The 60,948-nt window shown below is 39.4% G+C and overlaps 1 protein-coding gene, 1 non-coding gene and 1 pseudogene across 2 annotated transcripts; 1 reads left to right on the forward strand and 2 right to left on the reverse strand.

Moving 5' to 3' along the window:
• Positions 1 to 34,930: 34,930 nt before the first annotated feature.
• On the forward strand, positions 34,931 to 35,002 carry TRNAE-UUC. The gene has a single exon. It is a non-coding gene; the product is annotated as a tRNA-Glu (tRNA).
• A 12,323-nt stretch (positions 35,003 to 47,325) lies between these two features.
• On the reverse strand, positions 47,326 to 50,911 carry LOC125189910 (sulfate transporter 3.1). Its single transcript, XM_048087130.1, is given in 17 exon segments — positions 47,326 to 47,415; positions 47,417 to 47,509; positions 47,584 to 47,654; positions 48,287 to 48,372; positions 48,436 to 48,626; positions 48,704 to 48,870; positions 48,873 to 48,983; positions 49,264 to 49,291; positions 49,294 to 49,361; positions 49,553 to 49,620; positions 49,622 to 49,625; positions 50,118 to 50,204; positions 50,207 to 50,326; positions 50,433 to 50,459; positions 50,462 to 50,654; positions 50,656 to 50,764; positions 50,901 to 50,911. Coding segments are annotated over 17 exon segments (1,524 nt in total).
• Positions 50,912 to 51,685: 774 nt separating this feature from the next.
• LOC125189911 lies at positions 51,686 to 60,590 on the reverse strand (annotated as a pseudogene).
• Between the last annotated feature and the right edge of the window lie 358 nt (positions 60,591 to 60,948).

Consider the following 60,948-nt stretch of genomic DNA (forward strand, 5'->3'; position numbering starts at 1 on the left):
GGTTTTAAAAAAAAAATAAAAACAAAACTAACAAAGGTAAGCAAAAACAACTAAACTCACGGTCCACCACTTCATCCCCCAAACTAATTCAAAACTATGTTAAGAATAAGTTTGAAAAGTCGGTAGGGACGTGAGTAAATTAGGAAAACAAATTAAACAAAAACAAATTTAAATAAATAAAAAATGATACCAACGTTGGGTTGCCTCCCAACAAGCGCTTGGTTAATGTCTTTAGCTTGACGTTCTTTGAAGCTCATAAGTTATCCCATATTCTTGGGACTTCCTTTGGGATGCCTTTTGTACCTACAATTTCACAATGTGAGCATAGAATGAAGAAAATTGTAGTAAGATATAACAAGTAACTTTTGGCATTCCCCCAAACTTAGATAAAATTAAGGCCTAGAATATGCAAATCAAATTATCTACCTTAACATGATCATTTTTCATCCCCCATGATCTTCTCTATCCCCCAATTAATTGCAAGAATTTTCAATAATAAACCATGATCGAGCAAAACTACAAAATATACACAATTCATGCAAGATAAAATAGCCTCAAAATGCTATGAATATGAACTATGTGTATCAACAACACTAAGAGATATTCAAATTTCATCCACAGAGAGAATCTAATTCAAGCACACCAAACATCAACAAATCCAATACTCGCAATTGTACCGCGAATAAATCACAAGTAATATCATCCCCAATCAAACTTCTACCAAAATATGTACCAACAACAAAGTCATTTAATGAAAGAATTCAAGATCAAAGCTCAGAAATTAAAAGAAGAATATACCTTGTGTTGGTTGAGCATAAGAATAATTGGTAAAATCTGAAGAAATTGACCAAGTGACGTGAATTTGAAGTGAGGTGTGTGAATTATGTAAAGAAAACAAAATAAAAAGAGAGGGGGAAGAAAACAAATGAAAATCAGAAGTAAAACTAGAAACTTAAACTACTGGAAGAGAGAGAAAACTACTGTTTAAGTTCGATTTTTTTTAATAAAAAGAACGGGAAACAAAAGCATTAAAAAAAATAACATATACTAAAAAAATGAAACAAACAGTCATTTTAAAGAAGCAGAAGGTTTCACCGCACCATTTTTTTTAAACACCAGCTCTGCGGAGGAGAAAACTAATCAAGAAAATTAACAAAAAGAAGGGAGCAGTTAACATGGAATTTTATATCTTACCCACGTTTTACGAAGCTTATCCAATGATACAGCAGAAGATTGTGCAAACACAAAATTTGACCATGGACACATAAAATTAAATCCATATAAATTGTACCTTAGATGATATTTCAGTTTGACCTTGGGTTTTTCAGCTTTACATATATCTGCCCTCCATGCATGACTTAATTGTGAATCTTCAAAAAAATCAGCTTTGTCAGCGATAAAAGGAATTAAAGTTGTAGAGAGAGGGGGCTTCAAAGATTTCACCCATATGTCGAACGTATGGATATGTTCACTCATCACTTTGAGCATATTGTCGTATCTCTTCTCTTTATTTTCCATAAAACTTGTCAAAACTTTCATATAAGTGTTAGGTTTGGTATACTGAAAAGCATGTTTCAAGCAAGTTTCGCGTGAATAGAATCTTATTTGTATACGAAAAACTCTACAATCCACTTTTAACCCGATTCAGTATTATTCGAGCTGTATCGCACGAATAAGAATCAATATATTATTACATTGTGTTTGCTTGTGCATTTATAAGATGTTTTACAAACATTTAAATGCATAAGTAGTAAACAAAGCCTAAGTCTTTTGCTTAGTAGACTGGTTGTGGGCGTCGTCCACTTTAAGGTAACTACAGTCGGTTCTATGCAATGCTTTGCAAAAGAGAAAGACGAATTTCACAACCTAGATAGGCTTTGGCTACCTATCGTGAAAGGTTGCAATGTCAGTCCGATTATTTCTAAGCCTTTCTAAAATAAGATGACGTTGGTGTGGTATAGCACTGAATGGATCTAACAAGCAAGACGTGTCTTTATGCTATCTACTGAAAGACTAAGTCTTGATAATAACTATTTCTTAATCTACATACGTTAGCATTGAGCATACTGTATTGATTATGCACTACTTTGACTTATCAAATGGTGCGGGTTTTTCGCATCTCAATAATCCTGATATATTGTGTAGTGGTGATTAATGTCTAGCGGTGCTAGGATTGCTATTATGTTGAATCGTGTGCGAGGTGAGTCTCGTTTGATAATGTCCTCAAGAGGAGCTTGAACAAGGTTTTATTATTCGGAAAACTTGCCAGTTGTAGTTTTATTACTCTATGAATAATAAATAAGTGTTTCTTGCTGAATCCACTCTTGGAATTAATAAGATGTTAATTAATTAAGTCCATAGTAGACTTCTATTAATTAATGGACATTTATATCTTAAGCGCGGAAAATAAATAATATAAATAATGGAAACCCGGATTACTTGTAATTTCGGATTTGGATGTGGAGTACAATATTACTTCTGTAGTGGCTGCTCGTAATATTCCAATATAAGCTTGTATTAATTGCGGGTTCAATTTAATTAGTAAAAAGCTAATTGGGGGAGCTCATATCCAAAACCTTCCATAGATCCCTACTGGGCCCAATATGAACTTAATATAAATAGGAGAATAAAGGAGAGACAAAATTACAATTATTGTTAGAGGAAATTTTCGTCCCCCTCTCTAATTATTAGAGGAGCTCGAAAATTCTCCAGCTCTCCTCCGTGAGGAATTTCTGTCTTCTTTTTATTCGAGTCCTAGTATTTTGATAAGATCAGCCCACCCTGATATCGAGATACAGTTCGGGAACCAGTCAGAAGATCCGTGGTCTAGTATTGAAGATCATCACGTGGATTAGGCGCGAGCAATCGACGATTCTTTGGAGAATCAAACCAGTAAGTAACTCTAAACCGTAGAATTCATGTTTTAAGATTTACTTTCTTTGAGCATGAATTATTTGCGTTCTAGCATGCAATTATCTGTTTAACATGTGAATTGATTAATCGCATAATTGGTCAAATAAATCCTTATCTGATTTATTTGTTTTATACCAATCTTCCGCTGTGCAAGGGGCACAAAACCCTAGCAATTGGTATCAGAGCTATTTTTTTTTTTCTGATTATGTGGATTAATTTCATGTTACGTGAGTTGATTGAATGCATGGTCAATGTTTATTTGTGCGAACATATTTCGATTCGGCGACGAAATCCTTGTCTCGGCCGTCCCGTTTGGCGTGTATTGGGAGGCGTGTGGTTTTGCAAACTAGATCCTAATATGCTTTCATTATTTGTAATGATTACATGATTTCATGTTTTTGTTCCCTTTGCTTATACTTGAATTATGGAATTGGCATAATTGGGAATTGTATGCATAACACACATGACAATTAATCATTACGTGATTTGTTTTACAATTCGTAATGATTGTTGGTGAATTTATTCACGTCTGCGATTCTTTCGTGATCGTCGCCCGTTAACTTAAATCGGCAGTTTACTCGCGAAGACGGCCGGCTGCAGCAGCGGTAGGTTTTCGAGTGGGAGCCCTTCGTGGGCAATTTCCCGGACTCGAGATGGACTACGCTAAAGCAGTAGGAGCTCTGCATGCACCGGGCAGCAGACGCTGCAAAGACGACGTCGCAGCAGCGACGACGCAGCAGCAGCAGCAGTGCCGGAGGTGACACAGCAGAAGCAGTGGGAGTCCGGCGGCACAGAGGCAGCGACTACACCGTAGCTGCGGTGTCTAGCAGGGTGTTGGAGGCGACACATAGCAGCGATGACGATGCAGCAGCAGCGTCGGAGACGACGCAGCAGCATCGACATCAGGCAGCAGCTGTGTCCCTCCGTGAGCAGCCCCATCAACGGATGAAATTAGGGTTTTCGTCCTATGCGCAACGTCGCAACGCCTCCTTTCGTGACTCTGATTTCCAAAAATAATTAGGGTTTCCTAACTCTTCCAATTAATTTTTGGAAAGTAATCAAGATGAATTTGGAAATAAGATTTGAATATATCTTTTGTGGATTTTATATATTATATGAGATTTGATTTTGTATTAAATCATGGATTAATTATAGATTTTTTCCTTATTTTATGGATTTGTAGGGATTTAATTCCTAGATGAATCCTAGTTAAATTTGGATAATGGTAATCTAATTTTTATCTTTATCCTATGGATTAATGTGGATTTATTCTAGAAAAATCTTAGTTGGTATAGATAATGATAATATTATTTTATTCTTATCCTCTGAGTTTATATGAATTTATTCATAGATAAATTCTAGAGATGGATTTAGATAGTGGTAATATAATATTTTATTCTTATCTTATAGATTTATATGGATTTATTCCTAGATAAATCTTGGATAGATTTGAATAATTATAATATAATATTATCTTATTCAATGGATTTATATGGATTTATTCCAAGATAAATCCTAGATGAATTAGGATAAACATTTATATTAATTTATTTTATCATGTGGATTTGAATAGATTTAATTCTATTAAGACAAATCTTAGATGGATTAAAATAAGAATTAATCCAAGTTATCCTTATCTTTTGGATTTATATCCTAGATAGATTAGGATGTTAATGATATATAAGAAATCCTTATTTAATTGGATTTAGATAAATTTATTTATCTAAGAAATCCTAAATAATGTTTGATATATTCTGGATGTCTATTCTAAATAGAATTAAGATTTGTATAAATCTTGGTTGATAGGATTTTATTTTTATCTTATGGATTATGATGGGATTGTTTCTATCTAGTAATATCCTAGTACGATTTAAATAATGATAATCCTAGATCAACGTAGGATTTGATTTTATCGAAATAAAACCTAGAATAATCCCAAATGGATTTGGATAGTTTACACTATCTTGATAAATCCTAAATGAATTTGGATAAAGATTATCCAAGATAAAACTGAATTATTTAATTGATTCTCCCTTGACTAGATTAAATAATTTTCGATAATTATCCGGTGTGTTTAAATGTCATGCATTAAATGGATTTATCTGTTTATTTTGTGTTTATCTAATTTAAGTGGATTATCTGCTTATGTGATAATTATGCAAAAACCATATAAAAATATCTAAGTGATGATTACAACAAGTGTGTTGTATACGGTCTCCATCGGTTGGTTTGCAAATTTATGAAGCCATTTTCTAATATTATCGCCACCCATGCTATGGGGAAAATAATCCTAAGAAATAGCAAGTTCATAAAGGCAGACTTCTCAAATATAAATAGTATGAACTAGAAAGTAGTTTCTAATATTATCGCCACCCATGCTGTGGGGACAATAATCCTAAGAAATTACAAGTTTCAGAAGTTCAAACAGAATTTATGAGATAGCTTGCTTTTGTTATCAACACATGAGCATTGTTATGGGAGTGTGTTGTAGAAACACGATTCTGTAATGCTAAGTCTGATGGTCGTGCTTATGCGACATTTGGCGGCCATGCCGTGCTGCGGTCTCTGAACTATTCGTCGGTGTTGTGACCAGTAAAATTGTTAAAATTTTAATGCATATTGACCTCTGCTTGAGGGTACAAAATTTTAATTTTACAGTTGCAAGATACATAATTGTTTTGTGGTTATTTGCGATTATGTATTGAGCATGAGTATGTGATAATAAGTTTATTTGCCAAATCTTCATTATGTCATTCAATATTTGTCTGCGATCCTTAAAGAAAGTAAACTCGAATGCCTAAATTATGTAGACCGGAAACGAAAATGGATAAAATTCTCATCGCTGAAAGCTTGGAGTTTATACTCAATGATTCATGTCCTCCATTTCCTCGACATAATTCCATGAAGAATGTTCGAGAATGCATTATGCATGTACTTGACAAGCTCTTTGAGGAATAAGGTCAAGCTATTTTCCTTTAAGTAGCTCGACAAGTCTTGGTTAATGACGATGAAAGATAGATATCAATAGAATCTGTCAAGATGATTCGATTGGAATATCCTAAAGTGACAGAATGTTTTGAGGATCTTTTGATCACTCAAATAGTTTCTGACACAAGTCATCGCCTAAAGTAATAAGAAATGGCTACAAGAAGGTTTAACTGAAAAGTAGAAAATCTTTAGAATAATAGTCGTTATATTACTGTTAGAGGAAAGTAACATGATAGATGACGAATTCATAAAGGCTGCATTTTTCTTAAGTCCTAGTTCATTTGAACAAAAGACTAGATATGGAAATGGGAGAGCCTAAATTGTCATCAAAGTTTGTTTAAAGCGAGAAAAGATGCTTTGTGAGTTGGATTGACCTATTTTATAGAAGGACAATGACTTACATGACAATGCAACTTCTAAGTAAGAGATCTTGATCCAGTTAGGTTTTTGTTGCAGTGGGAGCTATTAATGCTCAACTATTGTTTTATGGTTGATGCTTAAGGCATCATAGTATTAAAATAATATAAGTGCGACAAGGTTGAGTATTCAACAACACATCAACTTCTTAATTATTGAATGATAAAGTATTTATGGCTCTTAGTCTTAAGGCCAAGAAAATACTTAGCAATTGTTCGAACTGATCTAGACTATCAAGATTTTAACATTTCGTTAAATAGCTTGAGAGTTGAGAAAGTCTGTTTGATGCACTATGAGTTAGAATCATTTGATTTTTCAAGAGATTCAGAATACTTATAGAAGTGCAACATAGAAAGACTAGCAAGTCTCAATGGTTTACACCATAAGGAGACGAGCAAAGGGTTATGATCAGTAGTGGGAGTCTAATCTCCATTAACGAATCCAAGCATTCATCTAATGAATGGGATAGTTATGTAAGAAGGAATCGAAGTCTTTCTAAGACAAGTTTGATTAAGTGATGAGTTGTACTCATTAAAATCTTATCATTGATGGGATAAACATTAAAGAAACTACCAACATCAGTATCTTCTACAAAACACGAGTTGTGGACTAGAGTGTCTCTAGTCTAGCACATCTCAAGGTGTAATGTTGTTCCAACACGTGTTGGAAAAGTGTCCAAGAAATTGGAGTTATGTACTAAGGCATGTTTTAAGGTTTGTCCCAAATGATGTAAGGTTATAAGTGTTAGAGTTTAGTATACTGAAAGCATCTTTCGAATGCTTGTACATGTAATAACTCTTTTATCCATTTTTACCATTTAATGAGAAAGAATATTTTGTTACAATGTGTTTTGCTTATGGGTTGTTTATGTATTTATGAGATGTTGAAATATATTTTCCATTTAAATACATAGTTTAAGCAAAATGAGTCTAAGTCTTCTGCATAGTAGACAAGTTGTGAGCGGCGTTCACAGTAGGTAACTTGTCGGTTCTTGCAGAAGGAAAACTGTTTCACAACCTAGATAGGCTTTGACTACCTATCATGAAAGGTTGCGACGCCAGTCCGAAAGTTTCCTTGCCTAAGGAAATGAACGACGTCGGTGTGGTATAGCACTGAAAGGATCAAACAGTGAGATAAGTCTTTCTTGGCTATTTACTGAAAGACGAGGTCTCGGTGATTGTCATTTCTTAATCATTGTTGACATAACATTGAGCATACGATATTAATTGAAAACTACTTTGACTTATCAAATGGTGAGGGTATTTCGTTGCCCAAGAATCCTGATAGATTGGGTAGTGATCATTAATGTCTAAGTGGTGCTAGTATTGTTATTGCAATGAATCGTGTGCTGGGAGAGGCCAGTCTGATAATATCCTCAAGAGGTGTTTAGAAAAAGGTTTTATTATTCAGAAAACTGGCCAGTTGGAATTTATTCCATGAATAATAAATAATGTTTCTAAACTAGACCACTCTTGGAAAAAGAAATTAATTAATAAAAGTCAGATAGCAGACTTGATATTAATTAATGGATATTTATATCTTTAACACGGGAAATGATTTAATTAAAGAGGAAGTCCCGGAATACTCGTAATTTCGGTTTGGACGGGCAGTCAATATTATATCTATAGTGGATGATAATAATATTTAAGTTTGGGCTTGAATTAAATTAGTTTTAATTTAATTAGTGAAAGCCTGAACTGTGGCCCAATCCAATCCTCCATAGATCCCTGGTCTGGCCCAAAATAATTAACTTAATATAAAAGGGAGAAGAAGAGAAGACAGAATTAATTCTACCGATATTTTTAGTTCTCTGCAATCTGTGAGAGAAATAGTGAATTTTCGGTATTTAGGGTTCTTCAATTCTTCTCCGGCTTTTGAGGATTTGACGAGCTTTGCCCACACAAAGGTAAAATTCAAGTTAAAAGGGAACAGATCAGAAGATCCGTGGTAGAGATCAATTGAAGAAGGAGTCTGAATTCAACTCTTGAATTCCTACGGTATGTTGTTATTAATTGCATATATTCAGTATGATCTGTGATTATATGCTTATGAACATGTTTCTAGTTTACAATCTGAAAAGGCATGTTTAGATGTAAATCTTTCAATCAAACTAAATAGATTTCCGCTGCAAAACCAACAATAAGTTTTGTAATCTTCAAAGATATAATTCTTGTATGAAGATCATGAGATGAACTATAAGCCTAACAACGTGATAACTCTCAAAATAAAGAGAGAGATATCAGATTTTCCACATTACCAAGAAGTCATACCATTAGAAACTTTTGCACTAATAAAATCAACTTCAGTACCTAAGATTGTAAGAACCATGTCGTAGTGGGAGCGTTCCACTGGAACACAACAAGTTCATGGGTCTAAGAGTGTCATAAGACTCAGTCTTAGATTAACTTGAACATAATCCCTTTAACTACAATGTAGTATTGGTTAATTTGGATAATCATCTTTGAAAAGGTGATAGATTCCATATTACAATCTAAGATAGACAACATATTTTACAAGACTTGCAATACTACCTACAGGCTGTGTCAGTCAGTGGGAGCAAGTATCTTTGCAAGTGTAAATGTGGATCTCAAATGGCTAGACAATGACAATGGGTTATGCCCAAAGAGAATTATCTTCTCGCTATCGTTGTGCCAGGATTTATTCGATCATATTGTCTATTAGAACTTACATAAATTAGAATGTATGTATTATGATTGTCAAGACAGCTTTCTATAAATAGAAGTCTTGAGGAAATCATCTACTAGAACATTCTAATGGATATGTAATTAAGGGCAAGAAACGCATGATTGGAAGCTTATATAGACCTTCGTGGTCTTAGGCAAGCATCTAAATCAGAGTATATGTGTTTTATCAAAATTGTCAAATATTTGGAATTTGACTTGTGTCCTTAACAGTGCTGTAAGCACAAGGAAGTTGAAAGTGCATTACATATGGTATTATTGGTACTCTACGATGATGAAATCTACAAAAGTTGCAAACAACTAAGATTAGCATCTGGCGTAGGAAACTGGTTGTCTACCCAGTTTAAGATAAAGGATTTAAGAGAAACTAATTACATTCTGAGCATCTAAGTCCTTTTAAGATTGCTAGAAAGAATGTTGAGATTCTCTTAGGAACCCTATATCTACACATTGCTTGGAACATTTTAGCATTAGAAATTCCATGAAAAGGTTTATACCTTTCAAGATGGAATTGTCTTGTCTCTAGTCAAGTGTCGTTTGACGCTTAGTGAGATCAAGAATTATGAGACTAGTGTCGGAGATAGTTGTCTCATGTATGCTAAAATGTGTACTAAGTTTGATATTAGTTGTGCTTATGCATCACAAGCATATATCATATTAACCATGGAAAAGCACTTTGATTGAGGAAAAGAGTATACCATAGTGCTTGAAAAAGACTAATTTCTATATTCTAGTTTACCAGTCATTCATGTAATGTCCTTGGGGTTACATTGACTTAGTTTTATGACTAATGAGTGATCGAGTAAGTCATCCTCTGAATATGTGTTTACCGTAGGAGTATCTTCCTAATAGCTTTAATCGTAAGTTTGAGTATGCCTATGAGTATTACATTTGGAGTATGACTCTAGTGAAGGCTAACTCAAGGGACACACGAGCTAATAAAGCTAAGCAATCACATAGAGAGATAAAATTAATTAAAGATCAAGTACGCAGCAAAGACATTATGATAGAAAAGATATGATCAGAGAACAACCAAGCTGATTTTTCACATAAAATGTATTTGTGGCAACATGTTCAAACATGATGTGAAATGAATGGTGGTTCGATATATCTAGTACCAAGACCTGGTTTCTGTATAAGTGGGAGAGTTTTTGGCATTGGGTATACTCGAAAGCATGTTTTGCGTATAAGTGGGAGATTGTAAGGTTTGGTATACTGAAAAGCATGTTTCGAGCAAGTTTCGCACGAATAGAATCTTGCTTGTATACGAAAAACTCTACAATCCACTTTTAACCAGATTCAGTATTATTCGAGCAGTATCGCACGAATAAGAATCAATATATTATTACATTGTGTTTGCTTGTGCATTTATAAGATGTTTTACAAACATTTAAATGCATAAGAAGTAAACAAAGCCTAAGTCTTTTGCTTAGTAAACTGGTTGTGGGCGTCGTCCACTTTGAGGTAACTACAGTCGGTTATATGCAATGCTTTGCAAAAGATAAAGAAGAATTTCACAACCTAGATAGGCTTTGGCTATCTATCGTGAAAGGTTGCAATGTCAGTCCGATTATTTCTAAGCCTTTCTGAAATAAGATGACGTTGGTGTGGTATAGCACGAACGGATCTAACAGCAAGACGTGTCTTTATGCTATCTACTGAAAGACTAGGTCTTGATAAATAACTATTTCTTAATCTACATACGTTAGCATTGAGCATACGATATTGATTATGCACTACTTTTACTTATCAAATGGTGCGGGTTTTTCGCAACCCAATAATCCCGATATATTGGGTAGTGGTGATTAATGTCTAGCGGTGCTAGGATTGCTATTATGTTGAATCGTGCGCGAGGTGAGTCTCGTTTGATAATGTCCTCAAGAGGAGCTTGAACAAGGTTTTATTATTCGGAAAACTGGCCAGTTGGAGTTTTATTACTCTATGAATAATAAATAAGTGTTTCTTGCTAAGTCCACTCTTGGAATTAATAAGATGTTAATTAATTAAGTCCATAGTAGACTTCAATTAATTAATGGACATTTATATCTTAAGCGCGGGAAATAAATAATATAAATAATGGAAACCCGGATTACTTGTAATTTTGGATTTGGATGGGGAGTGCAATATTACTTCTGTAGTGGCTGCTCGTAATATTCCAATATAAGCTTGTATTAAATTGTGGGTTCAATTTAATTAGTAAAAAGCTAATTGGGGGAGCCCATATCCAAAACCTTCCATAGATCCCTGACTGGGCCCAATATGAACTTAATATAAATAGGATAATAAAGGAGAGACAGAATTATAATTATTATCAGAGGAAATTTTCGTCCCCCTCTCTAATTATTAGAGGAGGTCGAAAATTCTCCAGCTCTCCTCCGTGAGGAATTTCTGTCTTCTTTTTTATTCGAGTCCTAGTATTTTGATAAGATCAGCCCACCCTTATATCGAGATTTAGTTTGGGAACCAGTCAGAAGATCCGTGGTCTAGTATTGAAGATCATCACGCGAGCAATCGACGATTGTTTTGGGAATCAAACCGGTAACTCTAAACCGTAGAATTCATGTTTTAGGATTTACTTTCTTTGAGCATGAATTATTTGCGTTCTAGCATGCAATTATCTGTTTAACATGTGAATTGATTAATCGCATAATCGGTCAAATAGATCCTTATCTGATTTATTTGTTTTGTACAAGTCTTCCGCTGTGCAAGGGGCAACAAACTCCAGCAATAAGTGTCTGAAAGTTAAACCTTTTAGGTGTGTGTTCACGGTGCGCACAGAAGGAAATAAACAGGTTCCCTTGGTCCAGCAAATCCACTAGATCACGCGGTCTAGGAACTCGTTGGTCGTAGGAATTCCTGGTCGTCGGACACACATAGCACTTATTTCAAAAAACCCTCAACCACTTTACTAAATCTAGTATAGGGAAGTAGGGATCGATCCCACAGAGAAGGATGCGTAATAATCATGTTCAAGGATTTGGACTTGTTTTTGGTGTTGGCTGCTGCCACGCATTTTTCTTGGGTTGAGGAAAACAAATTAAACTTGACTTGGGAATCTTAAACTCTTATTCTAATAGCTAGACCTAGGCGAATTAACAAGAGAACGTTGCAAGAAAATTAACTGCTCAATTAACAGATCTAAGAAAATTACTCTAATTACCTAGACCTAGGAAACAAACTGACTGTGGGGACCATGACTAAAAAAGCAGAGTACGGACGAAAAGCTGGCAGAATAACTAACTCGGGTACTAACTAACAGCGACATCATCTTCTTCAACCAAATTGCGTAAAAACTCATAAGAAAATCAATATGAACGAAATCAGAGCAGAGCAAACTAAATCTAAATCAAATTGATGCATAACAACGAAGAACTAAACAGATCTATAGATGCTAGACGAAGTAAAACAGGAAACAAGCAGAAAACTCAAATCCATCTAATAACTTCCTTTTCTCACTTCAGATCCAACCTAAGACGCTAAATCCACTCTGGATCCAAGCGTCCAACACAAACTCCAACCAACATAAACACTTCATCACTTCAGATTTAAACAACAACCTCCAATCAGTCAATAAACCACAGATCTATCACCAAATTCCCAGATCGAGTTCCACAACATCAAAATAAAATAGAGATCGACATAATACTTGTTAAAATAAACTCTCAGCAGCGAGATCTACGTAAATCAATTCAAAATATCACAACTAAACGCAAATCAACAAAAGCGAAAAGATAACGAGTATCATCAACAGCCAAGTCGACTCCCGAATGTGAAGTTCGACCGCAAAAGTGCAAAACAACTGAAATTAAAAGAGATTGTTTCTTCGTCCACACGCGGACGATGTTGCAACGGAGAACTTCTAAAGAAATGAACCCTTCGTAACCCCGAACTACCCCAGATCTCCCATTCCCAAGTGTGTGTTATGTGTGTGAGCTAAAAGAGAGTGAAAAAAGTGATATATTGTGCGTTGCATGCTCTTCTATATATAGGCGTTGGAGTGGGGCCCAACAAGGTATAGATAGACTTTGTTGCCCTCAGCTACATCGACTCCCTCCGTCACGCCTTTTTTTCTTTTGAATTCTGCTCACTTCACTTCATTCCTTTGCTAAACCATCTCCTTTAGCATTTCCTCGATCTAGCAATTTTTTTCACACACCTGGCTTAGGAAACGTGTTATACCCAGCAAATTATAACGCTTTTCACCATATAACCGATGCATGAAATTAGCCTCATCAAACTGCTCACACTTAAAACCATACTTGTCCTCAAGTATAAAGAAAAGAAAAGAAAAAGAATAAGGCGAATTTCAAGCAAGGTTATCTCCTGACCGACTCCTAGACCTAGACACAATTAAAAACTTAAAAAGTTTAAGAAAAAAACATACAAACACATAAACACATATACATGAGCTAGCTTCAACTTTTAGGCATCTGTCCCCACAAGATTAAGGTCAATTCAATAGGTTGCACTCCTCCAAATAGGCCCTTTCCCTTCCTTTACCTAGCCAATCTGTCAGCTTGTCAAGATAGCCTTTTACTTACCCGATTGTTGGATTCACTCGATCACTCATTCCTCACCAGGGATGTTAGGATCAATTCTCTCTTAAGTTAATGCTACACCACTGAAGCGTCGGGTTATGAGAGTTCCTCCTTTCCTGGGTCAAGGCTATTATCTTTCCTGCCTTCTAGACAGCTTCCCTCTGTACTTCGTCCAGCCTTATTCCTCCTCTTTTATTTATATATATATATATATATATATATATATATATATTTACTCGGACTTCGTCCAGCTTATTCCTCCATTTCTCCTCTCTTCTGGACTTCGTCCTGCCTTATAACACCTTACCGGACTTCGTCCAGCCTTATACCTTCATAACCCAATTTCCCATTTTTTTTTCTCCTTCACAGCTCTTCTCCCTAAGCATTCACGGGCACCCTCTCCTGGCTGTGCTGTAATAACCACTCAAATCCTATCGATTGGATACAAGCGCGGAATTCCTTATCACATGCAATCATTTTAAGCTCCCTCGAGCTGTACTGCTTCCCCGACTTGGCCATCTTCCCGGCGCTACATCTTTCCTTGTACACTGCGATCCTCTTTTGGTCGTCGAACTGCCTCATCTCTTCTAACAACTCTTTAGTCAGCCAGACTTCCGGACGTCCTGGAATCGGCTCCTCTTCAGCTTCTTCAGAGTCATAGATGGGTTCAGGGATGGGCTCATCTTGTTCCTCAACAGAGGGTTCCTTGGTTATTAGGGAAAGGGTCTCCTCGACCTCCTTGACGGAGGGAGCTTTCCTAGACCGGGTAGATGAGGTCGCCGCCGCCTTTCCTTTCCTCGCCCTTTCCTTGGCCAAGCGGCGCTCCTCTGCCTCTGCTGCCTCAGGAACTAAGTCATTGACTTCATCGAGGAGGCTCCTCCTGGTGCGCCTCCTTTCTGCCCTCTCATCAATCTTAGGTTCATCTTCATCCTGGTCGCCCACCAGGTCCACAATCAATTTCAGCCCTCCCTCGGGCTCCGGTACTCCAGTCGTGAGTAGATCTGCTTCTTCCAATAGCTTTTCCGGGGTTTTCCCCTCGCCATCCAACATCGGGGTTGCCCCCTCAATATAAATGAGGTTCTCCCCCCTGACATCTCCTGGGGTTTCCCCCTCTTCCACGAACTCAGGGGTCGCACCCCTGAAATCAATTGGGGTCTCATCCCCAGTTTCCAAAGGGGTTTCCACCTCAGCAACATTCTCTAAAACAGGGGTTTTTCCCTCAATCTCACTATCCACAATAGGGGCTACCCCTTCTACAACTTCATCTAAAACAGGGGTTTCCCCCTCACAAACTTCCCTACTTTCAAGATTAGGACTCTCAGTTTCTTGCCTTTCTGTCTCCACCATGGTTTCGTCGTTCGTCGGTCCGTCACCCTCCGGCCGTTCGTGTACTGCCTCCTCTTCCTCCGCCTTTTGTGGAGCGGTTTCTGCATGTTGAGATGTAGAATCTTGCGGTCCTTCTTCATGAAGATTCGCCGGTTGTGCAGCCGAGTCTGCCGGAATCGTCAGTGGTGGTACGACCGGCGCAGACGGCATCAGGCTAGCGGCGAACAGGGCATACACTTCTTGTGCCTTCTCGAAGCTCCCCAATTTCTGCGTCAATTCCGCCAACAGGGCTGGGTCGTACACCGTGCTTTGTGAACTTCCGGTGCGTTAGGTTGAATCCATCGGTGCAGATCTGAAAATGAGAGAAAAAAAACTAGTCGGATTTGGTTAGGGTTTATTTTCTAGAGAGAGAGAGCAAAAGTAGAGAGAAGGGAGAGTAAATTTCAGATTCTGTTGATTTGGGATTATTGGAGAGAGAAAGAGGCGACGGTTGCTTTTCTGATGAAAGGATGGTGCAGTTGCAGGCATGATGTAAGCAACCGTACAACTTCCATAATTATCGGCAGATTTGGAATTCAAATTTTTTCTCCGTCCCTCCTTGATCTCTTCCTTCAAGTTTCCCTTGATTTCTTCCTTAAGATTCCCCTCCAGATGACTCCCTAGACCAAGACCTATAAAAAAATATTAAGGTTCCAGACTCCTAGGTCAAGGTTAGCGTATAAAAATATCGGTTTCCTTCGGAGTCTGGTGCTTCGAAAATATTTTTGGATTTTCTAAGTTTGAAAAGTAATTAAACTATTTACACACTTTTTTAGAGTATTCCCGAGATTCCCTGGTTCAGTTTGTATTTTCAAAATTGTTAACTTACTCCTTGACCCAGGAATTCATCGGGAATATCCCCTCGTTTGTCTAGGCGATAATAGGGAGTGCATGTAGTGGAACTTCGTCCACTACACACAACTCGAAATTATCCCTATAGACTTTTACTCTATGACCATTGACAAGGAAAGGAATAGAGTTAGGAGCACTTCCCTGGATCTCCACTGCTCCGTTTGCTCGGATGTCGACAATGGTATATGGGCCGATCCATTTAGACTTCAATTTTCCTGGCATTAGCTTGAGCCGGGACTGGAAAAGGAGCACCTTCTGTCCCACATGAAGTTCCTTGACCCGGAGATTCTTATCATGCCATAACTTCGTTCTTTCTTTGTACCACATGGCAGACTCAAATGACTCCAGCCGAAGTTCCTCCAATTCTTGCAATTGTAACTTCCTCTCTTCTTCGCAAGCTATCGGCTTCATATTCAGTTCTTTCACTGCCCAGTATGCCTTGTGCTCAATACCAACAGGTAAGTGACACATCTTGCCAAACACAAGTCTGTAAGGCGACATTCCAATAGGCGTTTTAAAAGCAGTTCTGTAAGCCCACAATGCGTCTCCGAGCCTCTTACTCCAGTCCTTCCTTGACGGATTAACTGTTTTCTCCAATATCGCCTTGATCTCGCGATTAGAAATCTCTGCCTGGCCATTAGACTGAGGATGGTATGGAGTCGACACTCTATGGTGAACACCATATTTCTTCATCAAAGCCTCGATGGTGCGATTACAGAAATGAGTTCCTTGATCCGAGACGATGGCCCGAGGAACTCCATATCTGTTGAAAATATTGGCCTTCAAAAATTTTGCCACCTCCTTCGATTCGCATGTTGTGGTGGCCTTAGCTTCTATCCACTTAGACACATAATCCACTGCAACCAATATATACGTGTTCCCACAAGACGATGGGAACGGTCCCATAAAGTCCATTCCCCACACATCAAAAATTTCGCACACGATCACCGGGACCTGAGGCATCTCGTCTCTCCTTGAAATTCCCCCCGTCTGCTGGCACCTCTCGCAACATTGGCAGAAATCAAAGGCATCCCTATTTAGCGTCGGCCAATAGAAACCGCTGTCCAAGACCTTCCTCGCTGTCTTCCTTGGTCCAAAGTGGCCTCCACATGCTAAGGTGTGGCAATGAATTAACACATCTCTTTGTTCCCATTCGGGAATGCAGCGTCTAATCACTTGATCTGAGCACATTTTCCACAGGTAAGGATCGTCCCAAAAGTAATATTTAGCTTCACTTCTAATCTTCATCCTCTGGGCCCGGGAAACTTCGTCTGAACTTGGCATCTCTCCCGTGACCAAGTAGTTGGCTAAATCAGCAAACCACGGTTCTGCATTTAGTGTGCGCTTCCCCTTATCCGATTCCCCTAGACCGGTAAGAGCCAAAACTGCTTCCCAGTTAGGTGGTCTAGGAAATTTCTCCAGAAGGTACAAATGCTCCTCGGGGAAGGCATCGGGTATGGCCTCTTCTGTTTCCCCCTGATGTATTCTGCTCAAGTGATCAGCTACTCTATTCTCCGTTCCTCTCTTGTCTCTTACTTCCCAATCAAACTCCTGCAAGAGTAACACCCAACGGATTAATCTCGGCTTAGACTCTTTCTTAGCCAGCAAGTACTTAATCGCCGCGTGATCCGTGAAGACTATAACCCTCGACCCAAGGAGATAGGGTCGGAATTTTTCAAACGAGTATACGACAGCCAACATTTCCTTCTCCGTGGTGTCATAATTTTTCTGAGCCTGATTCAGCGTCTTGGAAGCATAGAAGATCACATAGCTTTTTCCATCAATTTTCTGTCCTAGGACAGCTCCCACAGCAAAATCGCTCGCATCACACATTATCTCGAAAGGATGGCTCCAGTCTGGTGCCCTGATAATTGGTGCTGATACTAACCTGTCCTTAAGCAACTGGAACGCCCTTTCGCATCCTTCGTCAAAGACGAATTCCACATCATTATGTAACAACCGAGTGAGTGGTTGCGCGATTTTTGCAAAATCCTTGATAAACCTCCTATAGAACCCTGCATGGCCTAGGAAGCCTCTCACCTCTTTTTGGTTCGTAGGGTATGGTAATTTTGATATCACATCCACCTTTGCTTTGTCTACTTGAATACCTCTCTCAGAAACCACGTGACCCAGGACAATGCCTTCAGTCACCATGAAATGGCATTTCTCGAAATTCAACACTAAATGCTTCTCTTGGCATCTCTGTAACACTAGATCAAGGCTGGCTAAACAAGTATCAAATGAGTTCCCATATACGGTGAAATCGTCCATGAATATCTCAATGCATACTTCCAACAGATCCGAGAAAATGCTCATCATACACCGTTGGAAAGTTCCCGGTGCATTACACAATCCAAACGACATTCTTCGGTATGCATAGGTACCAAAGGGGCACGTGAATGTGGTTTTCCCTTGGTCCTCTGGATTAACGTAGATTTGGAAATAGCCGCTGTATCCATCAAGGAAACAAAAGTACTGTTTGCCAGCCAGTCTTTCCAGCATCTGATCAATGAAAGGTAAGGGAAAATGATCCTTCTTTGTGGCTTCGTTCAACTTCCTGTAGTCGATGCACATCCTCCATCCTGTCACTAGTCTGGTGGGTACCAACTCATTCTTTTCATTCTTAACAACCTGTATTCCAGATTTTTTTGGTACCATATGGACAGGACTGACCCACTCACTGTCAGGAATGGAGTAGATAATCCCTAGAGCAAGCAATTTTAACACCTCCTTTAGGACCTCCTCTCGCATGTTCGGGTTCAGTTTCCGTTGTGCATCTCGATGAGCCTTCGCACCTTCTTCTAAACGAATGTGGTGCATACAAAGATCCGGACTTATTCCCACCAAATCTGAGAGAGTCCATCCTATTGCTTTCTTGTTTCTTTTGATGACTTCTAATAACTCCTTCTCTTGCTCCTTGGTCAGGTTGCTGTTGACTATTACCGGAAATGTCTCATCCTCCTCCAAGTAAGCGTACTTGAGGCCCGGTGGAAGTGTCTTCAGCTCTTTTTTTGTTCCATTCGTCTCCTGGGGCAAGGGATTTTTGTCCGCAATTTCTGGTAACGTCTCCTTCCCAGACCCAGGAGATTTTTCCAGACTAGCCACATGAGCCGATCCCTTAGATCTAGCTGACTCAGGGCTTTTGCAGAATTCCATAATGGCCTCCGTGAGTTCTTCATCTGTCAATTCTGCTGTGTTCATTGCTGCACACCATCCTACAACTTCTCTGTCAATCGAATGACTCAACTCCGAGTTGTCGATTTGTTCCTGTATCAATTCCGTCTCAAGATACTCTTGGACTAAAGGGTTAATAACATCAATAGCATAGAGATTCTCAACATCTAAAGGTCTTTTCATCCCCTCATCTATGCTAAAGGTATACTTTTCCCCGTTATAGTCCAAGCAAATTGTTCCATCAAAGACATCGATAATGGTCTTAGCGGTACGCAAAAATGGTCTCCCTAAAAGTACCCCACTGGACTCAGCAGACTCATTATCATTCATCTTGATCACATAAAAATCAGCAGGATATAGAAAATCATGCACCTTGACTATAACATTTTCCAACACTCCTTCAGGGCAGATGCAAGTTCTATCTGCTAACTGGATCACTACCTTGGTAGCAACCATTCTCACCCCAGTCAACTTCTTATAGATCGAAAGTGGTAAAACATTTATTGACGCCCCTAGATCACACATAGCATGCTCGACCTTGATATCCCCTAGAGAGATGGGTAATGTGAACATACCTGGGTCGGTGCATTTTGAGGGCATCCTTCTCTTTTGTATCACAGCAGACACAGTCTCCCCGATCACAATCTTCCCATCTGGCTTGGTCTTCCCTGCAATAAACTCCTTGATAAACTTACTGAAGGCAGGCATTTTAAGGGCTTGCAAGAATGGCAGGTTGATTTCCAACTTGCTAAAAATCTCCATGAGATCCTCTGTATCATCCTTTTTCTTCTTCGCCTCCCCTCGGTATGGAAATGGTTTTGCTAGCTTTACTGCATTTGTGGAAGTCCCAGCCTGGGTTTCATCAACTCCCTTGTTTCCTTCCTTGCTCACTCCTTCCGGTTCTTGGTCTAGGAAAAATGGGTCTCTTAGTCGAGGTAGGGATCCCCCTAAATCTCCCTTCTGGAGGTCTTCCTGAACAAGGATTTCCCTAGGTCTAGCGCCTTCCTCTTGATGCAGCTGACTCTATTTCCCTTCACTAGCCTGCATAGGCACTTCCTCATCAATTTCCAACGTGGCCCTTCATAACCCCGCCCAGATCTCAAGGTGATTTGACTAATGTTTGCTCGGTCTGGCGGTTTGACGGTGGCAGGAAGTTTCCCTTCATTCCCTCGCATCTCATTCAAGGAGACTGCAATCTGGGACAGTTGCTTTGCCATCATATCCATGGCGGCTTTATGTTCAGACTGAGCATCTTGTAACTTGTGCACCATGTCATTGTTGGAGTGTAGGTTACCCTGCATGAACTGCTGTGAATTCACTAGATCATGGACCATGTCGTCTAAACTCCTCTATGGTCTGGAGTTGAATTGAACAGAATTTGGTCCTTAACCTTGGTTCTGACGATAGTTGCCTTGATGATTGTTGTATTGGTTGTTAGACCCTTGATTTCCCTGATGGTTATTGTACTGGCTACCAGACCCTTGATTCCCTTGATGATTTGGTTGGGAATTCTGGTAGTTTCCTTGGTTATTTCTCTGATGAGGTGGCACATAGGAGCTCCCTGGATTGTTCTGATTCCTATTTCCCCAATTAGTATGGTCCTGATTCCTGTACCCCAGCTGCAATTGCCCCTCTTGACCTTTCCCTGACCAGTTGGATTGCCTCTCCGGAGGGTGTGCATAATTCGTGAGCTGAAGTGGAGGTGGTTGGCCTTGATCATGGTCAGTCCATCTGAAGTTTGGGTGAGTCCTCCATGGAGCGTCCCTCTGTCTTCCTTGGTTCCAACTTCCGTCGGGATTCCAACTTCCCATCGAATTTGCCTAAGCTTGACACTCCCCTTCACAGGGCTGACTGTAGTATGGTTGAAGTTGCATTTCCTCCTCACCAGGGGGTTTCTCAATTTCCACTGGAGCATGCGGATTGTATTTCTCAATTGCATTTAGCAAGGCCTTTTCCAGTTTATCGATCCTATCTTCCACCTTCTTGTCTTGTTCCATTACTGCATTGGCTGATCCTCTCCTCAATATGCTTCGCGGGTTATCATAAGCCTTCTTCGCCTCGATCAGCCTTCCCAAGGTTTCCCGAGCTTCACTTGCCTTATTCTTGGTAAAATTTCCCCCGCTCGAGGAGTTCATCAAGTCCTTTGATTTAGGGTTTGCACCTTCGTAGAACAGATAGTAAGTCTCCGCTTCTATCATCCCGTGGTTCGGACAAGCATCCAGCAGCCCCTTGAAACGGGACCAATAAGAACTCAGAGACTCATCGTATTCTTATTTGCACTCCTGAATCTCCTTCTTCAAGGCATTCGTCTTGTTGGATGGAAAAAAGTAATCCAGAAACTCTAGTTTAAAATCCTTCCACATGTTGATCGAGTCCGGTGAGAGCCTTAGCAGCCAAGTGTTCACCTCCCCTTTGAGAGCAAACGGAATTGCTCGAAGACGGTAGTCCTCCTCTGTTGCCTCGTTGGGTCGCTTTTGAATGTTGCATAGTTTACTCGAACTCGTTCAAAAATTCATAGCGGCATTCGTTCCTACGCCCAGAGAAAGTGGGTAGAACTCCGAGTACATTCGTCTTGATATCGATCGATCTTCGTCGTGGGTTCGAGACTATAGCATGAGCGGGTTCACCGTCAAGATGTGCGATGAGCGACCCTATTTCCGGATCGGGATCTAGCGAGATGAGCCATATTCGGGTCCTCCTCCTCCTTGGTCTCGGAATGCTCTGGTTCTGTTGACGACTCCGGGTTCTCCTCTGTCGACGAATTCCACTCCTTTTCACTTTCTGACTCGAACGGGAATGGATCCTCCGTCCTCAATCCTGATCTGGTGGTGATGGTAGATGTAGATTCTTTGACTCGCCACTTGTATTGGCCACTCCCTGACCCAGATGAGCTTGCCCAACTTCCAGAATGGAAGCCTGCTTTCATAAACTGTCAAGGAGAAAGAAAATAACATAAATTAAAATATTTACACCAAATCCTTAAACGCAATAACAATAAACGCCATCCATCCCCGGCAACGGCGCCATTTGAAAGTTAAACCTTTTAGGTGTGTGTTCACGGTGCGCACAGAAGGAAATAAACAGGTTCCCTTGGTCCAGCAAATCCACTAGATCACGCGGTCTAGGAACTCGTTGGTCGTAGGAATTCCTGGTCGTCGGACACACAGAGCACTTCTTTCAAAAAACCCTCAACCACTTTACTAAACCTAGTATAAGGAAGTAGGGATCGATCCCACAGAGAAGGATGCGTAATAATCATGTTCAAGGATTTGGACTTGTTTTTGGTGTTGGCTGCTGCCACGCATTTTTCTTGGGTTGAGGAAAACAAATTAAACTTGACTTGGGAATCTTAAACTCTTATGCTAATAGCTAGACCTAGGCGAAGTAACAAGAAAACGTTGCAAGAAAATTAACTGTTCAATTAACAGATCTAAGAAAATTACTCTAATTACCTAGACCTAGGAAACAAACTGACTGTGGGGACAATGACTGAAAAAGCAGAGTACGGACGAAAAGCTGGCAGAATAACTAACTCTGGTACTAACTAACAGCGACATCATCTTCTTCAACCAAATTGCGTAAAAACTCATAAGAAAATCAATATGAACGAAATCAGAGCAGAGCAAACTAAATCTAAATCAAATTGATGCATAACAACGAAGAACTAAACGGATCTATAGATGCTAGACGAAGTAAAACAGGAAACAAGCAGAAAACTCAAATCCATCTAATAACTTCCTTTTCTCACTTCAGATCCAACCTCAGACGCTAAATCCACTCCGGATCCAAGCATCCAACACAAACTCCAACCAACATAAACACTTCATCACTTCAGATTTAAACAACCACCTCCAATCAGTCAATAAACCACAGATCTATCACCAAATTCCCAGATCGAGTACCACAACATCAAAATAAAACAGAGATCGACATAATACTTGTTAAAATAAACTCTCAGCAGCGAGATCTACGTAAATCAATTCAAAATATCACAACTAAACGCAAATCAACAAAAGCGAAAAGATAACGAGTATCATCAACAGCCAAGTCGACTCCCGAAAGTGAAGTTCGACCGCAAAAGTGCAAAACAACTGAAATTAAAAGAGATTGTATCTTCGTCCACACGCGGACGGTGTTGCAACTGAGAACTTCTAAAGAAATGAACCCTTCGTAACCCCGAACTACCCCAGATCTCCCATTCCCAAGTGTGTGTTATGTGTGTGAGCTAAAAGAGAGTGAAAAAAAGTGATATATTGTGCGTTGCATGCTCTTCTATATATAGGCGTTGGAGTGGGGTCCAGCGAGGTATAGATAGACTTTGTTGCCCTCAGCTACTGACTCCCTCCGTCACGCCTTCTTTTCTTTTGAATTATGCTCACTTCACTTCATTCCTTTGCTAGACCATCTCCTTCAGCATTTCCTCGATCTAGCGATTTTTTTCACACACCTGGCTTAGGAAACGTGTTAGACCCAGCAAATTATAACGCTTTTCACCATATAACCGATGCATGAAATTAGCCTTATCAGTGTCCCACCAATCCTTGATTTTAGATACATCATCTGCACGTCTTTTACTTCTTTCTAAGAATCCACTCATCACATCTTCAAAGCTCTCATAATCCCTTGTCCAAATCAGAAGCCTACTATATAGGGAATATGGAATTGTGGTGCTCCTTGCTCTCCTCAAGTACCTCGAAAAATAAAAATAAAATAAAACAAAACAAAACAATAATATTACACTCTAAATTTGTATTATCAACCTTTCTTCAATAGCAGCTTAAAACAATAATATTTCCCGGCAACGGAGCCAAAAACTTGATGCACTATTTATTAGCACTAAAAATACTTGCAAGTATACGAGGTAGATCTAGTATAGCTAAAGGTCAGTACCGGGATATCGAACATATGGGATAAGATTGCAACTGTCTATCATATACTAAGCGTCATATACTATTTAGAGACACATGATTTTTGGGTAGATTTATTAAAGGGTTTTTGGCTTTTTAAACCAAAACCTTTCTCCGAATTCCGGTTTTTCCCATGGACTATGAGATTTGTTTTTAAAACCATGAACTTTCATTTCGTTAGGATTTTCCCCTGGCGGGTCAACGACGAAACCCGGGTTGTCTACATGTCAATTTTAATCCTATTTGTCACTAAATTGATTACTTGGATACTATTTGACACAATAATACATACAGTCACAATTATTACATAACAAATGACAACTTTTGAATAAATAAAACACAACTTTAACATTTTGAATTATGTTATTCGGGTCGGAAATGTGGTATTTGGGTTGGGTTGGGAAAATCCACCCGAACAAGATACTGTGTCGAAGAACGTTAATGGAGCTCTGTTTCTTCCAAATCACTATCTTTCAACTATATTTGATTTCATCTCGTAAAGTTAGAGAAAGGAAGTGGCTGAATATCTACCACACTGATCATTCTCCGCCGGCGATCGGGTATTCCGAATTTCTGATTTTGAATTGAATTATGCTGCTACCACCCGCGATTCACAATTCATGTTTTTTTTTTAATTTATATTTTTGGATGATGAACTAAGGGTGTCCACTATACATGGCCGGGCCAAGCCACAAAGTGTGGCCAGGCCACAAAATCGTGGCCGGGCCACCAATGCCCATGTTTCCCACTATAGTGGACATGGCCAAGCCACCAAAAATTTTATTTTTTCCATTTTGTCTATATTTTAATTCTACTACAATTAAAATTGTTAAACTACAATAATTAAATAAAACGCATAATTTAATGAAAACTAAATCGAAAACCAAATCTTCGTTGTATTATAGAATGGGGTAAAATTATACAACGAAAATTGTTTAGGAACACGCAAACAAAAACCTAAAAAAACACCGCCATCGCCGACTACTCGGTCTCATCATCAGAATCCGCCACTTCATCTTCACCACCACCGCCACCGCTCTGAGGTCCCGTCGCCGCCGCCGCCGTGTCCTCCCACCCCAACAACGACCTCAGCCTCACTATGAGGTCGTAGTACATCATCTTGGTAGTCGGGTCGGTCGACTTCTCATACAAGGCCAGAGTGTCCTTGAGTTCCTTTATCATCTGCACGGCTAGGGTGTTTTGCAACGCCGCTCGGGCCGATCCGGGAGGGGGTGCAGACGGGCCCGCAGCAGAGTGTTGGGAGGCAGTGGCGGAGGCGGATCTAGCGGCTCGTATGGCGGACTGTTGACCCAGGGGCCGTGGACGCCGGGATAGTGACGGGGGAGGCTCCTCCATGACCTCGTCGTTGAGGTCGAAGGTCCTTGAACCACCGCTACTACTGCTGCAGTTGCCGCCCCTGCCCCGTCTTGTACGGCTTGGCCCAGAATCAGACGCGTTCTCGCAGATGGCTCGGAATTTTGAGGAGTCCCGCATAAGAGGAATTCTGCCCAGTAGGTAAACTTCTTGCCTACTTGCACATTGAACAACTGCATCGACAGGGATTTTACGTCGGCTTCGCTGCGGCCACTCTCAACAGTGCGCAGTTGGTTCTCGTATATACCAATGAACTTCCGAAGAGCTGTAGTGATCCTGCCGAACTTCTTCCGAGTCTGATCGGGTGTACGGTCGACGCTCCCCGACGGTTTGAATTCATTGTACACCACCAAGACTTTCCGCCAGAAGCATAAGTCGGTCTGATCCGTGCCAACTATGGAATCTATCGTCACCGCGTCCCATGCCCTAGCAATAGCAATGGACTCGGCGTCTGTGTACAAAAACTCTCGTCGACCACCGCCGCCGCCCTGCCCGCCGTCGCCGTCGCCGCCACCTCGCGCGGATCCTCCGCCACGCCCGCCGCCGCCGCCGCCCCTTCGCCCGCCATTCCCGCCGCCACTTCGGCCGCCGCCGCCACCGCCGCTTCTTCCACCGCCTCCTCTCCCCGTCTCTACACGACCGGGCGTCGGCGTCGGGGTATCAGGCGACCCCATCAATTGTTCCCATGTGAATCTATCAGATTCATCAAGCGGAGAATGATTGCTCTGAAATGGGGAGGCTTGAAATTGGGACGGGAAGTTAATTACGTCCATGTTGGGTCGATAGTCGCCCGTCCCTGGTTGGGTACGACCCGCATATCTCTGCTGATAGGCCGAGGACTGCCCCCGGTTTTGGGGTGTTTGTAGCCACGGCGCCGGCGATGGCGGACTCCACATCTGGGATGGAGGAGGGGTGGGACTCGATCCCCAGCGTTGGTGGGGTGGAAAGCCCCCCTGTCCCGAATCTCCATAACCGGGATCGTCTCCGCCTTGCATTTCACAAAAATTCAAATTGAAGGGAATAGGGTAAATTGTGTGTGAGAGTAGAGTAAAAATAAGATATGAATTTTAGGTATAAATAGAAAAAATTTCGAAATTTTTTTTAAAAAAAAAAAAAATCCTGAAAAAGGGGGGAGCCGCGGCTCGTGGCCATCACTATAGGAGGGCCGCGGCTCGCGCCCAAGCGCCGCGGCCAGGCCACGATCGTGGCGCGCCCACGCCCCACCCCCCGCCGCGGCCGCCCACCCCCGCACTATAGGGAGCCGCGGCTCTCCCGTGGCCCGGCCGCGGCTCTTGTATAGTGGACACTCTAATTGCCTTGTCACTGATATTTCGACTTTTTTGGTCTTAGTCTACATATTGGTTGTTCATTGGTTGTCTCACATCCAATGTGGGCCAAACTGTACAGTTTGGCATTTAATTCCCTTTGCACTTCCTTCTGCAGCATGAATTTAGCTAGTAATATAGTAAGCAGTGGCGGACCTACAATGGGATCTGGGGTCCCGTGCAACCCCTAACTTTCGTAACTATTAGTTACATGAATATAATCCTCCATCAGTGCAAGTGGTTGACTGCTTCGTCGTTAGGAGAGGTCCAAGTTTGAAACCTCGTTGGAACGTATTTGTTCTTCCATTTTCACGTGCACAAAGTAGGTGTTTTAGTCTCTGAAATTTATTTTTATTATACTTCTCATCTTTACACACATTACACACATGCTTTTAGTTTTAACTTCTTACAATAAAAAAATCTCCTTATTTATTACTTGTCATTAAAATAAAAACAACATCATCTCTATTTCTTTCTCTTTCTTACTTTATCATTTTTTTATTTAACTTAGAAAATAACACTCATATAATATATTATGGAGAATACTTCTCATTTTATCAAGAGTGAACCACATAAATGGTACCTGATCTTTCACTTTTGTACAAAAATGGTACCTGATCTTTACTTTATATCGTTTTTGGTACCTATAAATCACATTTTTGGAACCTGAAGTCATTTTCACCCCAAAATGCACTCTAAACGAGTAAGTACATTTTTTCATTTGTGTCATAGATGATATTTTAGGCATACACAAAATTAGTAAAAAAAATGATATTATAATAACTTCTCTCATTCTCCTCACACTTTATACTACTATTTTTATTAATCAATATTAATATTATAATTTTGATATTTTAAATTAATAATTAATTAATATCATTCAAATATACTTAATTATAATTATAGTTATAATTATATTGTTATAATACTAAAAAATAGTAGTAGTAATTAATAAATAGTTATAGTACAATTATTTAAATTATGAATTATATATTATTATTATTATTATTATTATTATTCATTAAATTAATAACTAATCAATAGAGTCTTAATAAAAATTTAAAATTGTGAATTATATTCATAATGATAAAAGAGTTGAATATTTTTAGTTAGGTTTTTCATCCCTTAAATGAGTATAAAATAATTTAATGAAAAAATTCAATTGATTTAATTACTTTAAATAATTAATTTAATTAGGTGTTTTGTTCTTGATTTATATTATGAACTCAATTAGATGTATGTATAAAACACTAAAAAGAAATACGAAAAGGAAAAGAAAAGAAAAAAGAGGAAATATAAACTAAGGAGAAAAAAGAAAGAAGAAGAAACTAAAGAATAAAAAAAGAAATAAGAAATGAAGGGAAAAAAAAATCACATGTTTGGTATTGAAATTTCCAAAAATATCCTACATGAACAAAAAATCACATGTTTGGTACCTAGAATTATTTTTGTCATGGGTACCAAAAAAAATATAAAATAAAGATCAGGTACCATTTATTTGTGAAAGTAAAAGATTAAGTACCATTTATAAAACCAATATATAAAAGTAGGTCCCACGTAGACCTGCCCAAGATTTACCGAACCGGCGGTTAAAACCGAAACCGTCAATTTTTGAACCGTGGTTCGGTTCAGGTTCAAAAATTTTCGAACTGAAACCGTGCCGAAACCGCCGGTTCAGGAAGGTTCCAAATCGGAACCGTGCAAAACCACCGGAAAACCGTGAAACCAAGCCGGAACCGCAAAATACCGGCGGTTCGGAACCGTGAAAACCCGAAAAAGTACCGTCGGAAAACCGCCTGTTTGGAACCGAAACCAAAACCGGCAGTTTTGGAACCGTAACCGTAACTGTAACCGCGAAACACCCTCGCGGTTCGGTTCTGGTTCGGCAATTTCTAAAACCGGAACTAGCGGTTCCGAACCGTGGGCACCTCTAGTCCCACGTTCCACTAACTTATCTACTCACTTTACTTTATAAAGTCAAATAATTTCTTAAAATTCGTGGCGGTCAAATATGTGACATTTAATCATGGATGGAGGGAGTAGTACTATGAGGTTATAGTGAGATAGCTGTTACTACTTAATTACCACTTTCAAGTGATCTTTTTTACCTACAGTAGCTGGTTGTAGTATTCTTAATGACATGTGAAGTCGTTATGAAATTTCCATAGTTGTCGTCATCAGCTACCATTTTGTGCATATGCAGGTTGGCTTGATGTTGTTGAGGCATTAATTTGTTGATAGTTTTCCCTCAATGTTCCATGACAACATGAATGTAGAATCAGCATTCACAATTATGGTGTGTTTACTTTTTGCTTTGTTTTTGTAAGAATGGCTTATGGAATAAGTAGTTGTTCGTTCATAGCATTATCTTCCCTTGACATTACTCAAAGCTTGTACTTCTACCTTTTTTTTAACTCTTGATTTAATATCAAAGCAAGAAATGATGCTCTTAAAATCTTTATGCAGTCCAGCACCGTTTGAGTTACCCCGAATCACTCAAATTCTTACCTTTGTCTATCATGTTAACTTTACCTGTTAAAAAGTTAGCATCTTCAAGACATATTGATTAAATCAATCGTCTACATTCTTGGTTTTGGCTTACCAAATACTTTATTTATGTTATTGATGAATCCAGATTAGCCTTTCTCCACGATAGCGATCCATCCTATTTTTAGCTATGTCATCTTGTGAATCTAGTGGATGACCAGAATGCATAAACTTCAGGTATTCATAAATGAAACCATTTTTATCTCATTATTCTATTTCATGTCTATTCTAAATTATGACACATTCTTTCTGGTTTATAAATTTTGAGTTGGTAGAGTAGAGTGGTGTTAGATAGTACTCCATACTAGTATTAAGAGCGTGTATTTGAAGATGTCATTGATTCAAATTTTACACACACGGTTTAATTTGCAAGTGAGGTGTGGTAAATTAGTGTTTAATTGCGAGTGAATACTAGATAGTATTCCCTCCGTCCTATTAAAAATGGAATCCTTTCATTTTTGGGTTTGTTCCATTAAAAATCAATATTTTTCTAAAATGGAAACAGTATCATTTATATTTTTCCTTCTTTCTTACTTTACTCTATCTTTATTAACTCACAAAAAAAATACTCCATCCGTTTCATAAGCATATGCATTATTTCCTTTTTAGTCCGTCCTACAAAAATATGCACTTTCTAATTTTAGAAACTATTTTCTCTCTAATGAGGTGGAACCTATTCTCCACTAACAATACTTTAATTACTTTTTCTCTCTACCTCTTTCTTAGTTTACCAATTTTACATTAAAACTCGTGCCGAATCCAAAATGCATGTTCTTTGGAGACAGAGCGAATACTATATAAATTGCGTGCTGAAATCTAGATGTTTCAAATTTATTGGGACGGAGAAAGCGTTAGATTTGTTAATTTTGGGAAGGGCACTAAATGGATCTTAGCAAACATAGCGCCATTATGTGTTCAAGATCTTATCCTCTCTTTCTCATCCAAGATTAATGTATGTTTCTTTTTCTCTTAAATTTTGAAATATAAGTGACAGGAAGGTTAGGTGCCATTATGTTTTTGTGTCTTCATGAAAAATTGTGAAAATAAGTGTACACGTGTATTAGTGACCTTGAAATGAAATATAAGAGCTATTTACATGAAATGGATAGTTTAGAGTTCTAAACTAAATATGTTGGTGATTAACACTGAAATCATGTATTCCTTGACGGAGATTTGGTGATAATTAGAGAACAATTTTTGTTATCAACGTAAATTTTTCATCATGATCCTTAATTGGAACAATCAATCAAAATCAGTTAATGCCTATTATGTATCTATAGTTCTACACCCTACCAATAATGCCAAATGAAATACTCCCTCCGTCCCTGAAAATTTATCACTTATTTCTATTTTTATCCGTCCTTAAAAATTTGTCACCTTTCACTTTTATCATTTTTAGTAGTGGATCTCATATTCCACTTTTATATATTAAAAAACTAATACTATATAAAAGTAGGACACAAGTGCCACTAACTTTTTCAACCCACTTTCTATTACATTTCTTAAAATCCGTGGCGGTCAAATGGTGACAAATTATGAGGGACGGAGGGAGTACTATTAACTAATTCAAAAAAAAGAAAAATTATCTATACCCATTCATGTGCCACATGCCGTACAAAGAGATTGCAACCTGTGTTACAAACTCAATGCATTTATGTAAAACAAATTAGACTACGAATACTTTAAAACATGATAACTTTTAAATTAGACTAGCGTAATAATCCACCAAATTCTCGTTTATTTTACAAAAGCAAACAGTTTGATCTTAAATGATTTTTTTTTCACACCAAGGCTTCCGGTATCATAATTCATAATCCAAAAAATGACAACACCATTTACCAATTAAAAAAATAGTGAATCTACGTCATTGTTACTATTTTTTTTTTCTTTTCCAAAAGAATCAATATAATAGTTCGTTCCCCGTCTCGTATGTGATAATTTGAACCCTGGACGAAAGAGAAACATCTTACCAATTAAGTTGCGCTTCATCTAATACTAAAGACAGTACAGATAAAAAGAAAAAATAAAGAACACTAGTATCATTTTTTTTCTTGTGATCCCATGGATAGGTGAAACTGCCACATGATCTGATCTTGCCGGAGGCAAGTTAAGATCATGCTGTCAGCTTCAGCTAAAAGTGGTCCACGATCATAGCCTCTTCTCTCGGTAAAAGAAGCCAGTTGCCGCGGCGGCGGAGTGAAGAAGAGAGAGAGGAGGAGGTATAGAGTAGTGATTCATATGCGCATCAAGTTTACTCTTTATACACATATATAGATGGTGATAAATGAATTATAAATGTGTTAACATAAAAATGTAGTGGTGGAGTGGAGTGGCGTGTTTTATTAGGAATGAAAAGCAAATGGTAGAATAATTTAGGACGGAGTGGTCCTGAGCATGAAAGTGAGACAAAGTTGAATATTGTCACGCCCACGCCACCACAACATATATGCCCCTTAAATAAACCCTCTCAATACTTCTTTAGTTTATTTGACTTCATAATTAATGCAGTGTTATTAATATTGTATGGGTTTCAAAATTCTAATTCATTTAAGTGGGAGTTCGCGATGAAATTAACAATGTGAAAGCAATCGAGAATTTAATACTTTCATCATCGAAATTTCAAGATCTATTTTGCTATTTTAGCCTATCTATGATTTAAAGATTTTTTTTCATTTAATATGCAAACCCTACATTTTACTAGTAACTTTTTTCGCTCACAATCCATTAGTGTAAAACTAAAAATAGGACTCAAAGTTTAGGGTTTAATTAGGGGTTTTTTTCACTAATGTCCTTCACAAAATCAAACTATTTAATAAAACCTGCACCAAGTTAAAATAACTCTTTAAATCGTGGACGAAAAGAATATTATTAACAAGCAATATGACATACTCTCTTTATTCCACTCTAAGTGATATTTTTTTTCAGATATTTCACTCTATCTGACACATTTATAAAAATGAAAACATCATTAAATCTATTTTATTTTCACTTTTACTTGGTTCTTTTTCCATTCAAGATACAAAATAAAATTATAGAAAATGTCGTGTCAAACCGGAAATGCTTTAGACATGCAAGCATATAAAAATATAAAATAATTCTGTATCATACTCGACGTGTATCACTCGATACAAAACTAATGATCTAAATCCTCTTTGCAAACATAGTGCATTTCCCCCTCGCCTTTCTCTCTCTCTGGCCATAGTTACGTGGGACGATTAAATTTTTCTTATGTTTGGATGTAATCAATCGACCAAAAATAAAAATCAAATTTACAAAACTATGTGCTATACACTGAGGTCGGTGGGGTGGATCCACCCACCCCCAAGTAAAAGTGTTCCTTACTCATCACTTAAATATCATTGATTCCTCCACTAAAATATGTTTCGGACATTTTGTCATTTCGGTTTGTCCCACATTAAAAATTTTATTTCACTTTACCATAAATAATAAGTATATCCCACATTTCACTAACTTATTTCACTCACATTTTGTTATAAACTAATACTTCATATATAAATAAGACTCCTATTCTATTTACTTATTCATTCTTCTTAACATTTCTTAAAACTCGGTGTTATAATTAAATAGGAGTCTTAGTACTAAAAATTATTTATAAATTAGTAGAGCATGTGAGTACAATCTCTAAAATGTCCCTTCAAGCATTTCTCAAATTTATTCTTTCAACAACTTCCATGCATTCAGATTGAATTTGTCTCTTCAATCTTATCACACTTGACTTTACTGTATAATTTTATTATTCTCCTTATCCTCTTTATTTGAGACGTTGCTTTTCGATACGAGAGTTAAGAAAGTTGTGTTTAGTGAATTAAATAAAGTAACAAGGAAGAGAGATAAAAGAAAGAATAAAGTAGGTGTGATTAGATGTTTTGTTTTTAGCCAAAAAGATAAATGACTCAAGTAATTTGGGACAGAGAATACATTAATTATGAGGAATATCACCTCAATTATTTTTGAATTAATTTAAACACTAGATTCTAACATTAACATTAACATTAACATTAACTAGGAGGATTATAACACTAATCAAGGGTAGTGCCAATTAAACGCTAACTTTGTCAAATTTGAATAGTACTCCCTCTGTCTCAACTAAGTTGAGTCACAACTTTTGGACACGGAGATTAAGAAATTGTGTTGAAAAGTAGAAGAAAAGAATAAAATAGGAAAGATAAAGAGAGAGGAAAGTAGGTATCGAGTAAAGTAAGAGTGATTAGATATTTTGTTTTTGTCCAAAATGAAATGACTCAACTTAGTTGGGACATCCCAAAAATGAATACGACTCAATTTAATTGGGACAGAAGGAGTACTCCCTTTGTCCCATTCAAGATGTTCACCTTTCATTTTTAGTTTATTCAAGATGTGCAATTTATAAATGGTCTGTAGAACCACATTTTTAAACGAAGGCTTGTCTATTTGAATGTCTTACCTAATTCTGCTTTCTCAAGATACTTTACACTTCCTAAATAGTTTCTTGATCTTAAACTCTTTTAAGAGATTCGTATTCAATTACTACAAATTTCATATGATAGGCAAATTTTAATTCGGAACCCACATTTTTCTTTAACCCTAGTACTGGTAGGGCAAAAATTGAACAAACTCATGTGACCTCAACCTCCAAAATAGGCGAACCCCCAAAATATACATATGATGCAAGCTGGTAACAATGATCTAGGTACCATGGATACCTTCTGCAGTTTCCTCTTTAAGTGTTTTATCCCTTACCCCAATGAAGACAAACTTCTTTTCATACATGGAATGCCATTTGTCAGATTCATGCCATTTCCCACATCCAATGTTGTCCAAAAAAGCAACTCTCTAGACTCACTATGAATATAGCAACATACTCAACTCCAATCTATAAAGCTAAATATATCATATACAAATATGCAACACCCAACCAAACCAATACTTGCTGTCATGACATTGACCCTTCCTCCCTCTCTCATGTTTTGTTTAATTTGATTCTTTTGGTTAGGTCCAGACATAAAACAGCCAATTGGGGCATGCAGTGTCACTGTGTCAAGAAAGTGGGAAGCCCTTAGAAAAAGTTCTCACACATAATGGCATGAAGAAGACCTTTCACCAACAATTATGGGTTTTGTCCTAATAAGTAATAATCATACTAATAAACTATGATTACAAGGAGCATTACAGTTGTGATTATTCTTAATTAAGCATTCAATTTTTTGCTTAATGCTTGTTGGAGACTGGGAAAGAAGTGTACAATTGATATGTAATTATTGAAAGTTTAGTTACGCTTCAAATATAACGATTGGCTATTGGATCTATCGTTTCCATGATTGTACTAAAAAAAACTTATCTTTAAAGGATATGAAGTAGAGATCAATTATTTATGTTGGAAAATTTTGATAAATAACTACTAGTATAATTTAGGATATAAAAAGATTTGCGTATAAGTTAATGACAAATTGTCTTAATCTTTTACTTTTCTATACCCATTTATTTGCGTCCCCTAATTTCAGCTGAGACACCAAGAATGATGGCATTTGTTAAATTGTTTTGATGGTATAATTTGAAACACAAATTAACATCCTTAATTGTATTAGAAAATTTATTGGTTGTTCTTTTTTAACTTTTATAGTGTTGCTAGATTTTTTTTTTTTTTTTATGATTAAGTACTTCATTACAACACAAAGAAAGAATAAATTAACTCACCTAAAAGAATAAATTAACTGACCCAGATATTTCATATTTTGCCAACCATATATCATCAAGTTCGGATGAAAAAATCAGATAACAGCATTGGCAATGGTAATAAGAAAACTTATGTATTACTGAGCTAACAACGATCCGTTGTCGTCCAGCGGTTAGGATATCTGGCTTTCACCCAGGAGACCCGGGTTCGATTCCCGGCAACGGAATTTCGTTTTTTGAGTATTTTATTTTTGTTTTGGCATGCATTTTTTTGAAGCGGGGACTATTGTTTCAATTTCATTATTTAATTTGGGCTATTAAGATTCCACAAAACTAAATACTATTTTAATATACTGATAAAATCACAACAAATCTAAAATTTATATACTTTATATACAAATATTTGTAGTACTTCTATTAACTAAACAAAAATATGCTAGTAACTTGTGTTATTTATTACTAATATGATGCATATATTTACTAGTTTATTGTTATAATTTTATTATGGATAGAATTTGGCGATTTCAAAAGTTTGGTTTGGCTCCATACATTACGGGGGAGGGATAGAGGTTCGGGTGTGAGTCCAATCTTGTAGAGAGATCCGGTGTACCCAGAATTTGCGTTGGTCTGCACCTGTATATTTTTTCTATCAATATATATCAATAAAAATTGACTTTTCATAAATATAAAATGTGTAGAAATTAATTTTAATATCGTAAATATATATTTTTTTCTAAGTTTTTTGGTACAGGATGAAAATCTTCATTTTATTACTACAATCAACAATTGCGTTCTTAAATTTTAACATAAACATTCCTATGCGCGATGACTTAGAGAATTGCAACTGAATTTATGTGGCTCATCCTGGAGGCATGGCCGGACACAAAAGGAGTCCTCTAGGAGCTTAAGCCCCTAATAAACTAATTTTTAAATTTTTTTTTCCTTTGATAACATTTATAAATTTAGTTATATTTTATGCAAATTGTTATGAATAAGCCCCTACCAACCATCTAAATTACAACAAAAATAATATACTTCAAAATAAAATTTGAAAAACATAACTCTTATAAAAGTTTATTTTTGCATCCGCCCCTACCTGGAGGGACAGGATGAAGAAGGATACGGTGTGGGAGAAAGAGGAAGCAGAAGAGAAAATTCGCAAGCTATCTCGACCTTTTTTATTTACTAGTATCACACCCGCGCGATGCACGGATAGATTTAATTTCATCACAATACATTCATATTTTAAATTAATTAGTTAAAGTCAGATATAACTATATTTTCTAAACGTGTAATACAATTTAAATGTACGATCCCAAAAAATAAAATTAGACAACTTTAGAAATCAACCATCACATAAACATATTTCATATAATTGAATTGAATGTGTATTATATATAAAGTAATTCAAAACTTCCAATGACCACTTTTCTATATGGCACAAAACAACGGGTATAGGTTTATCATCTCATCCTCACGCTCCCACGTGGCTTCCTCGGGCACGTGGTTTCTCCATTGAATTTTCACGAAGGCAGTGATTTTATTTCTCAAGGTTTGGACCTTTCGGTCTAAGATTATCTGGGGTTGTTCCTCGTAGCTCAGATCCGGGCTTACAGCAATATCCTCGTAACGAATCACATGCTTCGGATCGAACACGTATTTTCGCAACTGCGACACAAGAAAAACGTTGTGCATGTTCCCAAGGCTGGGCGGCAGCGCTAAATGATAAGCTACGGGTCCTACTCCTTCTAGAATTTCGTACGGCCCTATAAAACGTGGCTTCAGTTTGCCCTTGACTCCAAAACGCGCTATCCCTTTCGACGGGGATACTTTGAGGAAAACTTTATCACCAGCATGGAACTATAAGTCCGTCCGTCGGACGTCGGCGTACGACTTCTGTCTGTCCTGAGCTTTCTTCATTCGCGCGCGGATTTGTCGAACGATTGCGACCATCTCTTCGACTGCATCGAGTCCAAGCGCTCTTTGTTCGCCAACTTCATCCCAAGTAAAGCGGAGATCTACACTTTCTCCCATAGAGTGCTTCATATGGCGCCATGCCGATCGTTGCTTGAAAGCTGTTGTTGTAGGCGAACTCGATCAAAGGGAGTGCGGTCTCCCAACTTCCGCCTCGGTCGAGCACCACGGCTCTTAGCATATCCTCGAGAGTTTGTATCGTTCTTTCGGATTGTCCATCGGACTGGGGGTGAAAAGCGGTGCTAAAGTTTAAGCGTGTTCCTAGTTCGCGTTGTAACCTAATCCAAAATTTCGAGGTAAACTTTGGGTCACGATCAGACGTGATCGTCACTGGGACTCCATGTAATCGTACGATCTCGTGGATGTAGATCCGAGCTAGCTTATCCGATCCATGGGTTACGGGGATTGGTATGAAATGTGCACTCTTGGTAAGTCGATCGATGATCACCCAGATCGCGGTGTTCCCTTTGAGGGTTTTCGGCAACGCAGTCACGAAGTCCATAGCGATGTGCTCCCACTTCCACTCGGGTATCTCAAGCGGTTGTAGCTTCCCGTACGGTTGTTGGTGTAAGGCTTTCACCCTGTTGGCAGGCTAAGCAGCGCTCCACGAAAGCTGCGACATCTCTCTTCATGCCGTTCCACCAAAAGGACTTCTTCAGGTCCTGGTACATCTTCGTGCTCCCGGGGTGAGCAGTGTATGGGGTTTCGTGCGCTTCGCTCATGATCTCGTTCCTAAGTCCCTCGTCGTTCGGCACGCACAGTCTCCCTTCAAAGGTGAGAGCGTTATCGGAAGCCTCACTAAAACCTCCGGATTCACCGGTTCTCACTTCGACTCGAATCTCCTCTAATCTCACATCTAGATGTTGTGCTGCAACGATCCTCGTCCTTAGATCAGGTTCTACTACTAACGCGACGATTCGACCTTTCACGGTATCGGGTGTTCTAACTACTTCTATCTGCAACTTACTCAACTCTCGCACTAGGCTCTCCTCGGCTGTCAGAAAGACGGCGAGTTGCGAATGGTCTCTACGGCTTAAAGCGTCTGCTACTACGTTTGCCTTGCCAGGGTGGTAGTTGATACCACAATCGTAGTCCTTCACCAGCTCGAGCCATCTCCGTTGTCGCATGTTCAGGTCCTTCTGCTCGAAGAAGTACTTCAAACTCTTATGGTCCGTAAAGATTTCACACCTAACTCCGTAGAGATGGTGCCTCCAAATCTTTAGGGCATGTACTACATCGGCTAACTCTAAATCGTGGGTAGGGTAGTTCAACTCGTGCGGTTTCAACTGTCGCGACGCGTAAGCGATCACCTTATTGTTCTGCATCAACACGCATTCTAATCCGACTTTCGAAGCGTCGGTGTAAACTACGTAATTCACTCCAAGCTCTGGCACGGCTAACACTGGTGCGGTGGTCAATTTCTCCTTCAAGAGTTGAAAGCTCGCTTCACACTCCGGCGTCCAATTCACCTTGATTCCCTTCTTGAGTTGCTGGGTCATCGGTCTCGCTATCTTAGAGAACCCTTCTATGAACCTTCGGTAGTATCCTGCCAAACCCAGGAAACTCCGAATCTCGTTCGGTGTCGATGGCGACTTCCATTGTTGCACCGCCTCAACCTTGGCGGGGTCCACTCGGATTCCTTCTGCTGACACGATGTGTCCTAAAAAGTTGACTTCCTTCAGCCAGAATTCACACTTGCTGAATTTGGCGTACAGCTTCTCCTTCCTCAACGTCTCCAGCGCGATTCGTAGGTGTTCCGCGTGCTCCTTCTCGTCCTTCGAGTAGACTAAAATATCATCTATGAACACTAAGACGAACGTATCTAGGTACGGGTGGAAAACTCGGTTCATCAGGTCCATAAACACGGCTGGGGCGTTCGTCAGACCGAACGACATCACAACGAACTCATAGTGACCATATCTGGTACGGAATGCGGTTTTAGGGATATCCTCCTTTCGCACTTTCAGCTGGTGGTATCCGGACTTCAAGATCCATCTTAGAGAACACTCCGGCTCCTCGGAGTTGATCGAACAGGTCATCTATCCTCGACAAAGGGTACTTGTTCTTGAGGGTCAATTTGTTCAACTCTCTATAGTCGATACACATTCTCATTGACCCGTCTTTCTACTTAACGAAGAGCACCGGTGCGCCCCATGGCGAAACACTGGGCCTAACGAAACCTAAGTCCATGAGCTCTTGCAGCTGAATCTTTAACTCCTCTAACTCCTTAGGTGCCATGCGGTACGGCGCCTTCGATATGGGGGCGGCTCCAGGTTCGAGATCGATCGTAAACTCTAACTGCCTATCCGGCGGCGGTCCAGGTAACTCCTCGGGAAAAACATCCGGAATGTCTCGTACGACAGCAACGTCTTCAAGCCTCGCTTCCTCCTTCTCTTCTCCGTGGAGATAGACAAGGTAGGTCGGGCGTCCTTTCTTCAACATGGCGGTGGCTTGTAACGTGGAGACTATAGCGATTCGTCGGTTCATCGAGATTCCGTGGTACACGGCGGGTTCCATACCCGGGGTTTGTAGGGTTATCTGTCGCTTATTATAACTAATCGTCGCAAAGTTCGCGGTTAACCAATTCATTCCTAAGACTACGTCAACGTCTCTCATCGTCATAACTCGCAGGTCGTGAGCAACTAACTTAAGTTCTCCTAGTACGATTTCTACGTTCAAGCAAAACCGAGAGATCTCTATCATATCTCCTACTGGTGAGGACACCATCATCCTATGTTCGGACTTCCTAGTAGGCAAGCTTAAGGTATGCACACATAACTCAGAGATGAACGAATGAGATGCGCTCGTGTCAAACAAAACAACGATAGGGGTATCAAGGATTTCGCCTATACCTGCTAAGTTTCCACTCTCGGGCTTTCCTTGCTCGATCGCGGGTTGCTTCTGACTAATGGTGTACGCTCTAACCGGGGCGGGAAGTCTTGGGCGGACAGGCTGCTGCAGCCGCAGTGGTTGATTCTGGTTTGCTCCCGAGCCCGTAGGTGGCGCCCTCGGCTGCTGACAGAAGCCCTGCTGGTTCTGCCTCGGCCCGGTTCCTACGTTCCTACTTGGACACTCCCTAGAGAAATGACCGTTCCCTCCGCAGTTGAAGCACCTATTCAAGTTCGGTCCTCTACACTGCCCGAAATGGTACTTGGCGCAAACGTTACACTGAGGTGGTCTGGCACGGGGGTCGCTCCTTGGATTGAACGAAGTCTGTCCTCCTCCGTACGGCGGCCTGTTCTGAGTGGGGCGGTATCGCTTGTTGTCATAGGGAATCCTACTTTCCTCCCATCTCCTCTTATCATGGTTAGGACGTGACGGGGGTAATGCCAGCGTAGTGTTCCCCGCGCTCCTCTCCTTGGGCATTGCTGCCTCAACATCGAGCGCGAAGGCTAGCGCCTCGGCGTACGTAAGGGTTCCACGGACTGCTAATGCCATTCTAATCTCGTGCTTAAGGCCCTCACGAAACTTATCAGCCAGCTTCTCATCGGTATCGGTCTGTTCCGGCGCATAGCGGGTCATGTCACAAAGTGCACGGTCATACTTGGTTACGGACAGGCGTCCTTGGGTAAGGTTGTGAAACTCGGCAGCTTTTGCCTTGCGGTAGCTCTTGGGTACGTACTTGTCGTAAACCTCGGTCTTGAATTCCTCCCAAGTCATCTCGTCTATGCGATCCTGGGGCATGGTCGTTAACTTAGTATCCCACCAAAAGTCAGCGGATCCGGTCAGCTGATGCGTCACGCAGATCATCTTCTCCGCATCGTTGCACACTAAGGTTCGGAAGATGCACTCTAAGGCTCGTATCCAAGTTTCGGCTTTCACAGGTTCGCCCATTCCGTCGAAGGTAGGAGGCTTTTGGTCAAGGAACAGCTTCACGACTTCCCTATCTACTCGTGGTGGTGGAGGTGGTGACGGCGGCCTAGGTTGCGTCACACTTTCTTCTACCGAAGCCTGGGAGGTAGGTTCCTCGTTCCTCACGTTGCGTCTAGGCGGCATTCTGATTTATCACACTCGAATTGTTAGCGTACTTAATTTAAAATCCCAAGGTCGTGATAGGGTATTTTGAAAGGAAGAAAAGAAATTTTTAACTCATTCACAAGTAGGGTCTAAAGAAAGACCACACAAAACAGTCGTTAGGAAAACAGAGAACATGATAAGGTTGCACCATAAGGTGGAAAACACTTGGAAGATAATAGAACGAGCAAGTATATTCATGCGATAAGGATAGAAAAGAGTGAAGACGGCTTCATTGCCATATAATGGAAAGAAAGGTGCGAATTCCCCATAAATTCTCAAAAGTGATCCCAAGAGGTCTTGGTACAATGAATGAAAAAGAGCGATTCAATCGCGGAAGAAAATAACAATGTAAATAGAAGTTCTAGAACTCAAAAACATGGGGAAAGGGAAAACAAAATTCCTATTCGGGCACTAGACATCTCCGCCCTCGTCCTCCTCGGGTTCTCCCGACTCTCCGACACTCTCCGCGTTCGAACTCTCTCCTCTCTCGAACGATCACATCTCCTCGTCTTTCTTCTTGTCGCTTAGGGGCGAAGGAATCGAAGTAAGCATCTCTTCGGCCTCTCTTATGATCTTTCGAGGGGCTGAAACGCGCATCCTAAGAGTCCGTCTACGGGGAACGTGAGCAACGTGCGGCTCCTCATCATCGCGATACTTCATCCGACGTGCTGCTCCTAGCGAGTACCTCTGCGTTGGCGGATGGAGTGGAGGTCCATCAACGGCGGCAGACATGGCCGGAAGTAAGACTCCTATTAGGCCAACGAAGTCTCCTCGAGGCGTGTATTTGGGAGGGCTAAACCAAGTGTAGGATACCGAGGCTTGAGCGGTCCACTCGCTCCAAGGGGAAGGCAGTATATGGATAAGTCGCATGATTCCCTCGTGATGGGTAGTTCCGTACGCGTAGGCGTCCAGCCAATGATCGTAGAAATTGGTGACGAAGTTCAAGAGGATATGTTTTCCGTCCCATTCCAGCTCCCTATAGCGTTCTACCGGAAAGTTCCTATTCTTGGCGTAGCGGTGACGCATAAGAGCGTGATAGGGTTGGACCATCTACAAAAAGGGAAAGGAACAAGTCAGCACCGTCACAAAAGGTGGAAAAGAAGAGAAAGTGCGTGATCTCAAATGGTGCTGCGAAAGGTGTAAAAAAGTCAAAAGGTGATGGTACAAGGGTAACGTCGCGTCCAAGGTTCCCGTTCTTAAGACGACTATTCGTGCGTTTTCTGTCCGCGTTTCGTCGAATTCCCACATACTCTAACGGCCTTATACTAGTCATTCCGCGTTCCTATTGTTTGTACAAGCGCTGTGATCGTATAGCTAAGTCATGCTAGGTTCCAAACATGCTAGGTTCCAAAAGTCCAAGTCTAAGCACAACAATATCTCGACATATTCTCACGAAATCACATTCGCATTTCACAAACTTTCACAAGTTCTCATGTAACATTCAACAAATCATTCAAGAAGCATCGCTTCGCATTCATAATATTTCTAGCACATAAAACATGCTTTTCACAAGTTCTCCGATCATCATTCAGAAAGTGTCACTTTTATTCACAATATTCCCAAAAGTATCAAGTTTCAAGCACAAGTCACAAAATATCTAGTACCTCTTTCTTTGCGGTTGAACGAGACGAGTTGCGGTGTTGAGCCTTTCGCATTTAGTTCATTTACAAAAAGATTATAAAGACAACCTAAAGTTCGAAAAGACTCTTGGGTCCAGAGCGGAAAGAAACTGAGGCTCTGATACCAACTGTAACAGCCCGCCCTCCTAGGGTACAATAAATGCGGTGGCTGTTACCCAAAACCGACTCCAAGGAAGTAAACATAGGCTAGGGTTTCATTTAAGTAGTATTGACCAAAAGAGTTGAGAGAATTATCAGAGTATGCAAAACAATAACTTAACCTAGAAGTTTAAAAGAACAAGGTAGGTATCATAAATAACGGTCAAAACATCTGAAGAGTACGACGAAATATCCAAGACGAAAACACAAGAAAAGGCTAAGGTCTCAACCGAAGGCAAGATGCCAATATTCCAAAAACAAATTATAAGGTGTATCAAAATTCAGCGGAAAACGACCAAGAGAAAAACATAGCTATGTATGGAGACACAACTACACTTGGAGTTCAACATATCCATATTAATTAATTAAGCTGCTCAACACCCGCCACCGCTCGTCATCATTCAACCTGCACATAAGGAAAAACACATGCAGGGCTGAGTATTTTGAAATACTCAGTGAGCTCGTTGCCAAAACATTTTATAAGTTATGCCACTCTTACCAAGTGAACTCGAGTTTTAAGCAGTTATAAAAGAATATCACGAGTATCACACATACACGTTCTCACATCCCTTTTTATCCCTCTTTCACTCAACCAAGATGCATGAGGGTTCAAGAAGACCGATTAATCGGTTAGAAGAAGAAAAAGAAGAAGTAGAAGAAGATCAAGCATAACTCTTAAACAAAAATACCTTTTTGAGAAAAACGATCGGTAGAAAACAAGTATTAGCCTTGATTCTTCAAAGTTCTTGGATTAAACTTCAATTCTTCTCCAAAAGATAGCAAAATATTGGAGAGTAGAAGAAGAAAATTTGAGAGAGTGTATGGGAGGGTGGGGGCCGAAAATATGGGGCTAGGGTTAGGGGTTTTGGTTCTTATTTATAGAGTCCCAATAAAATCTTTGGTAAATAAATAGAATATTTGGTAAGATCTCATTCTCCACAATTAATTAAATAAATATTGTGAAGTAGGGAAGAAGAATTAACAAAAATAGATTAGGGTACTAGGCATGAGATTTTCGAAAATATGGCCTTCCAAAAAGCCAAGATTTTGTTTTGGTATTTTTCCATATAGACTAAAATATCATGGAGCAAAATAAAAATAAGGAAAATCCTCCGTGAAGCAAGGTAAGGGGCGATTTCTAGCCCTTTTAAATAAGGCATGAATTTTTGGAATATTAACTAAAATAGGGTATGGCAAGATCTCTTGAAGTATGGAAAGATTTGGTAGAATAGTTAAATTCTAGGTATGGAAGGAAATCAAGTAAGGAATCAAATAAAATTAAAATAATTCTTTCCTTCCCAAGTAGAGTGATTTTCGAAAATCACAAATAAATTAAAGGGGCTCGATTTTTCCTCTTTTAGAATGAGGAAATAATTGGGTCTTGGATTTAATTTGGATAAATATCCCAAGAATTAAATTAAATCCGGAAAAATAAGAATTCCCTCTCCAAGGAGTCTAGGGTTCGAAAATTTCAAGAATTGGGTGACAAGTATTTATGGAAATTTTCTCTAATAGTCTCACTCACCCTTAGATAATTAATTTACCACATAATCTCACAAATAAATAAATCACATGCCACATCGTTAAATCAATAGGTTTGACTTTTCAAACTTTCAACACAACCCTAGATTCAATTTTGACCATATCATCTCATGAAATAAATGCATTCTCGATTCCACGTCATCAACAATTAATTCTAGGGCTCTAAAATTAGGGTTTTAAAATCCGGGATGTTACACATATGATATTACAAGTAAGTTTCGGGCAGATTTACTAATTTTAGCATGCTTATGGTCAATTTGAGCACAATTATTTCCATAGGGGGCACATAATAAATCTGGCATGTGAGAGGGTATTATTTTAGTATCACATAAAATTGAGGGACCTTTCTGTAAGAATATTGGGGGATTAGGGATTCCACACCCTAATCCGTTACCTCCATACACGGCGCCTCCTTTCCTCTCGGCAAATGCCGCTTCACCGATCAACTCCGTCACCTCCCCACGCCTGCCGCTCCCACCGTTTCGAGAATCACCATCTCCTGTCCTTCCACGAGTGTTGGTGGCCTCACGGTTGCCCACTCCTGTCGGGAATAAACCACCGCCGCCGCCATCATCCATTTCGATTGCTAATCAGGCTTTTGCCTTCTGATTCTCGTCCCACAATTCAGGAAATCCAACTAGGAGGAAGCATGACTCTCTGGTATGCTTTTGTTTACCGCAATGGGAGCACCACAATTTTGATTTATCTGGTTTGAATCATCCCCTGCGGTTAGGTCCGGTAGAGCGTGGTGGTGGTGGTTGATTGAGGCGTTGTTGTGGTTGATTCCGGGCTGCGAATCCTAGTCCTACTCCGCCCGATGATGAGTCGTCGCTAGCTGCGCCGGTCAGAGGATCCGAGGTTGCTACCGGCGGCATGATTTTGAGCCAGGTAGCTTCTCGTTTCACCTGCCCGTACGTGGTTTCGGCTGAGGGCAGCGGATGTTCCTTGAGGATGTCGCGCCGGATTCCGTCATACCTTTCGTGCAATCCGGTAAGGAACTTAAACAGGCGTCTTGTTCCAATATACGTTCGAAATTGCCCGACGCCTTTGTCGCAACAGTCAATTGGTCGATTTTCACATCGATCTATCTCGATCCATCCCATGAAGACGACGCCAGTAAGTTTCGAGTCCTTGTTCCCCTTGCACTATCTTACTCGCCCTTTCCTCCAAATCATATAACAGGTACGGATCGGCGGTGCTCGCAAAAGTAACGGATAGGCTCTCCCATAGGGCCTGTGTAGTCTGGTGGTGTGCGAAGTCAACGACAATATCTGTTTTGATATTGTCGACTATCCATGAGAACACGATCATGTCGGTTTCTTCCCATTCGGTATAGCCCTTCGCCCCTGGTTCCGGTGGTGCTGGTATGCCTGTGAGATGCCTGAGTGCTCTCCTGCCTCCAATGGCTATCCTCATCAGGTTTTGCCAGAGAGGGTAATTGGCCCCATTGAGTTTGACGGCCAGAGTAACGTTCTTACTCATTCTCAATCTTGATCGTCGATGTTTGGTTTTTCTTCATTGTCGGAGTGATACCATGTTGAAAGTGTGTTTTTTTATTCACTCAACTTATATTTTTACAAAGGCATATATACGGTTCTTAAATAAGATGAAGAGCAACTAAACAAGGTAAAGATTTGCCCTAATTGATTTTCTCTTCTTCACGACAATTCCCTAAACTTGGGAAAGATCCTTAATTTATTTTATTCACATTTCCTTTTATCGATTCTTTCTAACACATTCACATCAAAAAAATTAACACACAATAATAATCATGATTACTAAAAGTCGTTAAAATATAAAGATACAGTAACTAAGTATGCAAGACATAAAAAAGTTTATACGATGATAATGATATAATAGTTCATTGTAGAGATAGAATAGCTAAATATGCAAGACATAAAAGAAGTTTGGAAAAAGTTATTTGTAGTGGAATCACACGTGTCATAAACCTCATAAATACAAATTAACAATTTCAAAACAATTAATCTCACTCACATTTTGAAAAAAAATAATATATTGCTTACAATAATAGTGCTTGAAAATTATTTTCAAGACTAAGCTCAACAGTTAAAACTCTAAACTCAAGTCTAAACATAGCTACAAACTAAATAAATAAATTAAACCAAACATAAGCACAACGTCACTCCTTTTTCTTCTTACTCATCTGTTCATTTCTTTTGAAATGTACTTCCACCGCATCCTACGTGTTAACCCTGTTTTCTCTTTAGTCTCGATCAACTGACGAATTGACGTTAAATTTCATTATATCGGAAGGTATATTATTTTAATTTTTAGAGCTATAGTCGAAATGAAGTAAATATGAACAGGTCAAACTCAATTCTCGAAATAAACTACAAATCTCATAACTTACATGAAACGGTTTTAAGTGTACGCGTAAACAATGGTCTCCAACGCCACAACTCACGTAGTGTATATAGTTCCTGCAATTACATAAACAATGATAATTAGTTAAATATATCAAATCACGCCCAATGGGAGTTAATCAATCTAGCAAATAACGCTTATAGAAGACCATAGAATAAACTTCAATCACGTGATGAAACCAAAGAATAAAATTTATTATCTAGAAAAAAAAATCTAGAAATGATTGGATACAATTAAAGGTACCACATGTCATATATTTATAGCCCAATAAAAAATTGAAGACCTTATTCATAAATTTTTCACTTATCGCATTTATCAAAATTTAAATAAAAATAACGGTTAAAATGATGAATGAATTTCATAAAAAAATCTCCTAAACGTTATCACGTACTCCTACTATATTATATACAAATAAGGTAGTTAACATTTATTCATATTAAAAGGTAGTGAATAATTAGCCGGTGTTAACTTAATATTCAAATTAATTATTGATAGCAAATACACAAAGTCTACTCTAAATTTATAAATATTCAAATTTATACCTAAAATTTATAAATATTTTAAAATAAGACTAAAAATTTCCTTTTATATACGTATAGATTTCTATAATTGTATTGATTTCTATAAAAATTGCTAGAGAATGATTAATTTGGTTGACATTGAAGAAAAACGCACAATCAAATTGTTGATTACGAGACTTATTCTTATTCAAAATGATAAATATAGATTTGTTAACTAGACAAAGGATCGTCGTTGAAAAAAGAGAGCCAACTAACTAAAGATAAGGACTCTTAATTAAAAAAACTTGGCTCCAAATAATCATGTTATGTAACAAAATTAATAGGTTATTAATTTCACACATTGTGAGATCCATGAAAATTGATTTGGTGGGTACAAGTGTGAAGCATGTAATTGATTGCTCCAACAGCCTCTACCACTGTAAGAACTAAGAAATATCCATTCTTGCCCTATTGTTTCCAAGAATTTTGACTTGTTAAGCTTCTTCATCATCTCTGCTCTAGGATTCACCATCACCACCTAGTCATATCCACACAAAATTCAATAATATTACTAACATCTCTTTCAATTTCATGTATAACACATTAATTAACTTTAGCCCTATTTAATAAACCATCTTCCTCCTTCAGCATGCTGATCCCACTTGTATCAATGTTCCCAACGGCTGCCAATTAGAACAATGCCCATACATAGAATAAAAGGTACGTGATCAAATGAAAACTCTAAATATTGTACAAACTCAAAACTATGTTCTAGACTATTGAAAAATGTCAACAGATCACAAAAAAGCATCAACAGAAAAATGTCAACAAAATTTCAACGATAGTCAATGATTGATGCTGTGTTGATATTGTGTTGACATTAAAATCTTGAAATTTTACACTATGATGATATTGTATTGAAACTGTGTTGAAGCTGTGTCGAGGAGTTCTGAGTTTGTACAATATATAAGTTTGCATTTTATCACTACCCTAGAATAATACTACTCCCTCCGTCCCGGCTAAGATGACACATGGCTTAGCCGGCACGAGATTTTAGGAGTTATTGGTTAAAGTGTTTAATTGAAGAGAGAGAAAGTGGTGTAAGTACTAAAGTAGAGAGATAAAGAAAGATGAATATTTTAATAGGAGTGAGAAAAGGTGGTTGAGTGTATTAATTGGAGAGAGAAAGTTACCAAAAAAGGAAATGTGTCATCTTAGTTGGGATAAACAAAAAAGGAAAACATGTCATCTTAAGCGGGACGGAGAGAGTAGTAATTAATTATTTAGATATACCAGTAATAATTTGAACACTCACCACTCATGTCAAGTACAATATACTGCAAGCTTGTTTCTCCTATCGATTTCAATCTGTCTTCCTCATCATCAATCCATCTCATAATTCTGTTGCCAAAAAATGGGAATTAACAACAAACAATAGTATTTGTTGAAAATTAAATTTATTACCTTTGTCGCAAGTAGTTGGGATTAGCCAAGTAGATTGGAGAATCGATCTCTAGAATGAGAATCTCAGGAACAAGACTTGCATTTTGATACTGATGAATATCACTATAAGCCTTTGAATCTGGAATATTACCCGAAACTAATGTTTTGGGCCTTGCAACAAACTATACTACTCTCATAATAGATAGTCCAATCTGCATGCATGAATTAGAATTAGAATTAGACGTGAGTAAAATGAGTTATGTAGTAGTAGATGATTTATTATACTAACCGCAAGGACAAGTCCAATATCGATGTTGGCGAAGACGACACCGATGTATGCAGTGACGCAGACGAGGAAGTCAAATTTGTCAACGTGCCATAAATGGATTGCAGCGTCGTAGTCGATGAATCCGAGCATGGCAGCAATTATAATGGAAGATAGCACCACGATTGGAACAAAGGAGTCGGAAATAATAACGTGATCATCACGGCTATTGCCATGATCACTATATTTGGCACCATAGTTCTGCAGCCAACGTTGAAGTTCACTGCCGACCGTGAAAATGCCCCTGTCCAATTTCAATTTCAATTCCAATTAAAATTCCATTTTAAGTAAAAACTCTCTTTGAGGCAAAGCGCATTAGCAATTTGCTAATAGCTCATCTATCTTAGAGTTATATGACATAAAATATAATTTGGCCGAACTTTCATTAATCATTAAGTAATGATTAGGAGGCCCAAAATATATTGGACCATCTTGATTTTGCTATTCAGCTCAAATATCCCGACCGCTAACAAATTTGGACTTGACTCAATATATGTTATCAAATTGAATAAAATATAAGGAACCTGAAGTGAAGTAAGAAGAAGAGCAATCATAATATTCCGACCAGCGATGTTCATAATCCCGAAAGCAATCATCTCTTTGTTGCCATCAATATCGTACTCTCTCCGGCCCACAAAAGATGTCACACTTGTGGGTCGACACGAGATTTTAGGAGATTTTATTTTGTTTGTTAAGTGGAAAGAGAAAATATAATATTTATATTAATGTGAGAGGGGTCTTTTTCCAAAAATGAAAGTGTGACATATTTAATGAGACAAACTAAAAAGAAAAGTTAGACATCTTTTATGGGACGGAGGGAGTAATTTTTCAACATCGCGAAGCTTCTCCCCACTGCTATTCCTTCCTGTCCACAAACAATACGTTACTAACCAAACAAGATAACTCATTTCAAAAGACTAGTATGTTAGGGAAGAGAGTACATTTAATAGGAGTATATATATAAACTACACACCGATTGCTCTTACGATCGATGTGGGATATTGAGTCCGTAACACAATACCTACTTATTTATTTTTTTTCAAAAAGAAAATCACATATCAAACTAAAACACTAACATGCATTTTTATACACTAGATGATTTTATGTAGTACAATTATGTAGGAATATAATATGTTGACAACCTACGTTATGGATGTCAACACGAAGACATTTGTATGTCAACTATATGATGTTAAAATACACGTATGTCTTACGTTGATATGTATGCATGTCATATAGTAATAATTAAACCTTCGATTCTCATATGCTACAATTACCTTATAATCCACTCTACCGTTAAGAAAATAATAGTAGACCATATATACAAACAGTGGCAGATCCAAAACTCAAACATTATATAAAATAAAAATGATAATCTATCTGAAAAAGCCTAAGACAGCTTCAAAAAGTCCAGCAACAAATGTGGCAGTGAAAGCAAGATGAAGATAGAGGTCATGATGTTCCTAGCATTCACAATGCTTCCCAACATCGTTCCCATCAGTAACGATCCAATGGCTACGGTTCCGACAGCCAAATCTCTTGAACTCCCCAATACAACATAAACCAAAGACGGGATGAAGCTTGAATCTATAATAATAATAGAAAAACATAAGTGGAAGGCCTTTTAAGGAAGTGAGTGACTTATATATAAAATGATTGAACAAGAACAATTAATTTCATTTAGTTAACTAACATAGGCCAAGGATAGGGGGTAGGTTGCGTAACTAATCCCTTGCGGTATGGAAAGGCTAGGGATGGTGATCCTAGAAATAAGGTCGGATTTGAACGAGTCCAACATGTAACGCGGGCCCCACTCGAGGATTGGGAAGAGGTACTACAAGCCGAGGAAGCCCCTCCTCTGTGCTGGTTGGTTCTTGAACCGGCAGAGGTGGCCGTCCGGGAAGAGTGTCTTTTTCTATCAGAGTGCTCTTGAGCAACGCCACAAACGGCTGCGACGGTGGGAGGGTCACTCGTGAGACTGTTTTGTAGGAGTAATTGACAAGGGTGGGTTTTGTGGAATGATGACTTTATTTCTTCATAAGAAGTACTAATGTGTGTTGTAAGACTGTTTAATAGAGCATGTTTATGGGGCCTAGTATAATCACAAGCACACACTCATAGATTGTTGGTATTAATTTGGAATTTAGCCTTTCCTTTTTACCTAGAATACATCCTCTGTTATTGGAAGCTAGTTTAAAGGGGATGAATTATCATACTCCCCCTGTTCTATAGAAATATGCTGAATTTCTTTTTTCGTCGTCCCATAAAATTGTTCATATTCATTTATAGAAACCTTTTCTTCTTCTTTTTTACTTAATCATTTATAGACCGCACCATCCACTGCATTATTTCAACCACTTTTTCTACTTTTCTCTTATTAATACGCATTAATTCTCGTGTCATCCCCAATTAACCTATTTCTATGGTACAGAGGAAGTATATCTAAAAGACAAAGTAAAGCATTTATCGTTTTCATGAATTATCAACTCTCTTGTGTTTGTCCGAGCATGGTCGTTTTTCTCAAATGTTAAAAGTTGTTCTGGGCAACAATACTTTTATCCACGTGGAATGAACCTTCTCGAAGGTTTCAAATTATTCCAAGCGCATTTGTACTTGAAACCATGTCACCATCCGAGCAAATCCATATATCTCCATAATCACAAGTAATTACAAGCACTAATGTCCTCAGTTTTATTTACAAAATTACCAACATTCTTGTCATATTTATACTTGTTTGCTTTCTTAGTATTTTATTAAGAAAAGATTTATATAAACTCCAAAAAAAAGTTATAAAATCTACACAAAATCTTATATTTTCATATTATGTTAAACAAAGTAAATGAGTCTAGCCATATTCATGGAAAACTTAACCGTTTTTTATCTATTATGTACGACAAAACTATTAGAAAATTTATTTTCTACACAACTACCTAAATCCACATATTTTCACTTGATAAGACTTAGACGATCGTGCTTCACATCAATGGTAGGGTATGTAGGGAAACTCAACCGGTAAAAGCACATATGAGACAAAGGAAGTTGTCCACAGGATTCAGAAGTCTTGTAGATGTAAAGCTGAGAAGCTAAACCATTTAAACCTTCAACCGGTAAGTATTTAATCGAGGTCCAAAAGAAGAGTAGAATAGTTTTTTGCTCCGTTGTCATATGTCCGACAATCTTCCGAAACCAGGATATCTGATCATCTGTTTCCTTAAAGCCATCATACTTTGTATGTGTTTCCCAAATTAGATACGATCTTTGTAACACCCCGGGTTTTCGTGCACTAGTTTTAGAGTATAAAAAAAATTTGGACGAAAAGACGATTGGAATTAAAGAACGAGGAAATTTAAGTTTGTAAACTACAATTATTGGAAGAAGAAAAAGAGAATAAATTAGCACAATACTTTATGAAGAAGATTTACATATGTTGAAGAGATTAATGGTAAAGGGCTACACAATGGAAAAGGACTACACAATCTTATTGAGAGGTGTGAGATTTTGCTACATAATAGTTACATGTGGAAAATACAAAAGTGGAAGCTACAACTTAGCATTTCAAAGATGCCAAACTACAATATTCGGATAGTAGCCAAATAGAGCAACTAAATCTAAGTGTTTCCCTCATTCCCATCCTTCTCGATTTTCGGCCTCCACAAGCTCCAAGGATGACAACCCATATACCTACAAATTAGCACCGAAAAGGATATTAGAAATATGCTTCACAAAGACTCAAGATTGGAGACTTCTTCAATTACTAAGTATGACAATCTATACAATGCATCATCAATCTTCCAAGAAAGGAAAAAGACAAGAATGAGCAAGGAGTGAGCTCATCCCTAAGGCCTTTTAGAAGCAACATCAGATTCTCTTTCCTCATCAACCGAGGCTGAGATAGCAGCCGAGAGAGGCAGCCCCAACTTACACCAAAATAGCATAGCAAGCATAAACATCATGTTCGAAAGGGAGCAAGCTGGCAGCCAAAAATGAGAGTCTTTGTCCCCAAGTTTCAGCGCAAACAGCCAAAATAGAGAACTATATAAGCAGCCCCATCTCCCTTCCCCTCCCCACTTCTTTAGACACCACAAATTCACTCAAAATCAAGGAGTGCAGCAAGGAAACGGGAGGAGCAAGAAGGCGAGGAGAGATAGCGGCAAAGCAGGGAGGGGGAAGGACAGCCGCGAACCGAGAGGATCCACCGAGTGAGGTAATTACCTCAACACCCAACAACCATTTCGCATCATTTAGAGCAGCCTCAATGAGTAGTCAAGCTTAGAATCATAGGAGAAACATAGAAATAGCACCAATATCCAAATAACGCTCGACAATCAAGTTTCACATAGAAATCAAGGCTGCCTGAACTAAGAACTCAACTTTTCACAAGAAACGTAGACACTGCAGTAGCTCTTACTATGAAATCCCAACATCAAGATTCCCAAATCACATAGCTACTGCCGATTAAAGAACCACGAACAAAACAAGTAATAGGATAAAGAACTTAGCTTTAGGCCGAGAGGGAGTCGACGCAGAGAGCTATGCAGGGCGCTGGCAGCAGCAACGGAGAGCCGGCGACGGCGGACCTCGGAGCTTCCGCGCTCGACGGAGAAGGAGACGTGGGAGAAAGGCGACGCCTTTTCCCTTGATTGGTGACTTCGCCGCTAGAGCAACAGCGCGAGGCGGCCACCGGGGACGACCGCTCACCAAGGGCAACGCCGTGGGAGAGAGGCGACGCCTCCTCTCCACCATTGAATTCGCGGAGGAGAAAGGGTCACGGCGGGCGTTGATTCGCCGGAGACGGCGGAGGGGAAAGGCGACGCCTTCTCCCTAACCGGGACTTCACCGAATAGAGAAATCGACGAAGAGAGAGCTTGAAGGAGAAAACTCGATGGAGGCATAGGAGAGTGACGGGTTTAATCAGTCTAGTGGTGACCGGCGGTGACTCGAGGGAGAAGGAGAAAGAGCTGCTGCTTCTAAATCCTTAAATCCCTAATTGAGAAAAGTGGAAGAATGAATTGGGGAGGAAAAGTCACGTATGGAGAAGGAGTATAATTTAGGCCTTCAATTAAATTAATTAGATTTGGGCCTAGAGGTTTTAATGTTGGGCCCTAGTAATTAATGAAAGGAGTGTCTGTTTTTAATTAAGAGTTGGACCCAAGTATTATTTTATTTAAGGAGTGGGCTATGGTTCTGGGCCACTTAAATAACAAGGAATGGGCTGCCTAATTTAATTAGTTGGGCTCAGAGATTTATTAATTAAGAGGGCCGATTATTTGTGGAGAGAAATACACCAATTACATGTCTAAATAGTTGAGCCGAGAATTATTTACGAGAAGTTGGAACTAATTTAAGGACTTTAGTCAAAGCTCAATTAATTAATTTCCGAATAATTCACTAAGTTTTCGAAGATGGAAAATATTGAATTGGAGCCAGAAGGTCGAGGAATAAATTTCCAAATAATTTATTTAGATTCCGGGAAAATAAAGTAGTAGAGTGGGAGACGCGAAAGCCGACCGGCGTCGCCCCGCGACGCCATGGGCGGTCTTAAGAAAATTCAAAGAAAAGATTTAAGAAAGGATTTTCCAAGAATCCATATTAAATGCTCAAGTAATTATTTTTAAAGATATTGAACTTCTCCGAATTTAGTTAAAGTGGACAAATAAATCCTACGACTTAGTGAAGCCGAGAAAGGACTAGAGATCTTATGAGACAAGACTAAGGATATAGCTGCTATGCCATAGGGTACATGCATTCTTTCTAAGGAGAAATAGTTCAAGTACTAATTAGCGTGTCACGCTATTTATTTTCAAAGGATAAAATGCTCAAAGGGCAAGTGAGGTCAAGGCGAATAATTGAATTGAAGAATAAGCATACCAGGTGGGCTTTCTTTATCCAGCACACTAGTGTGGATATAAATCAAATACTTGCGAAATTATGAAAAATCATCTTATCTCAAAATGGAGCTATGCTTCTTTTCGAAATTGTTGTCATGCCATAAATGTTTTGTTTTGATGAATGAGATTGAATGTCACGGAATGGAATGGATTTATGAACGGAATGGATTTACGGATGGAATGGATTCACGAATGGAATGGATTTATAGATGGAATGGATTCACGAATGGAATGGATTTATGAACGGAATGGATTCACGAATGAATGGATTTATAGATGGAAATGGATTCACGAATGGAATGGATTTATGAACGGAATGGATTCACGAATGGAATGGATTTATAGATGGAATGGATTCATGAATGATGAATGATGAATGATGAATGATGAATGATGAATGATGAATGATGAATGCTGAATGATGAATGATAAGTTAGGATTTATGACAGAACCTAGTCTGTAGTCGAACTTTTAGCTCCCAAAAGAACTTAGTAAGCTCGGGCCTTTTAAGAAAAACCCCCGTGTGTTACTGTGATGGCTTGACAACTATATATTGTATGTTTTGTTTTCGGCACATGTCCACTGAGTACTCTTGTACTCAGCCTTGCATGTATTTATAAATGTGCAGGTTGAACGTCAAAAGGATGGAGTGATGATCGGAGTCGATGTTATCAAGTTGATCTCTACGATTCGTGTCTTCATACACGAAGCCGTTTAGTAAGGACTTATTCCGCTGCTCTTTTGTGAAGTGAGAATTGTAGAATCTCACCATCAACTCCGATTCATTTGAGGAGATGTTCATTCTGTTTTCAAGACCATGTAATGAAATACTTGGCTTCTTTGATATAAATTGACTTGGCCTTTGTGCAAATTCTCAAGTTCTAGCCCTTTTTCTTTCCCCGCTTCTTTAATCCCTCTTATTAGTCGCGGTTTACCCGATTTCGCTATCCTTAGCAAAATGCGGTCGTGACAATCTTCATAGACAGGCTTGATATTTGTGATCCCAGGTAAGATCGGTTCAGGATAATGAGATCCTTTTCTAGTTGCACTTTCACTACAACGTAGCATCTAGTCCAAATCATCTGGTCCTAAGCATTTGAAGAAGGATTTTTGGAGACGATGGCAACCCATAATGTCAACAAAACCATTAGAGCATCCACAATAGTGGACGAGCGTGCGGATGAGCGATCGGCGAGCCGCTCGTCCGTCGTGCTCGTCTACTATTGCAATCAGCGAGCACTCGACGGACGAGCCAAATGGACGAGAGGTCGTCCGTCAGATAAGGTGGTCGTCCATCCTCTCATCCACCTGCTATTATGGGTTCCCGATGGATGAGCGGACGGATGAGACCTTTTTTTGATTTTTTTTATCTCAAAACTCTATATATACAACTCGTTACACTTCATTTTCATTTGCACCAATTGTATTAACGTGTTTCTATTCTTTCTCTCTTTATTTCTCTCTACATCCCGAAATGGCAAGTGGTAGTGGTAGTGGTGCAGGTGGTAGTGGTAGTGGTGCAGGTGACGTACACCGGCGAGTTAACGAAGAGTTGTGGGCCTATACGTCCGCTGAGATAAATCGCTTGATTCAAGCGGCCTTGCAGTAGCAGCAACCGGCGGTACCTCGTCCCATCCAGCATCGAGTTGTAGTACCCCAGGACCACGTCGGTGCACACCAACGGTTGTTTGATGACTATTTGGTTGAGCCGCCGCGGTTTAGGGATAACTTTTTCAGGCGGCATTTTAGGATGAACAGGGTTTTATTTATACGTATCGTGAACGCTTTAGAGCGTCAGTACAAGTATTTCCGGTTCAGGTTGGATGCTCCACATCGGTGACACGACTGCCCGCGAATGTCTAGTATTTTTGACAGGGCGTCATTGCGATATTCGGGGAGAGGTATCTTCAGAAGCCTACCCCCGAAGACTGCCAGGATCTAATGGTTATGTACGGATCGATGCACGGGTTTCCCAGGATGTTTGGAAGCGTAATTGTATGCATTGGGAGTGGAAGAACTGTCCCACCGCCTGAAAAGGGATGTACACGACCGGCTTCAAAGGCAAGAATCCCACGATGATCCTCGAAGCCGTAGCTAACTAACGGCTACGGATTTGGCATGCGTATTTTGGGGTAGCTAGGTCGAACAACAACATCAACGTCCTCCAGTCGTCGACCCTTTTCAACGAGCAGTGCATGGGCGTTGGTCCGGCCATCAGTTTCGTCGCCAACGTCAACCTGCACGATATAGCTACTATTTGGCGGATGAGATATACCCTAGGTGGCCCGTCTTTGTGAAGACGATCAGATGCTCAATAGATCCAAAGAAGATCTACTTTGTGCAACGTCAGGAGGCGGTGCGCCAGGATGTGGAGCGGGCATTTGGTGTGCTCCAGGCTTGATGGGCTGCGGCAAAGGGTCCAACACATTTGTGGTATGACGACTGCATTGCTGATGTCATGTATATGTGTATTATCATGCACAATATGATCATCGAACAAGAAGGTCCAGAACTGACTGATTGGGCCAATGAAGATGCAGATGTCGCCGATCCAAGCCACGGCGTGGCCACCGCCAATGTACGAATGGGGATACCACATGGGGACGCCGATCGGGTCCGTGCATTTGCCGGCATGCGCCAACAAAAAGCCCATATTCGACTCCAGCAGGATATAATTGAAGAGTTATGAGCATGGAGGAGTGTGCATTGATATTTATAATGTACTTTGTGGAAATCGTTGTATTTTTTTTGTTGAATTATACTTTTTTTAATTTCTTTTTTATTTAATGAAATTATGATTGCACTTTCTCCATCTGTAATAATTGAAATTTCAATTCCGTATTTGTGAATTTGTTTGTTGGGATGTGAAAACTGCTCTTCTTGCACAATCACGATTTACAAATAAATTTTAAACACGCAGAGCAAACAACCTGATCAAGCTGAACGACAACCTGTTCAAGTCGGATAACTACCACTGGTCACTGGCTGTGAACGAGAGACAAAAAGAGCATTCAAGACCTTAACCCACAATGTTAAGTAACCTAGTAAAGAGAAGTAATGGTCGAATCCCTCAGAAATGGATGCAGATGGAGTTAAGAATGAGACATTTGGAAGGGGTCGGCTGCGGCCACGCTTTAATTTTGGGGTTAAGACTAAACTAGGATGAACTGATCAACTGAATGAAAACATTTTCTAAACTAAGGACTCGACTGGATCAACTAAGCTAAAAGAAGAAAGGAATAAAAAGTACGCAGGACCACTGACACATCCACGCGCACGACTCGAAAAAGCTGACAATGACGAAAAGGTGACAGAGACGGTGATTTTAACTAACTTCCTTCTACGTTTACTCCAAGCAACTAGACGGTAAACAAAAGCACAAATCTAAAACAGAGCACAAGCATAAAAAAAATGAAACAGAGCAGAATAACATAGATCCATGAGAATTGTACATAAACGGAAGCAGATCTAAGCTAAGGAAACTAACTTCATGCATGCTGGTAAACGAAAATGCAGATCTACCTACGGGAAAGTAGTAAAAGAGCAGATCCAAAGTGAATAAAAGCGATCAACACTGAAAACACTAGATCTAACAAAGCTTGAACCAAAAACTCCATTTCATTTAAAGATCTCCGGTGAAAACAAAGGAAACAGAATTCTAGCGCAAATTAAATAAGAAAGAAACTAAGTAGCAACTAGAAGGAAAACATGTTTAAACTACCAAACTAAGAAAGCGATGAATAACAATGAAATATAAATTATTTAAACCCTCGAAAACTACACAAAGGCTGGGCTAGGATGACTTCTATGCGGATCCGGTCTCGTCTCCCGAGATGAGGAAGAAGAGATGAGAACTCGAAGGTGGCACGGCGACTCCTCAGCAGCTGGATACTTCTACTCCATAACTAGACCAGTTTGAATGACTAAAGATGGTGAGTGATTTCGCGATGATGAGTCTATGCATTCTTGCAATATTTATAGAGCACATATTGGGCCCAAATCCCTAGGGCAAGCCATTTTGTTCTTTGACAATTCTACCCCTTCTAGAATAAGCTTTGCTCAATTTCTCGCCTATGATTTAGCACTGCAGATGCATGACTCCACTGGATCAGTTCAGCTACTCAGCGGATCAACTTGGCTCTTTTCCATGCTATTTTCGCTCATTTTCTGAGTTGATCCGGTTGATCCTTGCACTCTCTGGTTCTTCATTTTCTAGCTTCTGCACACTCAAAATTTGCCATTCTTTTTGCACATTATTAGCCATGTTAGTGTAATAAACCCAATAAAATCATGCAAGTATTCGAGCCCGATCAGGATGTCCTAGTGCTTATCCACTATTGTGCGGTAAGATGTCCTAGTGATGTGGTAGTGCAGTGGGATGTCCTAGTGATGTGGCAGGAGGTGTTTTTGGGATGTCCTAGTGCTTGTCCGCCTGGATATCCGCCCTGTTGTGGATGTTCTTAGCAAAATGCTCCACCTAGTTTGCAATAGGTATCACAAGCTGGTGTTGTATAAGAGAATCCACATATTGCCTCCTATTTTCACTATTTATAACAATACTTTTCCCATCAATGCAGAGATCGAAAGTCTTCCTTATTCCCAGCTCCTCAACTTCATGAACAAATGTTAAACGTAAAGCATCATGATCGATAGCCTCAGATACCATCTCTATGATTTGCTTGCAGTTTCTATATAACAAGGGATCATCATCCCTTATATCTTATAAGGCAATTCTACACCCAACCAATTGCAAAAATAATAGATGATCAAATACAATTCTCACTTGTATATTATGCATCAAAGCTAAGGCAGTCACTTTTCCAGTGAAGCCAAAATACTCGAGGTGCACTGGTTCCACTTTAGATGCAGGATTTGGATAGCACCTTAAGCAATCGTTTGAGCAAGCTATAAAGAGGGAATTTTGAGGGTTGAAGATTGCTTGGCATACCAAGAAAAACCACTCTTGTATAACATCAGGGCCGGTGGCTTCCTCGTTCTTGAACTCTATAAATAAACCAACATGTAAGGAATCAATGTCAGCATGTTTCACATACTCAAATAATTCTGCCAACAAACGTGAGCAGTCAATAAGCATCTCATGTTGTTCCTCATAGTTAGCCTTCATCTTGGGAAGCATCATTATTGCTAAATGTCTCCTTGCCTCAAAGTTGGTCACTTTCTTACACTAAAAAATCCAACTATGGTCATCACTCCTCTTTGCACACTTGACAACAAGTTTACAGGAAGCTCTCTTTGTACTCTTCATGGCTTCCCAAAATAAACCTTCACAATCATTGTAAAGTATTGAGATACTATAAGTTCCTTCATAAGTTCAAGTTAATGACAACATCCAACACCAATGGAATCCTTATCACCGGTAATATAGTCCACGAGGTCCCCCAAACACCACTCCAATATACCTAATAAATCATCAAAAAGTTCATGCAACTTTCTAGCTTCATATCTATAAACATTTGATATGTCAGTCAATGGAAAACCAATCGGATCACATCCCCTAATCTCCTTCATCAGTGGCGCTACAAACAAAGAAAAATCACTTATATCAACCAATGATGGCCCGAAAAAATGCTTTGGCTCCACACTTAAGAGCAAATCAACAGAGAGTTTAGCTGCCAACTCCTCGAGAAATAGGATTATATCTTTAATCTCAATTTCAGCCTTGTTTCCAACCTCATATACTCCATCATTGCCTCTAAACTACTTCGGCATAAACCATTCAATGGATCATCAGTTCTAGCTGCTCTCTTCAACTGTCTGCAGAATTCAAAAATTATAAGTACATACTGATGATACATATGCTTAGGTAGAATAGTCTTATTCAATTTGAGGAAATGTTTTATGGCCTCTTCAGCTAAAAGATGATTTACTCTATAAGGCACGTACAAAGCATGACTACAGCTATAGAGGCCAAGAATGCACTGAAAGTCAGCAACCTTGAGCATTAACTCTCCAGAATGGGAACATTGAACGGATGAATTTCCTTGCACATAATGAAAATACATGAAACGATCTCGTTGATAAGCTGGTAGGCCTTTGGGAGTTTTATGTTGTGCATATGGCCAATTAGAGAGAGTTTCGCAAAGTTCTGCACTTTACATTAAGCTAAAGTCTGTCCCCAATGCAACTCTTCCCACCATAGAAAAGCCTCCCTCTATAACCGAAATTCCAGTAATGACCTAAATCTTGTCGTGGATGGATTTGATAGTGTCAGAGGAGTGGGTGTGGAAGTCTAGGGTTTTTTCTAGAAATATACTAGTGATGATGACGAGAAATTCGAGGTGCATGGGAGAGCAAAGGGGG

Source organism: Salvia hispanica, chromosome 5 (assembly GCF_023119035.1).
Source record: "Salvia hispanica cultivar TCC Black 2014 chromosome 5, UniMelb_Shisp_WGS_1.0, whole genome shotgun sequence".
NCBI classification, from domain to species: Eukaryota; Viridiplantae; Streptophyta; class Magnoliopsida; order Lamiales; family Lamiaceae; genus Salvia; species Salvia hispanica.